We start from the raw sequence: 72,089 nt of genomic DNA on the forward strand, positions 1-72,089 counted from the left end.
TTAGGAGGGACTATGCGTACCGAGATGTGCAGCTGGATGATGCTTCTCTGCACCACCAACGCCTCGTGGATTGCGCAGTCCATGCACTGCATCGACGACCGGATGGCTGGTCGGCGTCAATGGCGAGACCTAGCCACCGCGTGCAACGGACTGCCACACGCGACCATCTCCTCCCCCGCACGCCATTAACCGCCCTCTCGCTGCCGGTCTCCGTTCTGCCTGGAGTACTTGTCGCAGCGCCATTCTCCGCCGCCGCTGCGGAAGAGAGCTTTAGGATGGAGGTGCAGAAGACAGCTGGAGATGAAGGACTCCGGAGGTTCAGGATCGAGGGAGCAGGAGGCATCTGGGTAAGAATTGCACCAAATGACCCTCCAGCAAACTATTTCACGCTTCTAACCCTTTTTGTATGGCTCCCTTCGCAAAGGCACCACACCCTTATGTGTGGCTCCCTTCGCAAGAGCGCCACATCCTTCTGTGTGGCTCCCTTCGCAAGGGCGCCACACATCCTGTCATACGTGGCGGCTCGAGACTGCCAGCCGACGATGTGTGGCGCCGCTCCCACGGGCGCCACATAGATAGGTGTGGCGCCCTTCGCAAGAGCGCCACACAAAAGGGTTAAAGGTGTGAAATAGTTTGGCCGGAGGGTCATTTCGTGCGTTTTTTTTTCCACAAAAGGTTATTTTTGTGTAAATCGCCGCAATTGGGCAACGCGGAGCAAGAAAAAAGTGTCAGAACATGGTCTGCCACGTAGGGATGGCAACGGGTCTGTTCCTCACCTGGGAATGCCTTCTCGTTCCCATCTCCATTTAATAATCGGGAAGACTTTTTTCCCATTCCCGTTTTCATTGGGTTCGGGGCGGAGATCGGTTCCCCATTAAAAAGCTAAATTTAAATTATATTTTCATAATTTTATGATCTTACATGTTTTATACATAAAAATAAGAAACTTTATAATACGTACGAGGTAAAATGACAACAAATTAGTATGGTATGCTAAATATTATTGAAATATACTACACTAGACACAATATTACAACATATTTCATATAAAATATACCAATTTATATGTATATACAAGTATAACGGGGGATAGCGGGGAATAGGGATGGGGAGACATTTTAATTCACATCCCCATTTTAGATAGCGGGGATCAAAGTTCCCTATACCTGCCCCCTAATAGATGAATTCTTCACGGGTTTGCGGGGAACGGGGCCCCATTGCCATCCCTACTGCCACGGTTGATAGGATATATCGATATCCTCAACTTGATTGTGGCATGATTAAATTAATATGGATTGTTGGCTTTGATTACGTGGGGATGATCTATAACATAGAAGAGATAATGTTTGCTATTTTATAAGTAGTTTAGATTTAGATTTAAATTAGATAGTAGATGGGATGATCTAACGATTCGAATTGGTCTGTGTTGGTGTGCACGTGCACCTATTAAATACTCCCTCCTTGCCACAATGTAGTGCACACAAGATTTTCTAAAAGTCAAACAACGTAAATTTTGACCAAGTTTATTGAGAAAATTATCTATATCTACGAAACCAAATGTATACCATATGAAAATATACATCATGATTAATCTTTTTTTTTGAGAAACACAGTACAAACGCAGGCGCTCACATACACGCGCATACACTCACCCCTATGAACGCACACACGCACACCCTACCCCTATGAGCACCTTCGGAAGACCGAGCCGGCGGATTGGATCTTGAAATTGACGAAGTCACCACAGGCGCCTCGCTGTCGACGGGAACGTCGCCTCCCACTGAAAGAATATTCCGCTTTTATGAGACACACAGATGTCAAACCTGGGGTTTGAACTCTGGTGGGCTGGGGGTACAACCACCCTCCTAACCACCCAACCTCAGGTTGGTTCTCACATCATGATTAATCTAATGCTATTGATTTGGTAATCTAAATGTTGATATTTTTATCTACATAATTGGTCAAACATTACAACATTTGACTTTTGAAAAAACTTATATGCACTATATTTTGGCAAGGAGGGAGTAACACTAAGTATTTTCTTTCAACTTTTTTCTTTATCCCCTTGGCTCATGGTTGGACGAAGTGTTCTAGCAGCCTACCAACCATTGCATGTTTAGTAAGGACATGGCAAGGTTGCTCCTGCGATTTGTCTCGCCGGAGGCACAAACGTGCTCTCGCCGCCTGGACGACAGGACGGCGTCGCCGTGGGAAAGGAGACGAGGACTAATTAGCAAGTCGTAGTCCTAACTTTACGTATGAGGTATCATATCGTACATAAAGTGTCGTATGTGAAGCTGTTTTGGGCCGCGATTTATGGATGGCGAGGTGGACCCTAGCTATCAACAACCACTCTAGTGACGATCGGTTTTAAAGATACGTCAGTGGTAGCATCAATATCTGACAAGCATTAGGGGTGCCCGTCACTGGTATTTTGTATCAGTGACGATCATTTACTTGCCCGTCATCTGGTAAGGTTACCAGTGACGGGCTTATTTTGGCCCGTCACTAATAACCTTGCGGCTATAAACAATTCTGCAGTAGTGAACTATGATAGCCTACTCAAGTAGATGAGATTCACTTGTACATCATCTACACATGGATGGATTGGAATTTAAGAGATTAGTCCCATACCACTGATGTTTCCTCGTCAACTTCATTATCCAAGGAACCACCAGGCGATGTCATTCCAGCACACATTATGTTGGCACCAGAGAGAACAAACTTGATAGCACCTCTGTCAACTTGGAATTTTTTTGTGATGTCAGGATCTGATCAAATGTAAGAAACAGTAAGCATTAGAATGTGGATATCTTAGAATGTGGATTTTCTGCAACTACATGGATGTACTACGTGTTATAATATGACCACTTGCCAAAATTTGAGCAAAAAATATGGCATACTATGAGAACATAACAGGTAGGAGAACTTCTAGCAATAGTGAAATAGCTAGGAGAAAAACTATATATATTGCTCAAGAATTTCCATAGAATAGAATACTAACTATATATATATATAGTATACATGTGATGGCAGATAATGTCAAGCATAAACGACGTGTATGCATTATCAGTACATCAACAATTGGATAGAACATTGAGAATAAATGTTCAAGTCATCTAAAGAAACTATGATCGACAAAAAAAAGTATGTTGCATTTGTGGATATGTGTAGATGCCTAAGTAGATTTTGGCGGTCACAAAACATTGTTCCAAAATCAAGAAACATTTTTTTATCACTTGTGCAATTCAGTTCAAAGTTTACAATAAAGTGAGAGAATAAACAATTTGATCTACTCATGCTATAGCAGGAAATATTAGATACTATATGAAAAGAAAATTGCTGCCATATTTGGGAAAAAGGTGGTCGACGCCTGAAACCAATATTTCCTATGGCCTCTACATGTATCTCCTTATTTGGTGGGTTTACTGTTGCTCCTTATATCTGCTACAAACTAACAACAAAACCCTACTATAATAGGTGCTATACCTGAGTTACTATCGAGGAAAAAGAGCCATATCAGATATCTGTTTGATGACAACAACAACAACAACAACAACAACAACAACAACAACAACAACAACAACAACAACAACAACAACAACAACAACAACAACAACAACAACAACAACAACAACAACGGAAGCATAAGGAAACCCAACTGAAACATAAGGAAACCAAAACAAGGATGCGGAAAAAAGAGACTTGAGGGACTGGAATGTCCCTAAATATTTGGCTCTTGATAGGACCGCATGGAAATCAGTGATCCATGTGCCAAAATCTTAATTTACTTGTTATTTTTTCTCTCTCCTTGTTTTGGTTTCCTTATGTTTCTGTTGGGTTTCATATCTAGCCTACCCCAACTTGCTTGGGAAAAAGGCTTTGTTGTTGTTGTGTATCAGATATCCGTTTGAAATATTGCATGATATTGTTGACTGAATATAATAGGAATGAGATAGAGGGAATTAATTTAGCTGGTCATTGCAACAATATTATCGGACATAACAACTAAAGATCTAGACCAAGCCAGTAAAACTCTTGTTAGGAAGAAAGCATAAATTTTCTTACCTTCTTAAGCCTCTCAAATTTGGTAGGTAACATGCACAAGGAACAAAATCAAAGATAACAACAGTTATCCGAGACTTGAGAGAACTTGTATATAGCATACTACAGCTGAAATGAAATTTCACCTCGGTTGATGGTCATGCCTTTGGCATACACAAAGTAGGCGATTAGAAGCTCATCATTAGCACTATATACACTAATATAGTGAAAAAGAGATGAAAATGGACATTGAGGTAAATAAAGCTCACGTGGCAACATCGCTGTAGTAAAAGACCGACGGAGGACACCAGGATTGCAGTCTTGTACTACCATCCCACCGGCATCGGTGTTGGAGATGTCGACCAGGACCTCGAGGATCAGTAGCATGGGAGGTAGTGGTTGAGGTCGGAGACATCGAGGAGGATCAGCCAGAGGCACAGGAGCCACGCCGGTAAACCCAAGCCGCACGGCTAGGGTTAGCCGTAGGTGAGACCGCGTGCAGGAGGATGGTCGGCGCTGGTCGAAGTGGTGCAAGGCGGCGAGTTTGAGCAGGGGCTTGAGGAGCAGGTGAGGTCCTCGTGTGGGAGTAGTAGCGGCGGCGATCGAAACCACCGGCAACAACTGGGGTTCCAAGGTTGGAAGCGAGCGCGAGAGGCGGCGATAAACGAATCGAGCTCGATGATGTTGTAGATCTCGAAATGGTGGACTAAATCCCCATCTCATCGGCGCCGGAGAGGGCTGGGAGTAGCCGGGGGCAGGCGGCGATGCGGCGGAGTCGACCGAGGGAGGGCGTGTCATGAGCGAGAGAGAGAATAGAAGGGAGAGGTCAAGTGTGACCGATGGACCGGTCCGGTCGGGTCCACTGCTAACCCGACCAGGTTGGGTCAGGTCATGTTGGGCCAGGCCATTGGGCTAACCCAATTTAGCCATTTGGCTTATTATTTTTAGGAACAATTTAAATAAATCCAATTTTAATAAAATCCAATAAAAATCTTGGATAAAAGAGAATTCCTAAACATAAGTAAAAATAGCAGCAAACATTTATTGGTCCAAATAACAATAATATAAATTTTACTTTATTTTTAGGGGATTATTTCTTAAGTCCTAACTTATTAAGACTTAAACTCTCAAATTATTTTTCCACAATAATTTTAAATACATAAAAACATGGGAAAATCTATTAAAAAGCTTACAAATTGACAATATGTGGCACTAGTAGAAAACAGGGCTTTCGTTCGAAGCCCCTGGGAGCTTTAGTCCCGGTCGAATTACGAACCGGGACTAATGGGTCGCATTAGTCCCGGTTCGAACGGCGCGGGCCACGGCAACCCTCTAGTCCCGGTTCGTTTGGAACCTTTAGTCCCGGTTGGTTAGGTTGGTAATAACCAACCGGGACTAAAGGGGTTGCGGCGGACCCCGAGCCCCTATAGTCCCGGTTGGTATTACCAACCGGGACTAAAGGGCCATCTCTATATATACCCTGCCCTGCCCAAGCTTGTGAGGCACACTTAGCTTTTTCCACTTCTTAGCACAAGAGGTGTATGTTGCTTTGCTCTCTCTTCTTATGCACAAGAGGTGCTCAATGAAATGCCTGATACGTCTCCAACGCATCTATAATTTCTGATGTTCCATGCTTGTTTTATGACAATACCTACATGTTTTGCTCGCACTTTATAATGATTTCATGCATTTTCTGGAACTAACCTATTAACAAGATGCCGAAGTGCCAGTTCCTGTTTTCTGTTGTTTTTGGTTCCAGAAAGGCTGTTTGGGCAATATTCTCGGAATTCGACGAAACAAAGACCCAGTATCTTATTTTTCCCGGAAGACCCCAGAGCACCGAAGGAGAGTCGGAGGCGGGCCAGAGGGCCACCACACCATAAGGCGGCGCGGCCCCAGGCCTGGCCGCGCCAGCCTATGGTGAGGAGGCCCCAGGCACCTCCCTGCGCCGCCTCTTCGCCTATAAGACCCCTTTCGACCTAAAAATGCAATACGAATTGACGAAACTCCAGAAAGACTCCAGGGGCGCCGCCGCCATCGCGAAACTCCGTTTCGGGGGACAGAAGTCTCTGTTCCGGCACCCTGCCGGGACGGGGAAGTGCCCCCGAAAGCCATCTCCATCAACGCCACCGCCTCCATCATGCTCCGTGAGTAGTTCCCCCATGGACTACGGGTTCTAGCTGTAGCTAGTTGGTACTCTCTCTCCCATGTACTTCAATACAATGATCTCATGAGCTGCCTTACATGATTGAGATTCATCTGATGTAATCGGTGTTGTGTTTGTTGGGATCCGATGAATTGTTACATTATGATCAGTCTATCTATATAAGTTTGTGAAGTTATTGTTGCTGCAATCTTGTTATGCTTAATGCTTGTCACTAGGGCCCGAGTGGCATGATCTTAGATTTAAGCTCTATAATTATTGCTTAGATTGTATCTACAAGTTGTTTGCACATGTCTATGTCTGAAACCCGAGGCCCCAGAGTGACAGCAACTGGGATAACTGGAGGGGAAGGCGTAGGTATGTTTTCACCAAGTGTTAATGCTTTGCTCCGGTGCTTTATTAAAAGGAGTACCTTAATTGCCAGTAGATTCCCTAGAGGCCCGGCTGCCACCGGCTGGTAGGACAAAAGATGTTATGCAAGTTTCTCATTGCGAGCACGTATAACTATATATGGAAAACATGCCTACATGATTAATAATCTTGATGTTCTGTCTTAATGCTTTCAATCCTATCAATTGCCCAACTGTAATTTGTTCACCCAACACTTGTTATTGGAGAGTTACCACTAGTGTAGATAGCTGGGAACCCCGGTCCATCTCTCATCATCATATACTCGTTCTATATGACATTGGAAGTAGTATCAACTATTTTCTGGTGCCATTGCCACTGTGTTACTACTACTGCTGCTGTGTTACTGTTACTATTGCTCTCATATTACTGCTGCTTTCACAACACCCCTGTTACTAGTGCTTTTCCAGGTGCAGCTGAATTGACAACTCAGTTATTAAGGCTTATAAGTATTCTTTACCTCCCCTTGTGTCGAATCAATAAATTTGGGCTTTACTTCCCTCGAAGACTGTTGCGATCCCCTATACTTGTGGGTCATCAAGACTATTTTCTGGCGCCGTTGCCGGGGAGGCATAGCTCTACTCATAAGTTCACCTGGGGAGTACACTCTACCTCTCTCTCTGTTTTTGTTTTATTTTATTTTGTTTTGCTTAGTTTTCTTTTGTCTAGTTTATTTGTGCTTAGTTTATTTCTGTCTAGTATTATTTTGCTTAGTTTACTTTTGTCTAGTTTGTTTTTGCCTTGTTTTATTATATACCCAAAAATCCATAAAAATTTGAAAAACCGAAAAATTAAAAACTGTTGTTATGGGAGAACCCACAACCTATTTGGAGCTTATAGAATTATATAATAATTATAGAGAATCAAGAACGGGTAAAGTTATGAGTGCTGTGATAGAAAAATTGAATACAATTGCTAAAATCTTGCTTAAACGCCATGATATAAACTGTTGCTCTAAACAGGATACTAAACATCTTAAATTTCAATGTGGCTTTAGTGAGAAAATTTTAATTAAGAACTATAATTGGAATAGCTATATTCATCTTGGGTTCGAAGAGGTGGAACAATTTGTCTTATTTATGGGAGCCTCTGAGATAGAATCCTTCATGGCTAAAAATTATGAAACTTGTGTTGTTTGTAAGGACCTTAAAGATTATGTCTCTTCTATCCTTAATTTTTGCATAGAAAGTTACAGCGATAATCCTTATATCATTGATTATAAAGAGAGACTCATTAATGCACAAGAATGCACTCACAATTTGCAGGAACCAGTGGAAGAAGAAATTGATGAACCTGAAAGCTCATTGGATGAAAAAGAGGAGGAAATTAATGAACCTGAAAGCTCATTGGATGAAAAAGAAGAGGAGAATGATGAACAAAAGGAGGAAGAATGGATTAGCTACCCATGCCAACCTTCTAATGAGAGTAACTCTTTATCTCTTACACTATTTGATTGTCCTCCATGCTTACCAAAGGAGGATGAATGTTATGTTCCTGTGGATTCTCTTGAAATATTACCTATGAGTAAAACTTGTGAGAATAATTATGCTACTGTTATCTATGATAATCAATGCTACTTTGATAAATCTTATGATAATGCTTTGTTTGTGCCTGATGTCGAAATGCATGGTACTAAAGAGTTTTGCGTAGCAAATATTTATGATAAATCTCTAGATGATGGTCCTATGTTACTTGATATTATTAATTGTACTACTAATGAAAATGGGATTGGAGAGATCTTGACTTTATCTAGGAGTCCCATATCTTTTGAGAATGATCAATCATCTTGTTATATTATTGATAAAAGTGGGTTTGAAAGTTTTAATCCCACTATTTTTGAGCTTGATAAAAATTATGTGTTTGTAGATCATGAAAAGCATGCTGCATGTGATAGTTATATTGTTGAGTTTGATCATGATGCTACTGAAAATTATTATGAGAGAGGAAAATATGGTTGTAGAAATTTTCATGGTACTAAAACACCTCTCTATATGCTGAAAATCTTGAAGTTACTCTTGTTTTATCTTCTTATGCTTGTCACATTGTTCTTCATGAATTTATTTGTGTACAAGATTCCTATGCATAGGAAGCGGGTTAGACTTAAATGTGATTTGAACTTGCTTTTTGATGCTCTCCTTTGCTTCAACTCTTATTTCTTGCGAGTGCATCATTAAAATTGCTGAGCCCATCTTAATGGCTATAAAGAAAGCACTTCTTGGGAGATAACCCATGTCTTTATTTTGCTACTGTTTTGTTGTGTCTTGGAAGTTGTTACTACTGTAGCAACCTCTCCTTATCTTTATTTTATTGCGTTGTTGTGCCAAGTGAAGTCTCTAATAGAAGGTTGATACTAGATTTGGATTTTTGCGCAGAAACAGATTTCTATCTGTCACGAATTTGAGTAGCCCCTTCTATAGGTAACTCATAAAAATATGAAAATTTACGTGAATGATCCTCAGATATGTACGCAACTTTCATTAGTTTTGAGTTTTCTGATTTGAGCAACGGAAGTACCTCTTAAAAATTCGTCTTTACTGGCTGTTCTGTTTTGGCAGATTCTGTCTCTGTTTTTTGCATTGTCTCTTGTGGACTTTAAGTAAGGCTTTCTAGATGTGGAGAGCTGTAGCTAATGTTTTATTGAGTTCTTGCAATGTGTCACTACAGGACTAAAGTGGATTAAAGTTTTTTGTTGAGTACTAACCCCTATAATGAAGTTTATGAGAAGTTTGGTGTGAAGGAAGTTTTCAAGGGTCAAGAGAGGAGGATGATATATGATCAAGAAGAGTGAAAAGTCTAAGCATGGGGATGCCCCCGTGGTTCATCCCTGCATATTTCAAGAAGACTCAAGCGTCTAAGCTTGGGGATGCCCAAGGCATCCCCTTCTTCTTCAACAACTTATCAGGTTTCTTCTATTGAAACTATATTTTTATTCGGTCACATCTTATGTGCTTTACTTGGAGCGTCTGTGTGCTTTTATTTTCGTTTATGTTTGAATAAATTTGGATCCTAGCGATCCTTGTGTGGGAGAGAGACACGCTCCGCTTTTTCATATGAACACTTGTGTTCTTCGTTTTTCATGTTCATGGCAAAAGGTTAAAAGCTGCTGCATTTATTGCTATTTGGTTGGAAACAGAAAATGCTTCATATTGTCTTGAATAATTTGATACTTGGCAATTGTTTTGAGCACTCAAGTAGATCATGATTAAGCTCTTGCACCATGTAGTTTAAACCTATTAGTGGAGAACTACCGTAGAGCTTGTTGAAATTGGTTTGCATGATTGGTCTCTCTAAGGTCTAGATATTTTCTGGTAAAAGTGTTCGAGCAACAAGGGAGACAGTGTAGAGTCTTATAATGCTTGCAATATGTTCTTATATAAGTTTTGCTGTACCGGTTCATACTTGTGTTTGCTTCAAACAACCTTGCTAGCCAAAGCCTTGTACTGAGAGGAAATGCTTCTCGTGCATCCAAAACCTTAAGCCAAAACCTATGCCATGTGTGTCCACCATAACTACCTACTATGTGGTATTTTTCTGCCATTCCAAGTAAATACTTCATGTGCTACCTTTAAACAATTCCAAAGTTATTATCTCTTATTTGTGTCAATGTTTTATAGCTCATGAGGAAGTATGTGGTGTTTTATCTTTCAATCTTGTTGGGCAGCTTTCACTAATGGACTAGTGGCTTCATCCGCTTATCCAATAATTTTGCAAAAAGAGCTGGCAGCGGGGTTCCCAGCCCCAATTAATTAACCTTCATTAATAATTCTCTTCACATGTTTTGCCCTGATTCATCAGTAAGCAACTTAATTTTGCAAATAGACACTCCTTCATGGTATGTGAATGTTGGAAGGCACCCGAGGATTCGGTTAGCCATGGCTTGTGTAAGCAAAAGGTTGGGAGGAGTGTCATCCATAAATAAAAACTAAAGTACATGTGTAAACAAAAGAGAAGAGGGATGATCTACCTTGCTGGTAGAGATAACGTCCTTCATGGGAGCCGCTCTTTGAAAGTCTGTTTGATGAGGGGGTTAGAGTGCCCACTACCATTCGTTGACAACAACAAACACCTCTCAAAACTTTACTTTTATGCTCTCTATATGATTTCAAAACTTAAAAAGCTCTAGCACATGATTTAATCCCTGCTTCCCTCTGCGAAGGGCCTTTCTTCTACTTTATGTTGAGTCAGTTTACCTACTTCCTTCCATCTTAGAAGCAAACACTTGTGTCAACTGTGCATTGATTCTTACATACTTGCTTATTTGCACTCATCATATTACTCTGTGTTGACAATTATCCATGAGATATGCATGTTGAAAGTTGAAAGCAACTGCTGAAACTTATATCTTCCTTTGTGTTGCTTCGATGCCTTTACTTTGAATTTATTGCTTTATGAGTTAACTTTTATGCAAGACTTTTGATGCTTGTCTTGAAAGTATTATTCATGAAAAGTTTTGCTATATGTATTCTATTTGATTAGCAAACTATAGATCGTTGCCTTGAGTCACTTCATTCATCTCATATGCTTTACAATAGTATGATCAAGGTTATGTAAGTAGCATGTCACTGCAGAAATTATTCTTTTTATCGTTTACCTACTCGAGGGCGAGTAGGAACTAAGCTTGGGGATGCTGATACGTCTCCAACGTATCTATAATTTCTGATGTTCCATGCTTGTTTTATGACAATACCTACATGTTTTGCTCGCACTTTATAATGATTTCATGCATTTTCCGGAACTAACCTATTAACAAGATGCCGAAGTGCGAGTTCCTGTTTTCTGTTGTTTTTGGTTCCAGAAAGGCTGTTCGGGCAATATTCTCGGAATTCGACGAAACAAAGACCCAGTATCTTATTTTTCCCGGAAGACCCCAGAGCACCGAAGGAGAGTCGGAGGCGGGCCAGAGGGCCACCACACCATAAGGCGGCGCGGCCCCAGGCCTGGCCGCGCCAGCCTATGGTGAGGAGGCCCCAGGCACCTCCCTGCGCCGCCTCTTCGCCTATAAGACCCCTTTCGACCTAAAAACGCGATACGAATTGACAAAACTCCAGAAAGACTCCAGGGGCGCCGCCGCCATCGCGAAACTCCGTTTCGGGGGACAGAAGTCTCTGTTCCGGCACCCTGTCGGGACGGGGAAGTGCCCCCGGAAGCCATCTCCATCAACGCCACCGCCTCCATCATGCTCCGTGAGTAGTTCCCCCATGGACTACGGGTTCTAGCTGTAGCTAGTTGGTACTCTCTCTCCCATGTACTTCAATACAATGATCTCATGAGCTGCCTTACATGATTGAGATTCATCTGATGTAATCGGTGTTGTGTTTGTTTGGATCCGATGAATTGTTACATTATGATCAGTCTATCTATATAAGTTTGTGAAGTTATTGTTGCTGCAATCTTGTTATGCTTAATGCTTGTCACTAGGGCCCGAGTGGCATGATCTTAGATTTAAGCTCTATAATTATTGCTTAGATTGTATCTACAAGTTGTTTGCACATGTCTATGTCCGGAACCCGAGGCCCCAGAGTGACAAAGAATCGGGATAACTGGAGGGGAAGGCGTAGGTATGAGGATCACATGTTTTCACCAAGTGTTAATGCTTTGCTCCGGTGCTTTATTAAAAGGAGTACCTTAATTGCCAGTAGATTCCCTAGAGGCCCGGCTGCCACCGGCTGGTAGGACAAAAGATGTTATGCAAGTTTCTCATTGCGAGCACGTATAACTATATATGGAAAACATGCCTACATGATTAATAATCTTGATGTTCTGTCTTAATGCTTTCAATCCTATCAATTGCCCAACTGTAATTTGTTCACCCAACACTTGTTATTGGAGAGTTACCACTAGTGTAGATAGCTGGGAACCCCGGTCCATCTCTCATCATCATATACTCGTTCTATATGACATTGGAAGTAGTATCAACTATTTTCTGGTGCCATTGCCACTGTGTTACTACTACTGCTGTTGTGTTACTGTTACTATTGCTCTCATATTACTGCTGCTTTCACATCACCCCTGTTACTAGTGCTTTTCCAGGTGCAGCTGAATTGACAACTCAGTTGTTAAGGCTTATAAGTATTCTTTACCTCCCCTTGTGTCGAATCAATAAATTTGGGTTTTACTTCCCTCGAAGATTGTTGCGATCCCCTATACTTGTGGGTCATCAATGCCTAAGAGCATTTGCCACTTGAGTTCACACAAAACAAATACAATATGAAGTGTCCGAGCCACACTTAAGTTTTCTCCTCTTTTTTCCCTTCTCGATCGAGGTTAACAACTTTATCCTTTCATCCGTCATTGATAAAATGCATGTGTGTATATATACATCGCTTCACTATTCATGATGTTCTGTAATGGTTTTTGATAAGCTTAATTATATAATGCAGATGAATCGGCAATGGATGTACAGTGATCGACGCCATAACGAGTTCAATGCGGGCCTAAATTTTTTTATCCGTGTGGCTGAGGAAAACAATCGGGATGGTTTTATGTATTGTCCATGTGTTAACTATCAGATTAAGATAGATTACTCTTGCTCGACATACCTTCACACCCACCTCATTCGGTCCGGTTTCATGCCCAACTACAATTGTTGGACCAAGCACGGAGAAAGAGGGGTTATGAAGGAAGACAATGAAGAAGAAGAGGATGATGACAATTATCCCATGTTCCCTGAATACGGTGATACTGCAACGGGGGAAGCAGAAGATCAAGAGGCATCAGATGAGCCCGCTGATGATCTTGGTCGGGCCATTGCTGATGCAAAGAGAGACTGCAAAACTAAAAAGGAAAGGTTGAAGTTCGAGCAGATGTTAGAGGATCAGCAGACTCCACCGCCTCTGCCGCCTAAGCAGACTCGGCAAAAGAGGAAGAGCACCGCCGCTCTGGCGGCAAGTAGTACAGCTACGAAGAGATCCTCAGCTGCGAAGAAGTCTCCTCCCAAGTTACCAAGTTACCATAGGTGAAGTAGCATTTTGCACTGAAACGGCCCTGGCCAAAGCAGTATATACCACCGCATACAGTGAGGCACTTTGTCGAGACGCGAGCAAAGCCAGCTGAGTTGGCATCAGACTATGACCGCTCTATTATACAGTCCTCGAGAGCATATTTGGAGCAGCATGGAAGTAGTAGTGCAAAAGGGAAAACAATTGCCTAGCTCGGAGAACAGGAAAACCAATCAGTAATCCCCTTGATCGTGCACTCCTATGAATATCCGGAGACGGCAGAAATAGTCACACGGTTGGCTAAAAATCTTGGTACGACTGTTCAATATGAAGGTTACTTTCCCATGGATGAATTGGCATACAGATACACATACGGGAAGCCTCTCGTCAAACCTGACCAGCTCCCGCATCTACAAACACAAATGCGAAAATTGCATGACTGGTACATGCAAGCCTGTAAGGAAGGGAACATCATGCTCATAGTGGAAATTAGAGAGTGATACGTGCATTTTACATCATCATTATTGCTACATATATGTTTAGTTTTCATTGATATATGCCATCATACACCATTATTTATGCATTTTTAAATGATTTCTGGGACTTTCCTACAAAGTCCCTGATGACCCACAAGTATAGGGGATCGTAACAGTCTTCGAGGGAAGTGAAACCCAAATTTATTGATTCGACACAAGGGGAGACAAAGAATACTTAAAAGCCTTAACATCGGAGTTGTCAATTCAGTTGCACCTAGAAAAACACTAGTAACAGGGTTGATGTGAAAGCAGCAGTAATATGAGAGTAATAGTAATAGTAACACAGTAGCAGTAGCAGTAATACAGAGGCAATGGCACCAGAAAATATTTCAGTGCGTAGTTAACTATAGAGCAATGATGATGACAGAAGGACCGGGGTTCCCAGCTATCTACACTAGTGGTAACTCTCCATACAAATAACATGTGTTGGGTGAACAAATTACAGTTGGGCAATTGATAATTGTGAGGGCATGACAATGCATGCTATGATAAGATAAAGTTTATTGTAGTATTTAATTGGGCATTACAACATGATACACAGACCGCTATCCAGCATGCATCTGTGCCTAAATAATCCACCTTCAGGTTAGCATCCGCACCCCTTTCAGTATTAAGTTGCAAGCAACAGATTATTGCATTAAGTAAAGTGCATAATATAAACAACACAATTATCCTTGGACAAAGCATTGTTGTTTTACCCCTAGTGGCAACAGCACATCCACAACCTTAGAGGTTGATGTCACTCCCCCAGATTAAATGGAGACTGAACCCACTATCTAGCATAAATACTCCCTCTTGGAGATATAGGCAACTACTTGATCAGGGTAACCACAAGTACCGGAGAGCATGCAAAATCTTAAATAAACAATAGTATGATAACATGATGAACAATCTGATCACAATTTCACAATTTATCGGATCCCAACAAACACAACACCAATTACATCATATGGATCTCAATCATGTAAGGCAGCTCATGAGATCATTGTATTGAAGTACATGGGAGAGAGAGTACCAACTAGCTACAGCCAAGAACCCGTAGTCCATGGGGGAACTACTCACAAACCATCATGGAGTCGAAGTGGAGGCGGTGGAGTCGATGGAGATGGATCCGGGGGTCAATCCCCGTCCCGGCAGGGTGCCAGAACAAGAACTTCTGACCCCTGAAACTTGTCTTCGATGGCGGCGGAGCTGCGGAACTTTTCGGGGAATCTGACTCTGGTCTTTAGGTTTTTCCTGAGGATGTGAATTTATAGGCGAAAGGGCGATGTCGGTGGGCGCCCGAGGGGCCCACACCATACCTAGGTGCGGCCAACCCCCTGGCCGCGCCTAGGGGTGGTGTGGCCACCTCCTGGCTCTTCTCCGTCTCCCCTTTGGACTCTATCTTCGTGACAGCAAAATAGGAACTTCGGCTTTTGTTTCGTCCAATTCGGTGAATATTTCCAGAACAACTTTTCTGAAATATAAAAACAACAGAAAACAGGAACTGACACTGTGGCATCTTGTTAATAGGTTAGATCCAGAAAATACATAAAAATACCACGAAGTGTAAACAAAACATATAGAAATTGGTGTAAAACAAGCATGGAGCATCAAAAATTATAGATACGTTTGTAACGTATCAGCATCCCCAAGCTTAACTCATGCTCGTCCTCGAGTAGGTAAGTGATAACAAAATAATTTTTGAGGTGACATGCAGCCAACACAATCTTGATCAAGTTATTGTAAAAGCATTGTAAGCTGAGATCAAAGTACTCTAAATATAGGCATGATAGATATAATTCTAACAATAGAACTTAGCAACTATGTTACAACATGAGAAGTAACTCAAACAAAGGATCATGAATAATAGTGCACTGAAAGCAACTGTTTGTTTTTGAGCATAGAGAAAACATAGCAAAGTGGTATTCAGCTTGTCCTTCATGGAATAGCAAAACATAAATGCATAGGACACCTTTAAAGTTCAAAAGGGTGACTAGATACAAATAATTTGAGAACAAGCAATAACATGATCATGAATCAATCAATAATAAATTTTGGGACTATGCACATTATACTCAGAATGACAACTATGCTCTCTTAATTGGTGCATAAAGTTAGAAGATGAAGACTCAATATAAAAGTAAAAGAAAAGCCCTTCGCAGAGGGAAGCAGAGATTACTCATGTGCTAGAGCTTTTTATTTTGAATAAAATAGAGGTGTTGAAAATGTATTTTGAGAGGTATGTATGTCTATGGCAACGACTGGTATCAAATGGTTTATCATCCTTTCATATAGTGACTTCAAGAGCGGCTCCCATATAGTTCTCCATTTGCACACCATTATTTAGGATCTCTCCAGTACATAGTGTGTGGAGCTTTATTTGTTTATTTGTTTATTTATTTTATATTTTTTGTGGGCTGGGCACCTAGTTGCCTTGCGGGTTTGCGACCCAATCAGTATGGATAACTTCTACTATAAATCCTTCCTCTAGTAACTTTGCTAATTCCATCCCTATGGCGCGGCGCTTCTTGTCTCCAAAGCGTCGCATAGCTTGCTTCACCGGTTGTGCACCCGGATTTATGTTGAGGTAGTGCTCGGCGAGTTTCCTTGGTACTCCGGACATGTCAGAAGGTTGCCATGCGAAGATATCCATGTTAGCTCGGAGGAACTCGACGAGCGCGCCTTCCTATTTGGGGTCCAGGCTAGCTCCAACAGACACTTGCTTGGAATCGTCGCCTTCCTTGAGGTCAACTTTCTTGGTGTCTATCGCGGCCTTGAACGAGTTCTTCTGTTCGGAGATCTGCTTCTTGGTGGTATGCATCTCTTTCGGATCCACCGTGGCCCTGTAGCCTTGCAGCTCCTCTCCAGATATTACTGATTCTGCAAAGGCGGCTTCACCCTCCTCGCAGTCTCGAGCTTTCGTGTAGTCTCCGGATATGGTGATCATACCATTAGGACCCGGAATCTTGAGATTGTTGTAGATGTAACACGCCCTCGCATGAAACTAGTGGTAGGTGGGCCTGCCAAAGATGACATGGTAGGAGCTCTTGAAGGGCACAACCTCAAACGTGATCATCTCTTCACGGAAATTATTAACATCGCCGAAGGCCACGGGAAGTTTGATGCTGCCCGGAGAGTTTGCCTTTTTACCCGGAACCACACCATGGAACTCCGTGGTGCTGTGCTTGAGCTGCTCCTTGGTAAGGTTCATCTTCTCCAGAGTCTCGAGGTACATGATATTCAGGCTGGCTCCACCGTCCATAAGGCACTTGGAGAAGTCATACCCGTCGATGCGAGGACTCACAACCAAAGCGTAGCACTCTTTAGAGATGACAGTGGGATGATCCGTCCTGTCGAAGGTGCACGGGTTTTCTGACCACTTGACGTACTGTGGCACAGCCGGAAGCGTGACATTTAGGATCCGGAGAGCTGATTTCTTGGCCTTGACCGTCGGAGTTCCGAGGAAGGTGTGGTATGCACCTGCACTCTTTTTGACGAAGGGGTTAGACTTGTTAGCTGCGGAACCCTCTTTGGGATCCGTCGAAGCATCGTCCTCATCCATCGTCTCGGAACTGTCCTCGTCCTTTTCCTTGTTCTTGCCCTTGCCTCCTTTGCCGCGTGGGCGGTGCTTCTGGGCATGCTTGTATCCTGCTTCCGGGTCAGTTTTCAGGTCGTTGACCCACTTGCAGTTGCGATTGGTGTGGAAGGACTTGCCAGTAGCCGGATCAATATGGGCCAGGCACGGCATGTCCCTGTATTCTTCGTAGGTTTGGGGAGCGCGGAACCCAACGACAGTGACCTCATCAGCATGTTGCTGGCCCCAGCCGGCTCCGCCACCACGGCCGCGGCCTCTTCCGCCTCCTTGACCTCCGCGCTGGAACGTCATGGTGACCATGTCGGATCCGCCGCTCTTTTGGTCATCGGAGGGATTCTTTCTCTTGTTGCTACTGCTGCCGTTGTCACGGTTTTTCTTTTCCTGGTGCAGGGGTAAGGCTGTGGCTGTGAGCTCTCCACCTGCGTCATCATCAACGGCGGTGTGATTGCTGGCGACGCTGATCATGTCATCCAAAGTTAGATTGTTCTCGTTGATCAAGCAAGTTAGCTTGTGCCGGAGCAGCCCTCCCCGCTGCAAGCCACCTATGAAGGCATGCATAGCTGTGCGGTGATCTACGTTCTCGCACTCGTTTCTTGTTGCTAACCACCGAGTGAGAAAAGCTCGAGAGGTTTCGCCCTTCTTCTGGATACATGCATGTAGGTCGCTGGTTGTGGCAGGTCTTTTGTAGGTACCCCTGAAGTGTTTCTCGAAAGAGATTTTCAGGTCGAACCAGCAAAAGATGGAGTTTTCCTCAAGGTCGCTGAGCCAAGTACGGGCTGGATCAACAAGGTACAACTGAAGCATGCGGCAGGCTATATTGGGGGTCCCTCCGGCAAAGGTGACTGCGTTGAAGTAGTCCTCGATCCAGGTATCGGGCCTTTCACTGCCATCATAATGCTTCAGATTTCCGGGTAGCTTGAGGTTGAAGCCTTTTGGCTTTGGCTCCTCTCGGATCATCCTGCCGAAGCACTTTGGGCCGATGTACTCAGATCTGTATTCGTTGAGATGTTCCCGGGCGTCACGCGGGCCGTTGTGGGCGGGAGATTTTGAGCGAGATCTCCGGCCTCCGCCTCCACCTTCTCTACTGGGTGGTGGGGAGGGAGATCTGCGAGGGGGCCGATGGGACCTTTTGCTTCCGCCTTCAGATTCTCTGCGCCCTTCCTGTTGCTGACTCCGGCTTCGGTGGCTACCTTCTTCCTGCTGGCGCCAGTCGCCTCCCTCATTCCGGCTTCTGCGGGGCTCCGGCTCACGTTCTTCATTCCGGCTTCGACGAGGCTCCGGCGTATGCTCCGTGTTCCGATTCCTCTGAGGAGCCACGTTGTCGCGGGTGTTAATTCCACCAGGCCCATGGGGTCTGGTGTTTCCGGCAGGACTACATCGGCGAGGTGGGAGACGAGGACGCGAGTTCGGGGGCGGAGGTGACGGGTTCCGGTGTTTGTCCCTGCCAGTATACATCGGATCCTTTCCCTTGTTTTTGTCCGTCGGAGGTGTTGCCGAGGGCACGGGGATCGGATTTGGATGTTCCCTGGTTCTTCTTCTGCGCTCCGTGGATCCGGTGCGCGATTCTTCGTCACGACCCTCCCTCCCTGAGGCATTCTTCTGCACGGTGGGCACACATATCTCTGGGTTAGATTCTAATCTGCGCGAAGTATCTGCCTTACTCTGTTGCTTCATTGCAGAAGCTACGAGTGTGCGGAGGTGGTTGACGTCGATTTCCTCGTTGTTTTTGGCAAAGAGCTCCGTAGCCTTTGGCAAATCTTTCAGCAGTGGCCAGCAGTTCCTTCCTTTTGGCATCTAGAGCTACCGGATCTGCGGCTTCTTCCGAAGTTATTGGCTTGGTCAGGATCTCCGAGCACGCTACAGCTCCTTGGCCTGCTGCCCTGGCGAGCTCTTCTATGGACATATCTTCCCCGTGTTCGAGAACACGTCCTTCTCCAGGATCCGGCACGACGCAATGACGCATACGTCACGGGGTTTCCGAGCTGGACGGTCCCGGAATTTCGGCACTGGACGGTGTTTCATCTGCGTCAGCTCCTTTCTCCAGCCCAGTTATGGTCGTGAGGACCTGCTTGGGCGGGGCTGATTCTGCCTCAGCCTTTTCCGCATCCTCCAACTCCTTCGTAACACGGTTGTACTCTTCTGTGTCCATGGAGGAAGCATCGTCAGATAGCGGGATTAGGTTGTCCAAGATTGTTTCTTCTTTGTCTCCGGCATCCTCTTGCTGATCCGGAGCGTTGTTGTCTCCGGCAACCTCTTGCTGATCCGGAGTATCGCTGTCTCCGGTAGCCTCAACCTGCATGGGTCCAACTCCATCCTGAGGAGGGGCGGTTCCTGCGGTATGTGCGAGGAAGTGCACGAAGTGGCACCTTTGCTTCTCTAACACCTAGGAGACCCAGGCGGATATGCATTGGTCTTCCACCGTAATTTCCTGCTCAGGGGCGGATTGGGTGGGTTTTGAAATTTCCAGATCTAAGGCGGAATCTTCTTTAGGAAGTTCCTGCGGCTCAGATCGGATCTTCGCGCCTGCGTCCTATTCAGCGGCGGTCGCGTCAGCGTTACTTACCAGGGCGTTTCCGTCGGATTCGACGGTCTCACCGATGAAGATGTGAATGCCGCCGATTGGAATGATGGAGAACTTGACGGGGTCGGTCCTAGCCGGAATCCAGCACTTATCCTGGGGGACGATCGGAAAGTTCCCGGCGTAAAGAACACGCCCCACTGCGATGGAGTCGTCGTAGCTTCCCATGGCGGAACCCTCCCGGTTCCGGCCTCCAGACGCCGCTGGCCCCACGGTGGGCGCCAACTGCCGTTGCCTATTCGACGGTACCTCGGAGGAGGGATCCTCACAAGGGGGAGAAGAAGTAGGGGCCATTGGGCGGAGAGTCCTCGGGACGGTGGTACGCGATTTACCCAGCTTCGGAACACCTGCTCGAGGACAGGGCCTACTGCTGCTTGTCTGGAATTATCTGGGCGCTTTCGCGTTGTTACAATGAGTTGTGGTTGTCTCGTTGCTAGTTCGAGATCTGCCTCTAGGGCTCCCAGGATCAGGCTTATAAAGGCGCCCGGATCTAGGGTTTACACGGAGAGTCCTAGCCGAAATACAAGATGTCTAACTACGGAATATTACATTGCCGTGCACGTCAAGGATCCACCTTTCCTTATATGCCGTATTGGATCCGGATACTTCATGGGCCTCCATGGATCCGACTACTGTATAGGTCGGTTGAGATCCGGCTCCTGTTCCTAGGCTGGACTTCATCCATCTTCTATCAACAGCAATTGGGCCGCCCAATGGGCCACATGCCTCATCACCATATGTGGGCCACCCGGGCTTGCCGGATCTAGACCATGTCGTTGATATACCCATAAAGTATACCCACAACATCAGCATCATCATCGTCATACTTGTGCTCATCGCATTCCTGCCGGGATTTGTCGACTCTTTGGTGAGTAATGTTATTCCTGGCGTCTCCTTCGCGTGTGTTGACCTGTATCTGACGTGGTGACCTAGATCTTCGAGTTGCTACTCCACGTCGAGGGCTATCGCGACGACATGGAGATCTTTCGGGTCATGGGGCGACCTCTTTATCGGCTAGTGAGGCTCCGATCATGCCGAGGCCTACGAGGGCAGAACGGTGGATGACCGCCCTCGGGTCGTTGGCCGCGGGTTGGGTGGCCATTAGGTAGGTTTGCGCGGCCATGAGTGCTGCTTGCGGTGTTTTTGGTACTATGTTTCCCTGCGCATCTACCGACATGAAGGGAAGATCTAGATCCCGCACTAGATGATCTCTTTCATTTGCGGGGACGTGACTTAACCGAGAGGCAGATCTCCTCGGGTGTCCTCCTCCGTGAGTGCCTCCTGTAGAACTTAGCTGTGCTCGACGCCGACTCGACTCGTCGGCTGCTGCCCTTCTTTCATTGAGCCTTTGTTGGATTTTTATGAGTTCACGCTTCTGACGATGGAGCAAGTACTGGTACGCCATGAGCTCTTGTCGAGTTAAATCTTCTTTCATGGGGACTTCGCCACTCATGGCTTTCCTCGCCTTATCCCAAGCTGCCACTGAGATTCGAACTTGAACTCGGTCAGCACGCGTGCCCTCGGCTCCGTTTGGATTGTCGCCAGCTTCGGGTGCTGCTTGGCGCCTGGTTCCTCTGGTGAGATCTGCAGGATTGACGAACGGATTGCCGGTGGAGTCGAAGTCCTCTGATTCTGCTCCCGATGTGTTCTCTATAACCGCACATATCTGATGACGTGTGAAACGAACGTTCTTAGTGCAAACAACAGGGTATGGGTGAACTTTCCTGGTAACGGGGTTGGTGTTATTGTCGAGCTGGAAGTTGATGATCGTCGGGTCCTCATCTTGCAGCGGTAGACCCAATGACCACTCGCCCCCGGAGTCATAGGAGACACCATCATAAAGATTGGTGAAATCCTCTTTGCTTGCGATGAAGTCGATGTTGCCGGTGAAGTTGAAGTCGCTGATGTCCATGGCGCTGCTGTTTTAGAGTAGTATATCTGATGAGCTTTCCTCTTCGGAATCGAAAGAAATTCCGTTCAATAGATCGACTAGATCTCCTCCGCTTTTCGTGGAGGTGACGATTGGTGGCGAATTTTCCTCGCTTGACGAGCCGACAGAAGATGTCGACGCTGCCGCTGCCGCTGACAAGCCGACAGTAGTGCCTTGAGACCCTACGTGGAAGTTGAAGCTCCTGATCGTCAGATCGATTTCCCGGTCAAAGTTGTCGACCGCCGGGAGAGGGGCGGGTGGTTGTGGTCGAAGGTCGGTGGAGCCGAAGCGGATCTTGCCACCGAGGATCATCGAGTTGTTGCTTGGAGAAGAAAAAACCGCCGAAATCATGACTCCAGCACCCAGGTTTCCCATAGACGGCGCCAATTGACGAGGGTTAACCTCGGCAATGTCCATGGATATGGACTTACGGTTTCGGGGAAAGAGGTGTGCTAGTAATTTCGTCGGCTATCCGACAAACAAGGCGGTCCGATTATTGTATTGAATATGAGACAAAACTATGTTTAAAGCAAAGTTTCGATCCTCTGCCGCCGGCTCCTCCTAGCCTTTATATAGGAGGCTAGGTCTCAGAGTTCAGGTTGGGTTCTTATTACAACAGCTACGTAGAAGCCTCCTCAAATGCATGAAGGTATTTCATGGTGGCCAGTTTTGGGATGAGCTGCTTTAGAAGTTTGGCTTGACGACGGGATTGTTGGATTGACCAATGCACATCAAACCTAAAACGAAATTCCATATTAGCCGGAAACGGAAATTCCATTTCCGTGTCTGTTTCGCCGGACAACGCTGTTCTGTTTTCGTTTCCGTTTCCGCCAATAAATTTCCGATTTGCAAAATTCAATTTCCGTTTCCGTATTTCCATTCCATTTCCGTTTTTCCGTGAAAAATTCAGAAACTTTCCGCTCCATTTTTATCCATACGCACGGAGGCCCATATAGAGCACTCTGTCGTGGTATAGGTGCGAATTTGCTGACGCGGCTAGTGGTCGACCCTGCTTGTCAGGCATCAGTTGTGTTTCATTTAAAAAAAAACTAAATCTTGCGTTCCTTCCACTAAGAGCTCCCTCCTCAATTCTATATTAAAAAAAGCATCCGAACCTTTGTCGTTCCCGTCATGCTAACCTCCACGCTGGCGCCCTAGTCCATTGTTGGCGGCTGCACTGCCATTGACTAACCATTCACTGTCACTGTAGTAACTAATAATGCAGCTTGGCCCCGAAGAATTATCAGAATCCAGTAGTATTACTTCCTCCATACCGGTTTATTAGGGTATTACGCAATTCGAGAAAAAACTTTGAGCTTTAATTTGATCGACAAAATATGAGATATATGCCATAAAAAAATGCCTTTGGATTCATATTTAAAAGAAGTTTTCAATGGTATAATTTTTGTCGTATATAACTTATATTTTTTTGACTAAATTAATAATTAAAGTTTTTTATTGAAGTGCGTAATATATTACTTGTAAATTGGTACTACCTCCGTTCAAGAATAAGTGTCGCAACTTCATTTAGATTCGGATGTATCTAGACGCATTTTAGTGTGTAGATACATCCGTATTTCATAAACTTGCGACACTTATTTTAAAACGGACGGAGGGAGTAGCAAGTCAAGGATAATACTGACACTCCAAGAAGATCAGTGCCACTGGTACGACAGGACATGCACGTACAGTACGACGGATGACTCGGCTCCCAGATTTTTTGCACGCGGCTCTAGCCTCAGCTACTTCCCACATGGCCGGCTAGGAGTGGGCGTGTGTACACCCAAGTCTGAACCGGCCACACACTCACAATCACACCGCTCGCTGAGTTGTTGTCATCTGCTTAATGATTTATTAGGGTTTTACGTAATTCGAAAACAAACTTTGAGCTTTAATTTGGTCAACAAAATATGAGATATATGCCATAAAAAATATGCCGTTGGATTCATATTTAAAAGAAGTTTTCAATGGTATAATTTTTGTCGTATATAACTTATATTTTTTTGACTAAATTAATAATTAAAGTTTTTTCTTGAAGTGCGTAATATATACCTTGTAAATTGGTACTACCTCCGTCCAAGAATAAGTGTCGCAACTTCATTGAGATTCGGATGTATCTAGACGCATTTTAGTGTATAGATACATCCATATTTAAAAAACTTGCGACACTTATTTTGAAACGGATAGTGGGAGTAGCAAGTTAAGGATAATACTGACACTCCAAGGAGATCAGTGCCACTGGTAGGACAGGACATGCACGTACAGTACAACGGACGACTAGGCTCCCAGATTTTTTGCACGTGGCTCTAGCCTCAGCTACTCCCCACATGGCCGGCTAGGAGTGGGCATGTGTACACCCAAGTCTGAACCGGTCACACACTCACAATCACACCGCTCGCTGAGTTGTTGTCATCTGCTTAATGATTTATTAGTGTTTTACGCAATTCGAGAAAAAACTTTGAGCTTTAATTTGATCGACAAAATATGAGATATATGCCATAAAAAATATGCCTTTGGATTCATATTTAAAAGAAGTTTTCAATGGTATAATTTTTGTCGTATATAACTTATATTTTTTTGACCAAATTAATAATTAAAGTTTTTTATTAAAGTGCGTAATATATTACTTGTAAATTGGTACTACCTCCGTTCAAGAATAAGTGTCGCAATTTCATTTAGATTCGGATGTATCTAGACGCATTTTAGTGTGTAGATACATCTGTATTTAAAAAACTTGCAACACTTATTTTAAAACGGACGGAGGGAGTAGCAAGTCAAGGATAATACTTTTTTTTTTTGCGAATCAGTCAAGGATAATACTGACACTCCAAGGAGATCAGTGCCACTGGTAGGACAGGACATGCACGTACAGTACAACGGACGACTCGGCTCCCAGATTTTTTGCACGTGCCTCTAGCCTCAGCCAACAATGCTACACCTACGGAAGAATATTACGGAATAGATTTACGGACTGGTCGTGCCATCACTCAATTGGCCCAGGCTGAAACAGTTGCTCCGCAGATTTAGGACACGATGAATCAGAATCAGCCACGTCCGTCCGTAAGCATAGCATTATTGAGCCTCAGCTACTCCCCACATGGCCGGCTAGGAGTGGGCGTGTGTACACCCAAGTCTGAACCGGTCACACACTCACAGTCACACCGCTCGCTGAGTCGTTGTCATCTGCTTAATGATTTTGCGTGTGTACACCCAAGTCTGAACCGGTCACACACTCACAGTCACACCGCTCGCTGAGTCGTTGTCATCTGCTTAATGATTTTGTAAAAAGCTTACTTGATATTTTGTAAAAAGCTTACTTGATGTGTAGTTCGTTCACTTGTCTTAACCGTCTTTGTGTTTGAGTTTATCTAAGTTTGATAGGAGGGATTGTACCGGAGCAAACGCCTTCTCCAAATTATCTCGTCATTTTCTCGACTGAAGAACGTGCGACGAGCTGAGTGAGGGCTGAACCGTTCTAGCTAGCGCACCATGGATTTGAGGGTACAGAGGGAGACCGCGTCATACTACACCTTTTTAGCGTGGCAAGGTACTGATCGGTGCGTGTGCCGAGGACGACGAACCGACAACCGATCGTTGCTGCTTATGCACGCACTAGCTCGGACTTGGTAGCTTTTCCTGCGCACGTACGTTGGCGCTTCCCAAAAAGGCCCAAAAAGGTTTTCGAGCTTAATTTAATTATCTCCTCAACGAGATGGAAAAGTACTTTTAGAATCAGGCTTGTATTTTAGTACTATTATGCATTTATTACTCCTTCACTGAAGTTGTATGTCCACCCAGCTCCTCGAAGCCTCCATCTAGCACAAACAGCAATGAAGACGACTTTGATGACTTTCATCCCCATGGATCTTCTTCAAATGGTAAAATATTATATCCGTATATATTTTTGTGCTTATTCTACTTCCTTACCAGGAATTTCTTTAGCTGTGGTACTGAATGCATGTTCATTTCGTGGCACATAAGTCTGTTAAAATCTATCTTTATCTTTTTCAATTCACCCCTCAATTTTACATATATCCGTATATATTCTTGTGCTTATGCTACTTCCTTACAATAAATTTTCTTTAGCTGTGGTACTGAATGCATGTTCAATTCATGGCACATAAGTCTGTTAAAATCTATCTTTATCTTTTTTAGTTCACCCCTCAATTTTGCATGTACAACTAGAGTATCTTGCAAGTAGCACACTTGCACTACAGGAATGCCGCGCTGCGCCGACGGCCGTGGCGTACGCCGACGGCCAAATGTCGGGGCCGTCGGCGTACTGCCCGGTCAGCCCAGCTGCTCGAAGCGCCCCTCGGCGTATCGCGCCCCTCGGCGTATGACACGCTATGCCGAGGGTGGCCCTCGGCGTATCGGTGGCCCTCGGCATAGGTTGAGGGTGCGACCCCGTCCCGTCGCCCCGCGGCCATGCCCTGACGGGACCTTGACGGCGTGAAGCCTACGCCGAGGGGGCCCGTCGGCGTAGCTGAAGCCAATTTCTCCCGCCGAATCCTCCCGCCCCTCCCGCCAAAATGACGTCAGCTGTCTAGCCTATGCCGAGGGGCACCGTCGGCTTAGCGTCCATCTTTTTTTTCCTTTTTCCCGCCCATTTCTCCCGCCCAATCTTTCCCGCCAATTTTTCCCGCCATTTTCTCCCATGACTTTTCTCGCCGTTTCAGCCCCTCGCCTCCCTATATATACCCATGTGTTCTTCTCCAACAAAACACCACCACCAGCATGGTGTGGTGTTGTTTGTCTAATGTTGTACCCCGGGGTCTTTCGGCTACACGCACATGCGCCGACGGCACTTAGGCATGTCCCGGACGTATAGGCGTAACTCACCGGTGGGGTGAACCGGAGGAAAACCTTAGATAGCATGGATCCATACTTGCCACCACATGACCTAAAACAAAGGAAAAAAGTCCATTGCTAACCCTAACTCTAACCCTAACCCTAACCCTAGGGGTAGATTTGCGGGGTCCCCGCCCCCTAGGGTTTCCCTAGATACAAACCACCGGAGCGTCCGAATCGCTGGAAACTCCTGCTACGGCTCATCCGGGGCCTATTTCATTCCAAACCTATGGTTTCCATGTGCATATGTCCTAAACAAAGCAAAGAAATTTAAAAAATCCATTGGTGAACCCTCGCACGAAAAAAGCTATAGGGGTAGATTTGCGGGGTCCCCGCCCTAGGGTTTCCCAAGATACAGATCACCGGAGCGTCGGAATCGCTTGAAAACTTGCATTTGTCCCTAACATATGTGTACAAGTGTGATGTAAGGTTTGTCTAACCTTGCATGTACCCCGCGTTGACGATTTCCGCATACATGGGCCGACACTTGGTAAAATCCAGGATTTGTATGTGGAAACTCCTGCTACGGCTCATCCGGGGCCTATTTCATTCCAAACCTGTGGTTTCCATGTGCATATGTCCTAAACAAAGCAAAGCAAATAAAAAAATCCATTGGTGAACCCTCGCACGGAGAAAGCTATAGGGGTAGATCTGCAGGGTCCCCGCCCTAGGGTTTCCCAAGATACAGATCACCGGAGCGTCGGAATCGCTTGAAAACTTGCATTTGTCCCTAACATATGTGTACAAGTGTGATGTAAGGTTTGTCTAACCTTGCATGTACCCCGCGTTGACGATTTCCGCATACATGGGCCGACACTTGGTAAAATCCGGGATTTGTATGTGGAAACTCCTGCTACGGCTCATCCGGGCCTATTTCATTCCAAACCTATGGTTTCCATGTGCATATGTCCTAAACAAAGCAAAGCAAATAAAAAAATCCATTGGTAAACCCTCGCACGGAGAAAGCTATAGGTGTAGATCTGCCGGGTCCCCGCCCAAGGGTTTCACAAGATTAAGTTCACCGGAGCGTCGGAATCGCTTGAAAACTTGCATTTGTCCCTAACATATGTGTACAAGTGTGATGTAAGGTTTGTCTAACCTTGCATGTACCCCGCGTTGACGATTTCCGCATACATGGGCCGACACTTGGTAAAATCCAGGATTTGTATGTGGATACCTCCTACGCACCACCTATCACATGCCATATGCGCGCGGAAGCCATCTGGGGATCCCACCCGCTTCCTGCGGTGCCCCGCCGAATCCGCTGGAAACTGTCCGGATTTGAACTGGGGCGACACTTTCCTTCGCTCAATAAATGGAGGGAAAAATGTTTTTAGGTCTAGGACGCGTCATTTTATGTGCTAAATGTTTTCCGTTTCGCGCGTTGGCGGACGGAGTGCACGCGCGCCCGTGCGGCCATACCGCATGTCCCGGCGGCCCCGTTTTGCGCAGTTGGCAAAGCAAACGGAGCCAAAAAATCGAGCGGAGCCGCGTGGCGTCATTTTATGTGTCCTAGTGACCACTGCAAAAGACGGAACTGGGATACGGCAATTATCTTGGAGAACCCTTCACGAACAGGGCTATCTCGTCCGGAGTTCTATGGCTTTTAGGGGAAATGAGTAGGAAACGGCCCGTTTCACCACATAGTTTGTCGGAACGAGGCCATATTTGGCACGTGCGTGGGCCTTAGGATGGGAAGCAAGGCCCCGGTCGCGGATTTCCAATCCGAACCACGGGCGACGGTTTTTCCATTTTCGGGGTGCCGGAAGGGCTTTTTTTTGTGAAGCAGCTACATGGTGCGCATTTCAGTATCGCGCGGGACCTCCGCGCGGCGGTAGGATACCTCCTACGCACCACCTATCACATGCCATATGCGCGCGGAAGCCATGCAGGGATCCCACCCGCTTCTGCGGTGCCCGCCGAATCCGTGAAAGCGTCCGGATTTGAACTGGGCGACACTTTCCTTCGCTCAATAAATGGAGGGAAAAATGTTTTTAGGTCTAGGACGCGTCATTTTATGTGCTAAATGTTTTCCGTTTCGCGCGTTGGCGGACGGGTGTGCGCAGCGCGCCGTACGGCCATACCGCATGTCCCGGCGGCCCCGTTTTGCGCAGTTGGCAAAGCAAACGGAGCCAAAAATCGAGCGGAGCCGCGTGGCGTCATTTTATGTGTCCTAGTGAACTTTGCAAAAGACGGAACTGGGATACGGCAATTATCTTGGAGAACCCTTCACGAACAGGGCTATCTCGTCCGGAGTTCTATGGCTTTTAGGGGAAATGAGTAGGAAACGGCCCGTTTCACCACATAGTTTGTCGGAACGAGGCCATATTTGGCACGTGCGTGGGCCTTAGGATGGGAAGCTAGGCACGTGTGGCGGATTTCCAATCCGAACCACGGGCGACGGTTTTTCCATTTTCGGGGTGCCGGAAGGGCTTTTTGTGAAGCAGCTACATGGTGCGCATTTCGATATCGCGCGGGACCTCCGCGCGGCGGTAGGATACCTCCTACGCACCACCTATCACATGCCATATGCGCGCGGAAGCCATCCGGGGATCCCACCCGCTTCTGCGGTGCCTCGCCGAATCCGCCGGAAACCGTCCGGATTTGAGCGGGGCGACACTTTCCTTCGCTCAATAAATGGAGGGAAAAATGTTTTTAGGTCTAGGACGCGTCATTTTATGTGCTAAATGTTTTCCGTTTCGCGCGTTGGCGGACGGGTGCACGCGCGCCCGTGCGGCCATACGCATGTCCCGGCGGCCCCGTTTTGCGCGATTGGCAAAGCAAACGGAGCCAAAATCGAGCGGAGCCGCGTGGCGTCATTTTATGTGTCCTAGTGACCACCGCAAAGACGGAACTGGGATACGGCAATTATCTTGGAGAACCCTTCACGAACAGGGCTATCTCGTCCAGGAGTTCTATGGCTTTTAGGGAAATGAGTAGGAAACGGCCCGTTTCACCACATAGTTTGTCGGAACGAGGCCATATTTGGCACGTGCGTGGGCCTTAGGATGGGAAGCAAGGCCCGGTCGCGGATTTCCAATCCGAACCACGGGCGACGGTTTTTCCATTTTCGAGTGCGGAAGGGCTTTTTTTGTGAAGCAGCTACATGGTGCGCATTTCAGTATCGCGCGGGACCTCCGCGCGGCGGTAGGATACCTCCTACGCACCACCTATCACATGCCATATGCGCGCGGAAGCCATCTCGGGGATCCCACCCGCTTCTGCGGTGCCCGCCGAATCCATTGAAACCGTCCGGATTTGAACCGGGCGACACTTTCCTTCGCTCAATAAATGGAGGGAAAAATGTTTTTAGGTCTAGGACGCGTCATTTTATGTGCTAAATGTTTTCCGTTTCGCGCGTTGGCGGACGGGTGCACGCGCGCGCCCGGTACGGCCATACCGCATGTCCCGGCGGCCCGTTTTGCGCGATTGGCAAAGCAAACGGAGCCAAAATCGAGCGGAGCCGCGTGGCGTCATTTTATGTGTCCTAGTGACCACTGCAAAAGACGGAACTGGGATACGGCAATTATCTTGGAGAACCCTTCACGAACAGGGCTATCTCGTCCGGAGTTCTATGGCTTTTAGGGGAAATGAGTAGGAAACGGCCCGTTTCACCACATAGTTTGTCGGAACGAGGCCATATTTGGCACGTGCGTGGGCCTTAGGATGGGAAGCAAGGCCCCGGTCGCGGATTTCCAATCCGAACCACGGGCGACGGTTTTTCCATTTTCGGGGTGCCGGAAGGGCTTTTTTTTTGTGAAGCAGCTACATGGTGCGCATTTCAGTATCGCGCGGGACCTCCGCGCGGCGGTAGGATACCTCCTACGCACCACCTATCACATGCCATATGCGCGCGGAAGCCATCTGGGAATCCCACCCGCTTCCTGCGGTGCTCGCCGAATCCACTGGAAACCGTCTGATTTGAACTGGGCGACACTTTCCTTCGCTCAATAAATGGAGGGAAAAATGTTTTTAGGTCTAGGACGCGTCATTTTATGTGCTAAATGTTTTCCGTTTCGCGCGTTGGCGGACGGGTGCACGCGCGCGCCCGGTACGGCCATACCGCATGTCCCGGCGGCCCCGTTTTGCGCAGTTGGCAAAGCAAACGGAGCCAAAAAATCGAGCGGAGCCGCGTGGCGTCATTTTATGTGTCCTAGTGACCACTGCAAAAGACGGAACTGGGATACGGCAATTATCTTGGAGAACCCTTCACGAACAGGGCTATCTCGTCCGGAGTTCTATGGCTTTTAGGGGAAATGAGTAGGAAACGGCCCGTTTCACCACATAGTTTGTCGGAACGAGGCCATATTTGGCACGTGCGTGGGCCTTAGGATGGGAAGCAAGGCCCCGGTCGCGGATTTCCAATCCGAACCACGGCGACGGTTTTTCCATTTTCGGGGTGCCGGAAGGGCTTTTTTTTGTGAAGCAGCTACATGGTGCGCATTTCAGTATCGCGCGGGACCTCCGCGCGGCGGTAGGATACCTCCTACGCACCACCTATCACATGCCATATGCGCGCGGAAGCCATCTGGGGATCCCACCCGCTTCCTGCGGTGCCCCGCCGAATCCGCTGGAAACTGTCCGGATTTGAACTGGGGCGACACTTTCCTTCGCTCAATAAATGGAGGGAAAAATGTTTTTAGGTCTAGGACGCGTCATTTTATGTGCTAAATGTTTTCCGTTTCGCGCGTTGGCGGACGGGTGCACGCGCAGCGCCAGTGCACGGCCATACCGCATGTCCCGGCGGCCCCGTTTTGCGCGATTGGCAAAGCAAACGGAGCCAAAAATCGAGCGGAGCCGCGTGGCGTCATTTTATGTGTCCTAGTGACCACTGCAAAAGACGGAACTGGGATACGGCAATTATCTTGGAGAACCCTTCACGAACAGGGCTATCTCGTCCGGAGTTCTATGGCTTTTAGGGGAAATGAGTAGGAAACGGCCCGTTTCACCACATAGTTTGTCGGAACGAGGCCATATTTGGCACGTGCGTGGGCCTTAGGATGGGAAGCAAGGCCCCGGTCGCGGATTTCCAATCCGAACCACGGCGACAGTTTTTCCATTTCGGGAGTCTTAGGAAGGGCTTTTTTTTGTGAAGCAGCTACATGATGCGCATTTCAGTATCGCGCGGGACCTCCGCGCGGCGGTAGGATACCTCCTACGCACCACCTATCACATGCCATATGCGCGCGGAAGCCATCTGGGGATCCCACCCGCTTCCTGCGGTGCCCCGCCGAATCCGCTGGAAACTGTCCGGATTTGAACTGGGGCGACACTTTCCTTCGCTCAATAAATGGAGGGAAAAATGTTTTTAGGTCTAGGACGCGTCATTTTATGTGCTAAATGTTTTCCGTTTCGCGCGTTGGCGGACGGGTGCACGCGCGCGCCCGGTACGGCCATACCGCATGTCCCGGCGGCCCCGTTTTGCGCAGTTGGCAAAGCAAACGGAGCCAAAAAATCGAGCGGAGCCGCGTGGCGTCATTTTATGTGTCCTAAAAAGGCAGAGTAAAGTAACGGGGGCACCGCCGATGGAGGTCGGTCAAAGGGTAGACCGCGCATTCAATTCAATGTCGACGTGGTAAAAAAGGTAATCCTAGCATATTAGGTCAAAGGGTAGACCTAATATAATATATACTAGTATATTATAGTTAGAAAATAGAATGAAACAAAAAAAAATTAACAAAAAAAAATAAACTATGCCGAGGGCTGCCCTAGGCGTATGCGTAGCCCTCGGTGTAGCCAAACCCTAGCCATTAACCCCAGGGTCCACCTGGTCGGCCCGGCTAAGCCGAGGGTGGCCCTCGGCGTACGCCCGAGCTTCCACGTAAGCCGACGGTGGCCCTCGGCGTAGAGCCCCGCGGGTTTTCACCTTTTCCTCCACCGCGCGTTCTCTTCTTTCTCCCGCGTTCTCTTCTTTCTCCCGCCCGAGCCGCCGCCGCCTGAGCCCCGAGCCGCCGCCGCCTGAGCCCCCTCCTCCCGCCGCCGCCTGAGCCCCCTCCTCCCGCCGCCGCCGCCCGAGCCCCCTCCTCCCGCCGCCGCTTCCTCTGCCCCGGACCCCTCCTCCCGTCGCCGCCTCCAGCCCGCCTCCTCTGCCCCCCGCCCCTCCTCTCGTCGCCAGCTCGTCCCCGCCACCGCAGCCGACGCCGCCCTCCTCCTGCCCGACGCCGCCCTCCTCCCGTCCGACGCCCTCCTCCCCTCCTCCTGCCCGACGCCGCCCGGGTAAGCAACTCACCTCCCCTCTAACTCTAACACTAGCAGGAGCCAGACGGGGCGTGGTGGCGGTCCGGTGACGGGATTGGGATGGCGGCAGGCCCTCCTCTTCCTTGTCCCTGACCCTCCTCCTCATTTTCCAAGTCGTTGTATAGCTGCAAATTAATGAGTGTATAGCTGCTGCAAATTAATGAGTGTTCACAACGTTGTAACTAGCTACATAAGCACTGATGTACGGCAAGTGATCTTTGGTTTGGTGTATCATTTGTATATGTATCAAGAATTAGGAGTGGCAGTTAAGTGTCGCAACAAGATAATTTAATGCCTAAATCTATGTGCATAAATGTGTAGACTCGTAAATCATAATATTATCATGTGTGCAAAATAATATGTATACACATGCTATTTTTCGTACATGTATAGAAGTTTATATTGTCCAAACTCAACAAATAATCCAATTCCGTGCTTTTTACATCCAAACATGAAATGGAATTGGGCATCACCATTTGATTCCAATAGCAAATTCCAAGTACACCCAAACAACATAATTCGAATTAGACGCATTTCCTTTCCATCTTGGATTTGGAATTCCCTATCCAATTCAATTCTAGGCACAATTCAGTGCATCCAAACATAGTGTAAGAGAAATTGATGTAGAAACAAATAGAAATATAATTTATTTGAAATAGAAATAGAAATAGAAACCATATGTATGTATGTTCTCCAACAATAGATAGTGGGGATAGAAATAGAATAGTGTAAATAGTAGAAAAAAATGGAAGTAGGATTGATTTGAAATAGTAATAGAAATAGAATAGTGGACATTTGGAAAGAAATAGAAATGTGTAGTTGAAATTGAAATGCTATGTTTAATAATGTAAATACAAATGCAAATGTGAATTTCTTCTAATAATATGTATTTGTAATAGGCCATGCCGTGACCGCCTCGTCTTGAGCATCCCGGCGTGATGATCCCAGATCTTGACGCGCTTCTCCACGGTCGCTGACATCGACACTCGGTTGTTCGACTACTTCCTCTACAGCCGAGGGTGAGCAAAAATTCGAACTTCTTCTTCGCATTTTATTTATGTCACTAGATTCATTTTCCAAGTCAAGTTGCGTCACCTAGGTGTCACTTCCCGTCCTCAAGCGTTACGCGGATAAATATGCATTAGTGGTCGGCATATTTTCAACCGTAACGCTTGCGGCATTTACGGGACAGTCGGCGGATCCGTAGTTGGGTACGTTCTCCATGCTCTGCTCCGGTCCGAGTCAGGATTTCGGCAGCGCCTCACCGTTGTTCTCCGGATGCACATCCTCTTGTCTTTTTGGCGAGACGTGTATCGGGAGAGCAGCGGGGAGTGTCTTGCCAAATTTTGACTCGGACCGGGGTAGAGCATGGAGAACGTACTCAATCTACGGATCCGGCGGCTGCTAGGAGCCCACCTAGTAGAGATGTAGGTTGATGCATTCGTTTTGCCTGTTAAAAAAATTAAAATATGATGCATTCTCCTATTTGATATAAATGCTATGCTTGTCGTTTGGCTTCCAATAGAGCAGAGGATGGCTGATAATGGATGGATGTACACCGGCCGTGTTAGTGCGACTAATAAAACAGATGAGTGGATAAGGAAGACTTGGCATTTAGTGAAGGAGTTGGCGCGTGGTACAAAACAGAAGGTTCAGCCACTTTGCCCGTGCAATCGTTGCTTGAAGCATCACCGTCGTGGAAAGGATGACATGTTTAAACACCTTCTGCAATATGGGTATATGCCTCGTTACGTCACGCAGATCGACTTTGATGAGCACGAACGTGACAGAGGTGAGGTGATGCGGCAGCGGCTCAATGGCAATGAGTACGATGGGGTTAGAGACTTTCTAGATGATCTTGTCGATGCCCACATGCCGAGTCGCCACCTTCACGGGAGGAACCGCCAGAACCGGAGGAACCTCCAGAACCGGAGGAACCAGAGCCAGCCGCGAAGGCCTTCTATGATATGATAGCCGCTGCTAAGACGCCTCTGTACGATGGCGCCGAGATTTCTCAGCTCGATGCCATCTCCCAATGTCTAGCCGACAAGACCCGGTACAACACCACCCGTGACGGCTTCGAAGCAAGTCTGAAAACAAGCTGGTAACATGTTGCCCAAAGGGCATTGTCCGCCTAAAAGCCGCACGAGACGAGGCAACTCATGTCGGCGCTCAACATGGATTATCAAAGGATAGACTGTTGTGAAAATGGCTGTGTTCTCTTCTCGAAACAGCTTGATGCGGAGGACAAGTACTGTCCCATTTGTAAGGCCTCTAGGTATGAAGAGGTAACGGGAAAGGATGGTCGTGAGGCGGTCAAAGATCGCAAAGTCGATTCTTCGGTATCTCCCATTCATAAAAAGAATCCAGCGGCTTTACTTGGATCGAGGAGACCGCCAAACAGATGACGTGGCACAAGATGGGGACTCGAATAAAGGACAATCGGGGGCGGACGAAGATGGGACATCCATCGATGGCAATGCATGGAAGAACTTTGATAGAAAATACCCCCATATGGCAGCGGATGCTCGGAATGTCGTAATTGCGATAGCTACAGATGGCTTCAATCCATATGGTATGTCGAATTCCAATTACAGTTGTTGGCCCGTGTTTGTAATTCCGCTCAATCTCCCTCCCGGAGTCCTAATGACGAGGAAGACCATGTTTCTGTCGCTGATCATTCCAGGGCCCCATTACCCGGGGAAGAACTTGAGTGTCTACATGCAGCCGATTGTGGAAGATTTGAACCACTCTTGGCACCACGGGACGTTGACGTACGACCGAGCATCGAAGACAAACTTCTGCATGAAAGTTTGGTTGCGTATACCATGCATGACATGCCCGGGTACGCCCTAACATGCGGATGGTGTACAGCTGGTAAATGGCCATGCCCGGTGTGCGAGCATCGACTTGAGTTCCTTTGGCTAAATAAGGGTCGCAAGTATGTTGCGTTTGACACGAATCGGCGGTACCTCAAACGGAGGCATCCGTTCGAGAGAAGACAAAAAGAACTTCAAGAAAGGCAAAGTTGTGCATGAAGTAACAGAGGTGCCAAAGTTCGATGGTATAGGCTGTTGATGCCGAGCTACGTGCTCTCGTGCCAGCGGCATCGGAAGCTGGCCATCAATTTGAGGGATATGGTGTAACGCACAACCGGACTCACGAGGCAGCCTTAACGAAGCTCGAGTATTACAAGGACCTCGAACTTCCCCATAACATCGATGTGATGCACACCGTAAAGAATGTCGCGGAGTCCTTATTTCACACGTGCCTAAACATTCCCGGAAGTCAAAGGATAATGTCAAGGCTAGAGTCGATGTTGAGAAGCTACGTGATAGGAAGAAATTACACATGCAACGTCCTGCGGCCGTCGAAAGAATTGGTTCAAGCCGCACGCCGACTTACGCCTTGATTCCATCCAAAAGAAGGAGGCATTCAAGTGGCTAAAATACGTTGTGATGTTCCCAGATGGTTATTGTTCGAATATGAGCAAGGGAGTCAATCTTTCGACGGGAAAAGTCACCGGGCTCAAGAGTCACGACTATCATATATGGATTGAGCGGCTGATGCCGGTGATGCTTCGAGGGTATCTCCCCGAGAAAATATGGCGAGTGCTCATGAGTTGAGCCATTTCTTCCGCACGCTCTGTGCTAAGCGGATATGTCCTAAGGTTATTGAGAAGCTGCAAGTTCAAGTGCCGGAGTTGCTATGCAATTTGGAGATGATCTTTCCGCCAGGCTTCTTTACTCCGATGGCACATCTCATTGTGCACCTCGCAAACGAGGCACTCTTGGGTGGCCCAGTGCAGTTTCGGTGGCAGTTTTGTATTGAGAGAGAGTTCAAGTATATTCGGAAGATAACTGGAAACAAAGCCAAGATTGAAGCATGCATAGCTGAGGCAACGTGCCTTCGGGAGATGGCAGATGCCGCAACAACGTACTATCCTGATGAAGTTCCCACTCTGCATAACCCGGTCTCTCGTTACAATGTCGACGTGCCCATGAATGACCCCAAGCTTCAACTATTCCAATGTCCCGGTGGCAAGGCTGGTAAAGGACAAAAATATAGATTGGAGAGGGAAGAGAAGGATTGCATAATGCTCTATGTGCTTATGAACATGAAGGAAGTGGTGGGGGGGACGACGACGATGGCGGTCACGATTCCATTAGGTAACATGGTGTAATGCTTATTGTATCTAGTTTCGATCACCTACACTCAACTCGGTCTAATGCTTACTTGTATCCTTTCAGCGAATTCACGGATGAACAGTGGTGGCTTCCGCGCGATCCCACGGGCGCGGAGTTGGAGACTCTACTTGAAGAGGGTGCTCCCTAAGTAAAAATAAACTTTGTGTCTTGGTTCATGAAAAAAGTAATGTCTAAGCTGTCCCTCTTACCTACCAATATGTGACTTGTCCCTGTTATTCCACGTAACTAATGCACACAACAAATTTGAACCGTGCTTGTAGGGAGCTGATGCAAACGTTGAGATGACAGATGAGTTGAGATGTGTTTCTCAAGGTTGTAACCGTGACGTCATGAAGTATGAGAAGTATGACGTGAATGGGTTTCGATTCCATACAGAGACACACCAGAAGGGCCGGGCGAATCCAAAAACGATAAATACTGGTGTCTTCACTAAAGGATCCGATACCTTTGATTACTACGGGAGGTTAGAGAATGTATACGAGCTGACCTTCAACCGTACAAACAAACAACTCAATCTCGTTGTGTTCAAGTGTCATTGGTTCGACCCAAGAGGTGGACAAAGAATTACCAAGTCCATTGGGTTAGTTGAAGTTAAGCCTTCCACCACCTATACCGGAGCCGATGTCTATATTGTTGCTCACCAAGCCAAGCAAGTTTATTATTTGCCGTACCCATGCCAGAAAGCGGCCCTCAACGGCTGGGAAGTCGTGTTCCAGGTATCGCCACATGGTAACCTACCGATTCCCTCCGAGGACGATTACAACAACATTGACCCTGTAACATACGAGGGAATTTTCTATCAAGAGGAAGAGGACTTCGGGCACTTTGAGTTAGAATGTGTTCTTGAAGAGGACCTCGGGAACGATGCGAAACTCGTGGTGAGTCGATGGTGGATCTAAAGGACATAGATATGCTCGAGAAGTTACAAGTGGAAGATGATAGCGATGATGAGCCTCCACCCGTCTATCAAAATCCAACTTACTACTCAAAAGATAGTGATAGTGATAGTGGCAAGGAGAAACAAAATGAGATTGACGATGAGATTGATGACGGCTGGTGAGGGTCTTTTATGTGTTTATATTTCAACATGCTTCTTATTTGTTTAGTATCTTTATGCTTACTATTTATATTTTTTTCAACATGCTTCTTTATTGTTTAGTATCTTTATGCTTAGTATTTATATATTCTTGAACATGCTTCTTAATTGTTTAGTGTCTTTATGCTTACTATTTATATATTTTTCAACATGCTTCTTAATTGTTTTCTCTTTCTCAATGCAGGTGATTGAACAATATGAGCGGCGGCAAGGAGGACTCGTCGAGCTTGCTTAAGAAGATGCAACAACGCAAGAACAATGTTAGAAGGAGTGAGAGGGAACCGCGTCGCAATCCGCGTTACGAGGACTTTGCGGTAGGAGGAGGAGGACGAGGACGAGGACGAGGACGGGGACGAGGTGGAGGTGGAGGTGGAGGTGGAGGTGGAGGTGGAGGTGGAGGTGGAGGTGGCTGGGGAGGACCGGACTTTGAGCCACCACCCTCGGCTTCAGGCGACGTTGCTTCCGGGTTCTTTTGGAGGGGACGTCTAGAGAGGAGGCGGAGACGGAGTCTAGAGCCGAGGAGGACTCTAGCCGCGGGTTTGAGACTCGGAGGAGGATGGGCGGCCGAAGGCACTGAAGATTCGTGGGGAAGCGAGAGTCCCCGACGAGAGGAAGGAGCCTAAGACCCATGAGGCGAAGACCCTTATTATTCCTGCTGGCACTGAGTAAGTGTACTAATTTGGCAATTTCGATTTTCAAGTACTAATGTTTGATTTTCATGTGCTAATGTTTGATTTTCATGTGCAGCAATTGGATATTTCCTCCGGGGGTCAAGGGGCGCCTGCCTAGCAGCATGATTGGAGCTTTGCTTAGGAAGTTCTGGCCGGGCAAGTACTATCCCCTCGGCCTTGTCCCAGTGGCGAGATGAAGCTAGCCACTACTTGGACGGACTACGAGAGTGCCCACAGCGTAGGCTTCCCGACGGCTGCTGAGGCCGTGATGAGAAAGTTTTGGGTAAGACATATTTTCTCGAGCTTCATTCATATTTGATGACCCCAATGTTCTAACTCATGAATCTCACAATTGTTTTTTGCATGATTGAAGTGTTTTTATCGTGTGGCGCCCGAGGTTGAGGAGGCGGCCGCGAACAGGACTTTGCGGGCGACTTGTGAGAGGTTGACACCGCAGGTGTGGTACAACCAAAGGATCACGTCCGCGGGTCACTTACAGGCAGAGAGGCGAGAGGGTCCATAAGCGGACATTGTCGGTAAGAATGCTAAGGCCGAGTACGAGATGACGGTGGAGGACTACATGTCGGTGAGTAAAATGTCAATGAGATTCTACATTGCTACTAAGTTGCGATTGCATTAGATTGAGTTGAGTATTGCATTTTCAGGTTATCCCCGATTGGGCCGAGCCGCATGCCGAGGCATGGGAGGAGATGGTTAGGACGAGGTGGCTCAAGATGGACGAGGACTTTGCAGCCGTGGCGAGGCGGAACGCGGAGAACCGAGGCGACGGTGGCACACCTTGTGGGGAAACCTCAGCTACGAGCGCTACAAGGGGAAGACGGTATGTATACATTTTATTTTCCTTCAGGTTCAAAGTTGGTACTCACAACATTTCCTTTCGCGATGCAGAGGGCCGCGTTAGGACCCGAGGAGGAGATGTCTGACCTCGAGATATACAACAAGATGCGGCTTAAGAAGCCCGATCTCTCGCAGCCTCAGCCCTCGCTCCCTGAGTACTTCGGCACCTACGCCGAGGACGTCGAGAACTACTGCGAGATGGTGAGGCATCGTCACCCGGAGGTGGATGACCCCATGAGCGCGGAGGTCGACGAGGAGTCGTTGGTCCTGTCGTCCGGAGGGTTGCCGCATGGCCGTCTCGCCATGCTGAACAAGGCCGTCAAGCATACCCTCACCACGACCTTCACGCGTCTCAAGGCGGGACTCACCAAGGACAGCCCCCCTCTCCCGCCTCGTCGCCGGTCTCGGCAACAACCCGCATACGACGTAAGTTTCCCTCATTTCCATCCTCTTTCCGACTTTCGTTCATACATTGCTAAGTGCTAACGAGACATGAATTTGTGAAATTGTAGCCTGACTTCGAGGCGGCCTACGTGGTCGCTCATCAAGAATATCAGGTGGCCTTCAACCAGCACCAGCAGCACTTCATGGAGTACATGGCATATATACATGTAAGTTCCAACCTTTGTTTCCGCAAATGATGACAAGTCCCACTTTCCCCTAGTTTGATGCTTCATTTCTTCAAAGACTGACATGTAAACTATCTTGCAGGCGTCGATGGTGGCCAATCAAACTGGACAGACAGCGGATTTAGGGCCGATGCCTCCCTTTCCGGGGCCGGCGCCAAACATGCCATCGAAGGAAAATTTCGCTGCGGAGTACTATGGGAGAACAACGGTAAGTTCTTCGCCAAACCGAATACTACGGCTTTCCTTTGCCTCGCAAATTGCTAACATCTCGGGAACATGTGTGTAGGGAACGGGATGTTCCGGAAACCAGGGTGGTGGGAGGGAGATCACACCGGTTCATCATGGTGGTCCTTCTCCCGGTGCTACACCCGGTACTTCTCCCGGTCCTTCTCCCGGTGGTTCTTCCGCAGCTTCTACCGGAAGGAATCGGCCCGGGCCGGTGTCTAGCGGCGACGAGCTCCTCTAGTTGTCGCATTGTATCTCTTATCGACACTATGGCACCATGTATGCACACTAGGGCACCACCATGTATGCACATTATGGCACTATGTATCCACTATGACACTATGTATGCACTTCATGTTATGTGTATTTGCACTTCATGCGAAGTTCCTGTGAATTTTATGTGCTTTTATTATCTGCCAAATCTGGAAAACAGCAAAAAAACCAAAAAAAATGACCAAATGGTCCAAGCTACGCCGACGGCTTCCCCCTCGGGGTAGCGTCGACATGGACCAAATGGTCTCATGTACGCCGACGGCTTCCCCCTCGGGGTAGCGTGCGCCAGCGCTCGCCAGGGCCTGCCGCGTGGCAGAGTACGCCGACGGCCTCACGCTCGGCGTAGCGTGCGCCAGCGCTCGCCAGGGCCTGCCGCGTGGCAGCGTACGCCGACGGCCTCACGCTCGGCGTGGCGTGCGCCAGCGCTCGCCAGGGCCTGCCGCGTGGCAGCGTACGCCGACGGCCTCACTCTCGGCGTAGCGCGCGCCACGGCTCGCCAGAGCCCGCCGCGTGGCAGCGTACGCCGACGGCCGCACCCTCGGCGTAGCGGTAACGACCGTCAGGTCGACGTCGTACCGTTAGCTTGCTACGCCGAGGGCTAGTACGCCGACGGGTGGTCGTCGCCCTCGGCCTTCGCCTTCTACGCCGACGGTCTCCTCTACGCCGACGGCCAGCTGGGCTGTCCCGAGGCTGACCTTGCCCGAGGAGCTATGCCGAGGGTCCCCGTCGGCGTACCATACGCCGAGGGCGAGGCGGTGGTACGCCGAGGGCCGCCGGCCGTCGGCACCTCGATGGATTCCTGTAGTGTTGTAATACTGGCTTAAATTGTAGGTCATCAAATGAATGACGGTTTAATTGATCAACTAGGTTTTTTTATCAAAAGGGACAATCTGATAGTTTGTCAAGGCTATGGAAATTGTCTATCTTTATATATCTAATTAGCGTGTTGGACCTCGAAGAGGTAGACACTGACCATTGTAAGGTGAATATACTGCAACACAAATAAATAAGTGAGCATATATGCCCTTTGTCATTAAAATGACCATTATTTTATTCAGACCACCAAGATAGAATACATGTTGATGTTGTCTTCTGATTTTCTGTAACTACTTTTTTTTTCTACAGATGCAGCTAACACTGCAAAGACTAGCGAGGCCGATCTTTTTGGCCCAAACTTGATGGATGATTTCATTGACGAGCCTGCAGCCACTCCAGCAACAAAAGGTGTTGTAGAACCTCAGGTTGATCTATTTGGTGATGCAGATTTCCAATCGGCAACCCCAAGTGCAGAAACAGCTGCGCATCAGGATGTCCAGGTTTGATTCTCAACTTTCTCCATATATTTAGGCTGCTAAATATGCTGAGAACATTGTCTGATATTTCTATGTCTTCCTCTGGCAGCTCCCAAGTCTAATACCAAGAAAGAAAATGTTCAGGTGAAATAACTACTATACTAAATGGCAACAAACATCTTTTTTCTCATAATTTTGAGGTCTGCTGGGAATTACTGTGGTGTTGACACGTTTGCACTAGATAGTTTTATTTGTAGTACTAGTTTTTCTGTGTGCACTTTTGGTGCTATCTAAGCTTTTAGAGAGGCTAGGAAACATCTATTCAGTTCTTTTCCCTTCATTCTGCGCATGGCCGTAGCATTCTTACACATGGTCAAAATGGTGGCCAGCCGCTTAACTGCACCTCGATTCTCCACCTCTCCCATCTCTTCTCTCTGTCCGGGCCTGCTCCCCACGCCGGCCACATCCGGAGCCGCCGCCGTCCGGCCCAGTCATCGGGGAAGCTGCTGCCGATCTAGCTGGCACACGACATCGGGAGGGAGTTGGGTGGTGGCGCCATCGTCGGCATGGAGGCGGGGCAGCGAGCGGGGAGCGAAGAGGACGTGACAACCGTGTCGACCACGGGTCTGGAGGTCAGCAGCGGCTATGGGGCGCGTCGGTCCGTAGGTCGCGTGGCCTCTCCATCCGTCGCCCCTGTCCCCTATCTCTGCATGCATCGCCTCCTCCACCCAGCCGTCCCCGTCGATGAATACGTGTGGGAAACAGCGCGCCGCCATGTGGGTCGCTGAGATCGACGCTGCCGACGGTCGCCAGATGCCATCAATAAACAATACACAGGAGCTCTCCCGACGCTCCCTCTCCCTGCGCTCCTCTAGCTGTCGTTCCCCTGCCACCGCAGCCTCCTCGCCGGCGACTCCTAGCCGCCGGGTCACCCCAATCCCAGCCTCCTCGCCTCCCCCCCCCCCCCCCCGCTCGCCACTCCTTCCGGCCATATCCTCCTCGTGCGGCACCCCGGACGGCCATCGCTCGGGCCGCGATCTGCGCTGGAGGAGCTCCAACCGCTCCTACCGGGATGTTGTCCGCGGCGCGGCGGCCTGTCCCCACCGCTCCCCTCGCTGGAGCCCGTCTCCCCTCTCGTGGATGCTCCCTCTCGGCTCGGCCCGCTCCCCTGCACGCTGCCGCTCCCCTAGGGCGTCACCCCCCTCCCTGTGAACAACGGCCTCTACTTCCGCTGCCAAGAGGAGGGCCACCATGTGAGGGATTGACCCAACGAAGCCCAATGCCGTGCCAAGTTGCTGCAGCAGCAGAGGTGATTTTGTGTATGAGTTTCATTGTTTCTATGTGTGAATTTTGTAGCCTCGTGTTTTTTGGTCTGGCTTAGTAAGCACTGAACCATACAGTTTAGTCTCATTTCCACAATATTGCTTGAATATAGGATGGCTACATGATCAAATATATCTCTGACAATCAACTTTTGTTTCTCCAGCTTTCCTTATGATGATTAGGCTTGATTTTTGAAATCTCTGTAGAGTTGAAGCATTAAAAATAGATGGGTGGTATTGCTCTGAGAGGATATTTTCAAGGTGATACTGTTTGTTTTTCATTGATAATTGACTGCTCAGTTCAGGCCAGTTTCAATATGAGTTCTTATATATAGTTTCTGTGGTCTATGAAAAGAAATGACTTGGGGATGCCTATACACACCTCTGTACGCAGGTTATTTAGACATGGGAGTGATTTGTTATATGTTAGTTAATATCCTAGCGTTCAAATGTTTGGTAGTATCTATTTCACTTGCACCAGTGTCAAACATTTTCACCTCTTATGAGCTACCATGTTTGATGTTCGATCAATCTTGCAATATTCATCTTACTGCCACCAAGCTTTATTTTATATATTATATGTGTTTTACTCTATAGCTTGCTAGCTTCTTTTGATTTTCTTTGTATTATGTCTTTTCCAGTCGCAGGCCGTTTGCATGTGTCACGTCTCTCCAACATATGAACTGAACAACTGCAAATAAAAATAGTGGCATCTCATGCTAAATTGTGTGTAACCTTCCAAGTGGGGTATAAAATCTGAATATTGGGGGATATAAGCAAAAGATTTATGCAAATCTAAGCAAGCAGCAGATATTAATACAACTTCCATAAGTAATGTAGTACCGACAGGTTTACTGTTCTTTGGATTGATGGTCATCCCAAACTAAAGAAAGGATTAGAAGTACTTTAATTACTACCCTCAAGGGCGGCTGCCGCAAGGTCAACGAGAACAAGCTCCTCTCCAAGAAGAATAGGTCTGTTCCATCCTTCACTCCGCCGGATGCCGGCGCATCTTTTTCCTCAGTCGGGTAGGTTAGGTTATTCTATCTAATTCGCGACGCCAGGATATTTTTCCTGCTCATTGGCCTTCTCACTGCCTCCAAGCAACCTCTGAACTTGCATTCCTTTGTCATATTGCTAGAGAAGGGCTTCGGATTTGGAAGAGGGTGCAGACAGTCAAGGGAGCTGCTGCTGTTACAGTAGCACAACAGCACCACAAGAGACAACAGGAGAATGAGAAGGAAGTGCGTCCCAAGATTTTAGGGCCCATTGGTGAGGTGGTTCTTCAGTGGGGGTGAGTCGGTGGCTGTTCACCACAGGTGGAAATTGTTTGTCCTTGGGTTGATCCTTTAGGCCCATATGATGTTAAGGTGGATTAAGGAGGTGATGAAGTCATTGCGGAGCTTCGTACTGTCTATGGCATCTTCTATACAGTTTCTTATGTTACATGGTTTGGCAATATGTCATAAGTTCTGTAGTCCTTTTATTCTGATTTTCTTATCTTACTGATTTAGGTTAACACCTATCATGATATTTGTCATTTAGCAGGACATATGTTCTTCATAAACAATATGCATGACTTCTAAGTTTCATAAGATTTCTCTGTTCAATCACATGTCTCCTACTTTCTGATTGCTCTCATGGCGGTATTCGGGTAAGCTGAGTACCAAAAATGCATATATAGTAGACATTTTATTTAGTATTTCACACTTGATTCATTGGAATGACTATAGGCAAAGTAGATTGGTATATAGTTAAATTTGTTGCTACCTGAGTTCTATTCTCCTTTGGTAATCCCATGTTGCTGATCTTTGCCTTCAGCCTGGAGTTTTATTGTGCCGACGTCGGTGTAATCCCTGCTCCGGCTCTCCACCTCTGCCACATACATGTGCAGCCTGCAGGTTGCAGCACCGAGACATGGAGCGCTTGCTACATGGTGTCACATACTGACGTCTAATATTTTCTATGCATGGTTTGCAGATAGAGACTGACATAGATGATGACCAGATCTTAAACTGAGGTAAATGAACAAACTTCTCCAATCCGTTTTTTTAACTTACTTTATCAAGAAAAAGTTACTTTAGCTCTGTGGTTGCGATTAGATGTTTGTAATACATGAGATTGTGGAATTTCAGCTGCACACAATCTTCTCTGTATATAAACATACGTATCTTTATCGAAAATATAAACATATGTATGATATTGTAAGATGATTACTTATTGCGGCTCTACAGGTCTTCCAAATTTATTGATAATGCTTGACTTGTTCTTCTATACTTTCTACTGATGCAACTTTGCAGCCGAGTTACGAGGCATGACTCTTGCATGTTTATTATGCACATGCCTCACCATATTGTCTTCATTCTTAATATAGGCTATGTTTAAATGGAGATCACATCAAGAAGGACATCAGTGTATATTTTCTTTAGCTGCTCCCTTACTGCAGGTTATCAATAGATCAATAACTACTATATTAAAGGAGAACACACTTCTTTTTTGATAGAGTACTGGGCCTCCCTAAGGGTAAACCTGGTGCACAGTGTTCTTGGTTGGTTTGATTTCTAATGGTAATTTCCTGTGTATCGTTTCAGTGCTCTTTGCCAATTTAGGAGAGCTTTTGGATCGCATTTGGTGTTGACACATGTACACTTTAATCTGTTCACTTTTCTCTTGCTTTGGTGATACATTGTGTTGGTTCCTTGGTCGGGTGGCTGTAGCCGTGGGGAACCATGCGGTCAAAGCGGTGCTAGAATCGGCATGTGTGCTTCTTTTGTTTTGTCTTCCTGCACATAGCTATCTCTAGAATCTTCTCCCGTCGCCGGATTTCTCCACTGGTCTCTCCTCTAATCTCTTCCTTCGTGAGCGTGTCCCCACCGCCTGCATCTCCTCTCCCAACCTGGCCCACTCGCTGCCCCGTGCTTCTTCCCGAGCGTCACCCAAGGCATCCATTGCCTTCTCTAGCGCGGCCGCGGGAGCGTGCTTCGGCGACGCTGCTCCCTATTCCTTCTGCGCGCGCCACTGCGGATCTCCTCGGGTGCCACACCGTCAAGGGCCCTGATTTCTCCAGCATGCTGCTCCCGCTCACAGCCTCAACAACGCGCTTCCTCTGAGGTCCAGCAGCTGCTCCGAAGTTCCGAGCGCGTCCTTCCGAACTCCCGAGCACGCCGTTCTGGATCTTCATCGAGTGTGGCTTCCGGAGTGTTAGTAATGTAGAGACGGTTGGATTCAGGGAAATATGACCAATTACATGATTCATTATTTATCTTAAGTGACTATGGGACTTCGTATGCTCTCATCAATTTGGGTTCAGAAAATATGGAATTAATTGTTTGAATGACAAGTTTATTTTTTGGTTTCCTTTTTCTCTCTTTGATTTGCGTACCTTGGCAAACTAGGGGTTTGGTGCTACCTTTTGCGGGTCTGCTGCAAAGTACCTCAGTTTTCTGATTCTTTGATGTCCTAGGATTTCCTATTTATTTTGAGATGCTTAACTGTAGGTGCCCGGGTTTTCATAGTTCATGGCATGCTCGCTATCTCGGATATGTTCTTTGGCGTATCTGAACTTATGATTGCAAGTATATGATCCAATTATTACATCTTCTTTGATTTTGCATTTTGAGGACAGAGCTTTCGTGCTCATTTCTGCACCATTTGTGTCCACACAAAACGTTTCACAAGAGCTTGATCATTACTGAGACTGATATGAGCTTTGGTAAACTGCATTTGCAGAGAGTAACGGGTAGATAGGAAGGGTGCCAACAAGTTCAAGAAATGATGGCAAGAAGAGAGGAAGCTGACAAGCATACACTACAACACCAAAGAAAAGGTGCACTAGAATTTATCACACATGCCTCCAGATAAGAGTTGGACACATTTTTTTCTTCTTTTTTTCAGTGCAACTTGTGAGAAAAAGAAGCCATCAGGTTCCAATGATTATTCCTAGCTAAGTAGAACAACAAATTTTCCAAGCCTCCAATAGGTCATTCTTCTAAAGACAATTTAACATTAGCTAAGCAGACATGCTATTAGTTTTTCCAGCAATGATACCCCTTAAACCTATTGTAATTGTATAGACAGGTATCTATCTATCTTGCTCATTATAATCTTCTCTTTCATATAGCTAATTATTCCCGGAATTTCTAATAAATAATCGAAAGAGAAATGCGATGATACTGTTGTACTATGAGTATTATGTGAAACCACATGTAATCTGCCAACTAAAATTTCTTCCAATTTGTTGCACCCATATGAACAAACAGTAGCTTGACTAACTTCTTTTTTCTGCAAGCAATGAAGTAAAATAAAGCATAGTCCCCACATTTCATTGGGCCGACAGCCGAGACTCGAGCCCCTGATTATCTAAAGCAGCTCAGGAAGACCGGTTATGCACAGTACCCACTGCCACCACTGTGTATATTTGCCAGTTATGTGCTTTTGTACCACAGAGGTTACAAACATTTGCTCATCCTCTATTTCCTAGCAGTCATCCATCGTCAAAAACTGGAGCTAGCTACTAGCACACACCTCCAGCTCTCCAAACAAAACTATTCTCCGTTTAAAACAAGCGTCCATACTCGATACAGACAATCATGTGACCACCAGCCAGCGTCCCTTCATATTCAGTCCAGAAAAAACCTGTATCCATGCCGTCTTCCTCATCATTATCCATCATGTAATCCAATATAATGTGAGTCCTAGATATGGAGCAACTTTTTAATGTGGTCACTTATATTATCTAGCTTATCCTACTTTTACTATATAGCTAGGTTTTTTTTTCAGTTCATACCGATCTTGAAAGAAATCAAACTCTCTACGAATTTCACAACTGCCATCCTTTAAACCTATAGTGTAGATCATCAAATATGCTCTAAAAACAACTAATATAAACCATGTATCCTAAAAACATAGGATGACGGAGGTCTTCTTAGCTTTGTCGAGGGGACCAAACAAGAATTCGATAAGAGGACACTGATTCCCCCTTGGACAATGAAGCACACTCGGCTCTTTCTTCACCAAAGGCCAACAACTCACTATCTTTTCCCGCAACAACGAGGACACCAATGCGAAGCACTGATGAATGGGATACCAGGGAACATTAGCACTACCAGTCTTAACATCCTACTTTGCTACTTCCTCCAAGCTTTGGTAACCAAGAACATGTCAATACTTATGTTCAAGTAGAAACTCATGTATTTTCCATGTATCCTATATGTAAAATGATCCCACGATCTATGTTGTCAGAGGTAACCACTTCAAAAATGTTGTCAGATAATTATGTATTAGTGCACTTACTACTTATGCAAGGCAATGATATGAGCTCTGTAACCAAGTCTAATTATATATTACTGCTACTACCTCTTCCTTGGTTAATATCACTAACACAAAACCTTTACAAATTACAACCATCCATATCAGCCACGGGCGCCATCTTTTTGTATGCCTTTCCGCTATTAGTGTATCGTGTGTCCAAGTTAATTACCAGTTATTTTATGCCTTCTTAACATGGGTAGAATTCTCTATACGCAACTTATTTACTTGATCTTAAGGATTAAATTTTCATGTACCTAGATTCAGTGTATGTTGTATCCAACTTCATTGCCAACCATCTTAAAACCTACTATTTAAACAAGAAACTATTAATTACTTCCATCAATTTAAGCATGGTCTTAAAAATATTACAATCATTGCATTATACAATCAGTGCGGCGTGCCGCCGCGCCCAACAATTGCTAGTCTAGCATATGGGCCGACTCTTTGAGCCGTGGATTGATTGATTTGAACATAACCGGACGTAAGCTCCTCCTCTTATTTCCCCTTCTGCGTGTAGCACCTTGACGGAAAACGTGTTGATGCTTCTCTTTGTTTTTTTGTTGCAAATTGCAGAAAAGAAGGTGAACTTAGCAGATGTTGGGATCGTGGGCAGCCTCGGTGATGGGTTCGACGACAAGGCTCAGCCCTCGTGGAACATGGGCGCGGGGGGATCCGGTCTAGGAATGTCTGGAAATCCTTCGACTACGCAGCGCGGTGGCATCGAGAGCTTGGCGAACTACAACAAGTACCAGTTTGGCTACAAATGAGCTCTCGAGCGAAAGCATTTGCAGTATTCTGGTATTCCTCATTTCGCTAGGCGATATATGCCGATTGGTTTTATTTTCTTTTATTTTGTTATTATATACCTCACTTTTGGTGATTTCATTATGTTACTTATAATTTCCTGAGTCAAGTATTGTGATATTGGTCTGTCGTTTGCGAGCTTTTGGACTGATCTTCCCGGCTGACTCTGGTCTCCCCGGCTGTCGCTGTTGTAATAAAAAAAAATTAAAATGAAGGCCAAAGCTTTGCCTTATCTATTAATTAAGAAGAAAAATACCCGGTTAAGTTAATTAGTGAAAAAACCGGGCTAAACCCATACAACAAAGGCCAAGCCCAGATGAACACCAACGTCACAAGACTAAGCCCACATGACACATGAACGAACCAAGAACTCGAAAACAACAACCTCAAAAGAAGAAGAGAACCATCAATCAATCAATCAAGTAGTAAATACAGGAACGTTTCTTATGACGCCGCTTTTCTTACTTATCATGTTGACATACTCCCTCACCTGTGACTGTCTGAATACACTCCGCTTCGATAGTCTTCGAGATGGATCGGCTAGCACCCGTTGACGCGACGACCGCGCGCGTCATCCGTACGGCTCAAAACTGCCACGCCCCGCCAACGGCCAACCCACCGAAAGCGACGCCAGAAAGAAAATCTCGAAACTTCGTGCCAAGCCTTCCTTGGCCCCGACGCGCGACTCGTCCAATTGCGGTCCGCTCCTGCACCTGCCATGGCTGCCTATAAATATGAGCTGCCCCTGCCACACTCCCTTCCACCCACATCTACCTACGATTTCTTCGTTACGCACTGAGCTCGTCGCCGAGTACTCGCTGCGGAGCTTGCACCGGCAGCCGTGCCGCCGCGACAAGAGGGATTCGCCGGATCGTTCCCGGTCGGCCTGATGAAGGTCAGCACTACTTACAGTCCACTGAACCGAGAATTCGATTCTGATTGCTGCTGGTCCGGTTGCTGATTCCGTTTCCTTCTCCGACACTGCTGCAGAAGGTTGTGCTCAAGCTGGACCTGCACGACGACAAGCACAAGCAGAAGGCGCTCAAGCTCGTCTCCGGCTTCCTCGGTACTTTACTCCCCTACTCCTCCCTTGCTCTGCTCCGCCGTCCGTCGCTATGTTCTTGCTCTGCTTCCGTCCCTCTGAATTTCTAACCTGACGACAACAACGCAACCTCCTCAGGCGTCGATCAGGTCGCCGTGGACATCAAGGACCAGAAGATGACGGTGGTTGGCACCGTCGACCCGGTCGACGTCGTGGAGAAGCTGCGCAGCAAGCTCTTCCCCACGGCGAAGATCGTCTCCGTCGGCCCGGCCAAGGAGGATAAGAAGGACGACAAGAAGGAAGGCGGCGACAAGAAGGACCCGAGCAAGGACGTGGCGTACCTGCCGTACTGGTTCCCGCCGCCGCCGCACCACCCGCACTACTTCGTCTGCAGCGCCGAGGAGGACCCCAACTCCTGCGTCATCTGCTGATCGACGCGCGCCGCCGAGGAGGGAGGTTCCGCTGTACATTTAGTAGATAATAGCCTGCCTGCTGATCGATCGGGGATGGTCAACGGTGATCGACGGCGTGCAGTTATAGAACTGTGTGGTGTAAGGTAAGGATTGCACCGGCGATCAGGAAGTTTCTAAAGTGATGATGAAGATACTATGGAATTACAGTATGGAGTGTGGTATGTGTAGTAGAACGGTTTCGCCGACGCATATCTTCGGACTTGAGAACGACTTGATATTATTATAGTAGTTCATTACTTGAATTCATGTGCGTTGCTACAGCTCTCTTAGCTTCTTTTGTCATGTACATCTAAAGATAATATACACTTAAAAATCCATGTTGATACAACAGAAAAAGACTTTAATATACTAAAAGATTATTTTCTGTACGAAAGAGTGTCCTCATGGATCATATATTGTAAAAACCAAAACTATAAAAGATGCCGGGCCGGAGGCCTGCTATGCATGGTCGGGAGTCAACCAAGCAACAAAATTGCGAGGACCAACCCTCTGCTAGTTCGAGCTCTGGCGATGGCGGGAATGGACTTGCAGTGCATCAGAGATGGTGTAGGCGGCGCTCCGGCAGTGGACAAGCCAAAAAGCAGCCACATGGTGACAACGGTTAGTTTTTCGCGGAGGTGAAATTTCTCTCTCACTGCGAGGGAATGTTAACAATGCATGCTGTAAATCTTCCGGTATGGCAGTAACTAATTGTACATGAAAAGTTATGTGGAGTTTTTTTTGTAGAAGAGGACACTAAATAATTAATGTATCTGCAGACAAAAAAAATCTAAAATGCAAAAGATATTTGAAGGACAACGTAGAAAATGGCAAATAAGAAAATGTAAACTTGACTCGCTGATTTTTCATCTGGTGTTCAAAACAAAATCTTACCATATGGTACTTGGCATGATTAATCCTACAAATTTGGATGTTCATCGTTCAAAAACGAAATTGGCATCTTATTTTATGGGCCTACCATGCATGGTATTGCAATAACAGCGCATATATTCCAAAATTATATCCTGACACCATTCTGTAAGAAGCAAGATGCTTTATTCCGCCATGAATCCGAACAACTTGAGACTGTGCTTTCAAAGAAATTAAAATTGCTCTAGTCAAACAGAGAATATGCTTCCATGGACATACATTGGGGATTGCTTCCGCTGAACGGAAAATATGCTTTATGGACATACATTAGAGAGTGCAACCTAATTAACGTTTGTATTACTTTGTTCAGTTGTACTACTTGCTTCTATATGGTCCTAACCATAATTGCAGGGTTCGGGATCGGCGGCGCGTACCGCGACCCCGGGTCGATTGACCCGGATCGAGGATCAGGAACGCGAGTGGATCGATGGGATTCGTCGTCGGGTCGTGATCCTGTTTGCTCGCTTCCTGTGTGTTCGGGCTTGATTGGACATGAGCCCGCAGGAGATTGAGCGCCCCTCCACGAGCTGGGCCTCCAGCGGCTGGGCTCACAGGCCGCCTAGCTTTCCGCCTCGCTCTCCGCATGAACAGAAATCCTACGAGTTGTGCTTTCTTCGTGCAGTTTTTCCGTTCGCCCAAACAAACCAGACCACGACCCACTCTATCGATCCGGGGTCATCGATCCAAACCAAAGTGGATCGCGATTCACGATCCAACTTGGCGTACCAGAGATGTATACCCCTGACCGATCATTGTTCGCTCTCATGTCGAACCTCGTTCCCTGATCCCGTTCCTCGATCCGGGCGATCCGGTTCGCTGGCAACTATGGTCCTAACAACATTGTCGCCAAGCTGTTACCCTCTTCGCTAAGGCAGAGAGGTAGTAATCACGACTCACGAGCACCGGCGCCCCTGAGTCCTGATTGTGTAGTGTGACGTTGTCGAGTTCACCAACAACGACGAGCTCGGAACACTGATGTAGCACGACAGAGCCAACCGAAGCGTTCAGGTTTCATTCTGAGGAACGAGAGGTCATAGCCTAGTAGGAGCGAGAGGCTGCGCAGCTTGCAATGCGACCCGGAGCTCCCTTGCAGCGCCACGCGGAATGTCTTGTAGACGAAAGGGCTGCCCTACCTGATCCCGAGCCAGTCGCCGGCGTCGATCTTGGCGGTGATGATGTCCTCTAGACTCTAGTGGTCGTCCCTCGTGTAGACCTTCGTCCAAGCCACTGCAGGGAGACAAAAATTATCGTCCACCAGCCAGCAGCTTGTCCGGTCATCGATCTCATATGACGCTCGCGCTGACGGCGGAAGATCCGGTCATCTCCTAACACGGCACTCTACCTCGCCATCTCCGCGGCGCCAGTGACGTCATCACTGCCTGGTTGAGGCTAACCCGATCTTCCGTCTCGTCCGACGCGGCGGTCGGCGCTCCCGATGGCACACCAGGGCGATGGGCGGTGGGTCGATCAAGAAGGTGAAAATAGCACTCCAGGACGGATGATTCGGCGCCACTGGCCAGGAATCGAGCATAGGAGTTCCCGGACGATGGCGGCGAAGCAAGGGGAGTCCTTACACGTGTGTTCTTGCCTATTTGATTGAAGGACAGGACTACACAGCGGTGCCGCACGGATGCCATGCTGTGGGCTTACATCATATAGATTCCTCTCAATGTATAAATTTTAAAAATCTTTATCTCTCAAACCGCTAATCCGTTTGAACATCTGTTTTCACTGTGGGCTTAGTCGTGATGAGATCTTCGAAACTAGATCCCATGTTGGTATGTTTTGAGAACTTTTTTTTTCGTCAGTAATTGCCCGATTAGTCACACTAAGATGCCAGATTATTCACTATGTAGCTGACAGATTGTATTAAGTTGGTTCGTAGGTTCATGTATGTCATTCTACATTAGTGTAAAGCTCTATCATACCTAACTTAAGTGGAATGATATCATATCTTTGGTTTTAGAGACACTTGAATGCTCGTTCATTAGCTCTGCATATCATTGCAATAGTAAAAAAATGGGTTACAAAATTATCCAATAACCGTGTACAATTATCGTAGAAATTATTCCTTACTAATCTGGAAAATATATTACTATAACCCGTCAACTCGTGTGACGTAGAAAAACATAGCCACACCACACAGTTGGTGTGCATATTAATGCATTGTCTAGAAAAACATGTAAAAAGCTATTTTCATAACCATGAACAATTATTGTGGTAATTGTTTGATATTAATCTGGCAACTGGTGCGGCGAACAAAAAACCTTCGAAACATAGCAACAAGGGATCTTGTTTTGAAGTTCTCGTCGAGACAAACTTAGCAGTACAAACGGATAATCGGAATAACGGTATGGAAGATAAATGCTTTTAAATTTTTAAATTTGGCAATTAATGCGATGATATCACCCATGAGGTGGCAGATTCTTACATGGGTGCATGTCTCTTTTTCTATAGGGAACGCATGTAGAATTTTTCCGCCGGCACGGCTAAGCCATGCATGCGGCGCTTTCATGTAGATTTTCCCTTGATTGAAACGATCGTGGAAACGATCGTGGGCCGCTGATGAATTTCGTGATGGATTCGGTATCAAAATACCTGGTCTCCGGTCCGAACGGATAAAGGACCTACGATGGATGACGTGAACGTTTAGGATAGGAGTGCTTTGCAAAAACAGATCGGATCGACCGTTTCTCAAGCGGATTCCCACATGGTGACGAAGAAAAATTAGCGATAGCCAAAATATCACGGACAGACAGCAGATGTACCATGGTTGCTTAGCAATTTAATAGTAAAGATTACTCAGTTAATAATGGAATTTGTTTTCTCCGTCGTCAACTCTCCGCCTTCTGTCATCTCCCTGCATCATCCGACGATCTTGGCCAGGTCTCGTGAGATCAGATACAAGGACAGACAACGTAGACCTCCCCAAAGTTTCCTGTTTGAAAAAAGTCTAGACGGTGTGGAGCTTCCAGCGTCAGGCGAGAGCGACGCACTACTTCTCGGTGTTTTCAAAAAACTGCGGCTAAGATCTTGGTTTCCTGCAGACAAATATAAGTATTTGATTTCGGCAATAATACATGTACACCGCACGTACGGCCCAAGGTATAAATTACGTAGATAGGCGGCTGCTGTAGTTGAACAAGTAAATCTGCACCGATGATTAGGTTATGTTCATCGCGATGCTGCACTCACTGCTATCTGCCTTTTTCGGTACTAACTACGCGCGGTGGCCTGCAAGCGATTGGTCACTCCATTGTAATGTTTCAGAATCACAGCGCGGTGGTATGGAGGAAGTAATACTACTGGATTTTGATAATTCTTCGGGGCCAAGCGGCATTATTAGTTACTACAGTGACAGTGAATGGCTAGTCAATTGCACTGCCGCCAACTGATGGGGTTCCTTGCATATAAAAAAAAAATTCATACCAAGAACAAACAAAAGTGTAGATCTAATCTACAAGAGCCAGTGGACGAAAACTGTTCGCCTCGAGCACTCCCGCGGGCGCTCGGGCGAACCCTAAACTCTCCCCCGCCTAGGTCCGTCCCCCCCGCCCCCCCCCCCCCCCCCCAACCCGCCGCCGCCGCCGGCTGGAGCCGCCGGGCAAAGCCCGGCCGGTGCTGGCGGCGGCGGACCTCCCTCTCCTCGCCTCTGGTCATAGGCGCGGGCGGCGTGACCGGAGGTGCAGTTTTCCGCGCGGATCTCGGCGCATCCGGGGCAGGCTGGCCGGCGGCTGCGGCCGGCGAGGCTCGCGCGTCTCGAGGCGGCCTGGGGGTGTGATGCGGACGCCGTCTCCGTGGGGGGCGGACGCCGGCGGCTCGTGTGCCTCCCCCGACGTGTTCTGACCCGGCGGCGGTCGGCCCTCCCGGCGACGGGGACTGGAGACGACGACGCGGACGCCTTGGCGCAGCATGCTGTCACGGTGGGGCGCGAGGGTGCGGACGGTCGGCCGCGCCGGCCGGATCTGGGCCAGGGGGCCCGATCTGGGTCTGGCTGCCATGCTCCGCTCCGCACCTGCCCGGAGGTTGCCATGCCATCCCAGGGGGGATCTGCTGGCACGCTGGGCCAGCGGCACGGAGGGCTGTGTCTGTCGGAGTGCTGTTCCCCTGCTGTCTACTGACTTCGGCCATCTTCGGGGGTGTCTCAAGTCCTGTCAAGGTGGTGCCTTTCTCTGCGCGGTGGCAAGATCATGGATGCCGGGGCGGCGGCCCTGGAAGGTGGGAACCTTGTGGGTTGGCGGGCGAGCCCGAGGTTCTAGTGCTGGCTGGGGCCATGGACAGGGGGCTGTCATGGTGCTTAGCGGGCTGCGTTTTGTGGGGGCGTGGTGGCTGCCAGCTCGGTGGCGTCCCTTGCCATGTTTGGGCGGTGGAGAGATCATGCCGAGAGGAAACTCTTGCCCTGGACCTCCTAGGGCCACGACGGCGGCATCCATGGACGTCGGTTCCTTCTTGAAGGCGTCGTTGTGGCTTCTCCCTGCCCCCTTTCGTGCTCCGGGTGAAAACCCAAGATCCCCGGATCGGGCGGTGGCGGCACTCCGGTGTCGTGCTCTTCTTGAAGACACCGTCTTGGAGCCCACAACTCGAGGCTCTCCGATGGTTGTGACGGAGGTGTTTCTTCGGCGATCTTCGGCAAGGCTTGCTTCGTGCCCTTCCCTTATCGAGGTTCCTTGGTGCTGCTTCTCGGTCTGTGAGCAGCGTGGGTTGGTCCCCGGTGGTGGTCGGCTTCCGGTGGCGTTTCTGCGACGGAGGGGTGTTGTCGACGGCACGCGTGAAAAATGGCTCGCTCTCGAGTGAGCTCCGGCCCGACACTGTAGCTTCTAGCTCCGCTCCGAGTCCTCGTAGGCGTGTTGGCTGGCCCGTTGGTCGCGCTTCCGGTTGTAGCTTCCTTGGTAGTTCGTGTGGGTGTGTGGTCTCGATGTGTAAGCTGGGTTCAGCACTTTGTATCGTTTTCGCCGTTGGTGGCTTTGTTAATTCAAAGTTGGGCACTTGTGCCTTTTATCAAAAAAAAAATCTACAAGAGCCAAGATCTAATCAGCAAGATGCAAAGCAACGAGAGGGAGAGTGCGCATCTACATACCCTTGTAGACCGAAAGCGGAAATGTTCGTGAGAACGTGGTTGGCGTAGAGGTACTGTCTTCATGACCCAATCCGATCAAGCACCGCATAAACGGCACCTCCGAGATGTGCACACGTACGGCTTGATGTCGTCTCCTCCTTCTTGATCCAGCAAGACGAGGTGGAGAGGTAGGTGAGATCAACTCCGGCAGCACGATGGCGTGGTGGTGGAGGTATGGTGGATTTTCTGCAGAGCTTCGCCTAAGCACTGCGTGGAGGAGGAGAAAGAGGAGGAGAGGGGGGCGGCTAGGGTTTGGGGTTGAGGTGGGCGGCGCCCCAGCCATCCCCTCTCTTTATATGGCCGGGGGGGGGGGTGCGGCCAGGGCTGCCTTGGCCCCCCTCCACCTCCTAGGGCCGGTGCACAAGGGGGGCATCTTGCCTCCCAAGTTAGCCTCCCTATTTTGTAGGGATTTGGCCTTATCCGTTGGGGCTGGCCGGCTGGGCCTAAGGGGCTGGTGCAGTTGGCCCATGTGGGCTTGGCTGCACCCCCTTGGTCCATGTGGCCCTGTCCGGGATAAGTGGGACCACTGGTGGCCCTCTGGAACCTTCTAAAATTCTCCAATACAATACTTGACAATTCCCGAACTTTTCCGAAACCATAAAAATGACTTCCTTTATGTGAAACTTTATCTCCGGATCATTCCGACGCTCCTCGTGATGTCCTGGATCCCTTTCAAGGCTCCGAATCAAAATTCGATATCACCATCTTAATATCTCATTACTACCCTAGCGTCATCGAGCGTTAAGTTTGTGACTATACGGGTTCGAGAATATGCAGACATGATCGAGACATCTCTCTGATCAATAACCAATAGAGGGATCGTGGATATCCATATTGGCTCCCGTATATTCAGCGAAGATCATTATCGGTTGAACCACAATGTCGGGGAATCAATTAACCCCGTATCCAATTCCCTTTCTCACGATATATTATTTGCCCGAGACTAGATCATTGGTATCGCCATACCTAGTTCAATCTCGTTACCGGCAATCACTTTTTACTCATACCCAACATAATATCCCCGTGACTAACTCATTAGTCACATACTTGCAAGCTCTTTGGATATTATATCACTGAGTGGGCCCGGAGAATATCTTTCCATCACATGGATGGACAAATCCCACTCTTGATTCATGCAAATCAACAAGCACCTTCCGAAGTACCTGACAGACACCTTTATGATCACCCTATTACGGAATGACGGTTGATGCTCCCAAAGTATTCTTTCAATGCCCGGGAGTAACATAATCACATCGTCTAAGGAATAAGTTACTTGACATTAAAATCAGCTTAGGCAATTTAAACAGAGTGACTTGATCTTATTGCTTTGCTAAATTGTGTCTGTCCATCACATCATTCTCCTAATGATATGACCTCATTATTAATTGACATCTCATGTCCATGGCTAGGAAACCACAACCATCATTAATCAACGAGCTAACTAAAGTAGAGGCTTGTTAGGGACTCAGTGTTGTTTATTAAACCACACATGTATTATGTTTCCGATTAATATAATTATAGCATGGAATATATACTTATATCATGAACTTGAAATATGATACTAACAAACTTTATTATTGCCTCTAGGGCATATTTCCAATAGGCACATTCATGTATGGTTGTACTAGGTGGAACAAAGTTTAGTTCCACATTGCTAGTTGAGAGAGTTGGAGTGGTTTATAAGGTGAGCTTTTCTACTTTCACTAAGGTGTGACCGCCCACTCGTCTCATCCCGACGCGCCGCGGGTGACATAGGCATCCCAAATGGGCCTGCCGAAGATAGTACCCGGGGTTTTACTGAAGGCCCACTACCCGAAGAATAAGAAGATTCGGAAGCCCAAGATATTATTAAGGAAAGTTAGAATTGTAATAGGAAGCGTTATTTGTAATTTGGCGGGATGAGTTAGAAACCGTTCCGGACTCTGTAAACTTGTACAACACGAATCCCTCGGCTCCGCCTCCTATATAAAGGGGGAGTCGAGGGACGAGGAGATCATCGAATCATTGTTTACAAACCCTAGTTTTCATAATCGTCGAGTACTTTTCGGCTGAAACCTTCGAGATCTACTTGCCCTCTACTTCCAACTAAACCCTAGCCTACAATCCATAGGCATTGACAAGTTGATACCTTGTCAATTGGCGCCGACCGTGGGGACTAGAGGCGTAAGGATCTGATCTCGATGGCACGTTCAAGATCTTCGACATCATCAACCGCAAGCAACGCAATGGATCGAGGTAAACAGATCGCTGCTGGTCCTATCGATTTTGTTCCTCACCCACCCTCCCGTTTGGATGCATATGCGTATCTGGCGGAGCCTATGGAGATGACGTTCGGAAGGTTTCGCTTTCGCGTCGAGAAGGAAGGATCGTATCGTGTCGAAATTCCGATTTCGTCGGGTTCGTCGGCGGTCGATTCCGATTTTTCAAGCTATACATCGTCAACCGAATCAGGAGAAGAAGAAACTTCGTCGACACGCTATGTCAGCACCAGGGCAAGAGAGAAACTCGCCAAGATCTTCAGCGACATGTCGTTTGAGTCATCTGCGGACTCATACATAAGCGATGACTCAAGCAGTGTCGACAGTTACGACTTCATCGACAAATCTATTACAGTGGGCAAGGTCTTCATCAATCTCAACGATGGTGTCACCAAACCCAACATAGATCTGAATACAAAATATCATCAGATTTATGCCATTGAAGATCAAGAGGAAACATCTGAGGCTTTCGACGATCTGGGAAATCCATACGTCGATCCCTCCGATCTGCGACGAGGCCTGGGCAATAAATACGTTGGGCCACAGCCACGAGACAGAGTTCAACTTTCGCAAGCAGCGTGGGATAGAGCCGCAAGAGCTATGAACGGTTCAGAACCAATGGCCACCACAGCCACACCAGAGGAATTGCAAGCATATCAATATAGGCTCGCACGAGCTGCAAGAGAGTTGGAAAAACAGACAGCTGAGTTAAACAGGAGAAAGGAGGCAGCTTCTGCATCCAGCAGGAGAAGGGCAGATCTAAGTCGACAATCTAGAACTTCGGGTGATAGCCACAGGGAGGCTCGGAACAGAGCAAGATCAAGGTTGCAACATATACCCGAAGCAGAAAGAGAGCATTTGGTCCAAAACCTCGACATGTCCTTTATGTCGATAGATACAAGAGGAAACATCATCCCTAAGACACCAGAGGCTGGGTATATGGCGACACATGCTTTTATCCTCGCATCTAAACTACCTCCAGGCGATCCAAGGGAAACACTATACAATATGGCGATAGCAGGAGTTGGAGCTATGGGGACAGCGTTTGCATCAACGCCTCCCGAAGGAGCGGCAAGGCAAAATAGTCCACGACCTGCAGCAGCAACAGCGGCAGCCCCTGAAGGACCAAGCGGAGCAAGAGACACGGCAGCACAAGCAAGGGTCGATAGAGCGCGGCAAAGCAGAAGGGAACATCGGCAATCCCCGGAGCTTAACGATGAAGATATGTGCGGTTTGCCGTGCTTCACGAGGAGAGTCCGAAAAACTCGAGTCCCTTCAGGATTCAAGTTACCCGACAACTTCAAGAAATTCGACGGCCTTCAAGATCCAGAGGATTGGCTAGTTGATTATCTCAAGACAGTAAAGCTCACAGGAGGAACCAGAGCAACAGGTATGCAAAGCATCCAGGTGCATCTGAGTGGAGCCGCACGATCTTGGATAAAGAAACTTACCCCAGGATCTATCGACAGCTGGGAAAGCTTCGAGGATGTGTTCATCAAGAATTTCCGGTCCACATGCAAGAAACCTGCGTCATTGGAGGAGTTGAGAGCATGTCGACAAAAGCCGGACGAGCCAATGAGAAAATACATCCAAAGGTGGAACATCATCAAAAACTCGGCAGAAAATATATCTGACGAGAGAGCGATAGATGCGTTTGTCGCAGGAATCAGGCGTGGAGATTTTGTCGAGGACTTGGGAAGGACCAACCCAAAGACAGTATCCGCGTTAATGGAAATAGCAAACAGATGGGCAGATGAGGACAGGTCTCCAGAGGAGGACCGTGGTCGAAATTATCAACCGAGGCGACGATTTCCTCGGCAGTACCCGAATTATGATGCTCCAGGACAAATTTCGGCAGGATTTCGGGCAAACACAGGAGGAAACAACAGAGATGATTATCAGAGAATCAATGAGCAGCGAGGCGATAATAGAGACGATTCTCGAAACAACAGGCAAAATAGCGGTCCTAGGTTCCCGAGGCCTTTCGTGTCCCCTGAAGAGATGATGAATGGGCCGTGTCAGATGCATTTTTTCCTCGACAGCAATGGAAAAAGACAGTCAGGACATCTGCAGAAAGATTGTCGCAATTTCCAGGCAATGCTAAGGTGGGCAGAGCACGCTAACGCTCGGGCAGCACAGAGAAATCCTCGAGAACCCAGGAGTGAGATTCACTTACCACCGCCCCCCCCGCGATTACAGACGACAATCGACATCAGCTCAGAATAGCGGCAGCACCACCACCACCACCTTATGTTGATCCTAACTCCAACGGAGCGGTGTTGATGATTCAGAAGGGAAGGCCATCCAATAGAGCTCAGAAAGTAATCTCACGACAGGTGTTCATGGCAGAAAAAATGCCTCCACCAACAGTCGAGTATCTTAACTGGTCAGGGCAAGATATTGGCTTCACTATAGCAGATCATCCGCAGCAAGTTCCTCGACCAGGGCAGTCAGCACTTATTTTACCAGCAGTTATTGCGGGATTTGATGTCTCTCGAGTGTTCATAGATGGCGGCAGCAGCTTAAACCTTATGTATGCAGATACACTAAGAAATATGAACATATCCCTAGCAAACTTGAAGCCAACAGACACAAGGTTCCACGGTATCACACCGGAGAAACCAAGTTATCCATTGGGGAAGATCAATCTCGACGTTCAGTTTGGAACCCGAGAGAATTACAGAATCGAGAGGCTGGAATTTGAAGTCGTGGATTTTCCGTCGCAATACCACGCTCTGTTGGGACGACCAGCATATGCTAGATTTATGGCGGTGCCACATTATACATACCTGTTGTGGAGGTTGCCTGGACCAAAGGGACCAATCACAGTCAAAGGAAGCTTCGCCTTAGCCGATAAGTGCGATAAAGATTTTCACCGGATATCAGAAACTTTCGGGATGCAAGCTGAGTATCTGGCGTCAAAGAGTATGACTGACTACGACGTGCTGCCAGACGTTGGCAGGCCAAACAAGGAATCAACTTTCAACACCGAGAAAAATTCTAAGGAGGTGCAGATTCACCCGACAGACCCGAAAAAGACGACGTCCATCGCAAATGACATGGACCTCGCATAGGAAAGCGCGCTCGTCGAGTTCCTCCGTGAGAACTGGAAAATCTTCGCATGGTGTCCAGCTGACATGCCAGGAGTACCCAGGAAACTTGCCGAGCACCACCTCAACTTGGATCCCCTCGCGAGACCAATCAAACAACCCTTGCGGCGTTTTTCGGAACCAAACCGCAAAGCTATGCTATCAGAAGTAAATCGACTTAAGGATGCTGGTTTTATCAAAGAGATATCTACAGAAGCCACATGGGTAGCTAACCCAGTGATGGTGCCGAAGAAACACACGACAGTCCTTCGCATGTGCGTCGACTTTACGTGTCTCAATAAACATTGTCCTAAGGATCACTTTCCCCTCCCAAGGATCGATCAAATCATCAACTCCACGGCAGGATGTGAACGTCTTTCCTTCTTGGATGCATACTCTGGTTATAACCAGATCAGACTAAAAGAAGACGATGAGGCCAAAACAGCATTCATAACACCTTACGGCGTGTTTTGCTACAGAACAATGCCCTTTGGTTTAAAAAACGCGGGAGCAACATATCAGAGGATGATGCAGAAGTGTTTGGCGACACAGATTGGGAAAAACGTGCAAGTATACATCGACGATGTCGTCATAACGTCAAAAAAGGGGGCAACGCTGATCGAGGATCTCAAAGAAACCTTTGACAACCTCAACAAATTCTGCCTCAAGCTGAACCCGACGAAGTGTTCCTTTGGCGTCCCAGCAGGAGAACTTCTGGGGTTTCTAGTTTCAGCAAGAGGGATTGAAGCAAATCCCGACAAAATACAAGCTATCGTCACAATGAGGAAGCCAACAAAGTTGAAAGAAATACAGCAGCTAACTGGGCGAGTCGCAGCTTTGAGCAGATTCGTAGCCAGGCTGGGAGAAAAAGCGTTACCATTTTATGCTCTGATAAAGCAAGGAGATAAATTCCAGTGGAACGAAGAGGCCGACAGAGCTTTCGAGGATTTGAAACGCACAATCTCGACACCACCAATTTTAGTGGCGCCGAAGGAAAAGGAACCACTCCTGCTGTATATTGCAGCCACGCCCCAAGTGGTTAGCACGGTGTTAGTCGTTGAAAGAGAAGAGGAAGGAAAACTCCATGGAGTGCAAAGGCCAGTATATTTCATCAGTGAAGTTCTGTCGCCTTCAAAACAGCGGTACCCGCAGTACCAAAAGCTAGCATATGGAGTAATTGCAACGGCAAGGAAGTTGCGCCACTATTTTTCGGCACACCCGATAATAGTAGTCAATGAAGCACCTCTCTCAAATATACTGAACAATCCAGAAGCTACAGGGCGTGTCTCCCTTTGGGGAATAGAACTTTCCCCTCGGGACATCACGTATGAAAAAAGAAAGGCAATCAAGTCGCAAGTTCTGCCAGATTTCATTGCAGAGTGGATGGAGCTACAAAACACGGGACCTCCAGATTTGTCGAGAACTTGGACCATGAACTTCGATGGGTCCAAGAGAGTAGAAGGAGCTGGCGCAGGAGTCGTACTTATATCACCTGAAGGCGACAAGTTGAAATACGTCCTTCGGATGACGTTCCCTAACGCATCTAACAATGAAGCAGAATATGAAGCCCTCATACACGGGATGAAGATGGCGAAAGCTTGCAGTGCAACGCGACTAAAAATCTTTGACGACTCACAATTGGTGGCCCAGCAAGTTATGAACCAATGTGACGCAGTCAATGATAGCATGATAGCATACAAGGAGGTGTACAATGAGCTCGAGAAGCTGTTTGATGGATGCGAAGTAAACCACATCAGCCGATTGAGCAATGATGAAGCCGACGTTCTCGCAAACATCGGGTCGCAGTGCCTCCCAATTCCGCCAGGAGTATTTTGGGAAGAAATAGCGGAGAGATCCACGAAGCCAAAAAAGGTGCAGAAAAAAGCAAAAGAAGAGAAAACTTCGACGCTTCTCAAAGAAACCACGGAGGATGAAGAGGACCAAGAACTTGTGATGATGGTACAAATTCCGTGGATGCAAGCATATATATCATACATCCTTAGGAAAGAAATACCCGACGATCCAGTTGAAGCAAGGCGAGTTATTCGACGATCCAAAGCTTTCACAGTGATCAAAGGGGAATTGTACAAGCGAAGTATTTCAGGCGTCCTCCAAAGGTGTGTCACACCCGAAGAAGGAAGAGTAATTCTGAAGGACATACACGAAGGGATATGTGGCCACCACGCAAGTAGTCGAGCTATTGCAGCCAAAGTTTTTCGAGCAGGATTCTATTGGCTGACAGCAATTGAGGATGCCAAGGAAATAGTAAGGACTTGCGACGCGTGTCAAAGATTCGCCGCCAAACCTCACTCTCCAGCGGCGAAATTAACACCAATATCATTGTCGTGGCCCTTTGCCCAATGGGGACTTGATATGGTGGGCAAGTTGCACAAAGCTTCGCCAGGAGGATATGAGTACTTGCTGGTTGCTGTCGACAAATTCACCAAGTGGATAGAAGCAAAGCCGATAAATTCACCAGATGCAGCATCAGCAATAAAATTTGTGAAGGACATCGTTTTTCGATTTGGAGTACCTCATAGCATCGTCACAGACAATGGCAGCAACTTTACGTCAAAGGAGTTCAAGGCGTACTGTGCAGAGGTAGGCATCAAATTGCACTTCGCGTCAGTTGCACATCCTCAAACCAATGGTCAAGTCGAGAAAGCCAATGGCATCATTTGCAATGGCATCAAGAAACGCCTATTAGGACCACTGGAAAAAGCTCGACATACCTGGCCAGAGGAACTACCAAGTGTGTTATGGAGCATCCGAACAACACCAAATACAGCGACACAGGAGACCCCGTTTTTCCTTGTCCATGGAGCAGAGGCAGTACTACCAATAGAAATAGAGCACGACTCCCCCAGAGTCACAGAGTATAATGAAGAAGCTTCCAGGAAAGCATTGGAAGATGACGTCGACGCACTGGACGAAGCTCGAGACGAAGTATTATCAAGGGTAACCAAATATCAGCAGGACCTGAAAAATTACCACAGTCGACGTTTGAGACCAAGATCTTTTCAAGTCGGAGACTTAGTTTTGCGACTTAATCAAGAGCGCATTGAAAAACTCGAGTCGCCATGGCTTGGTCCCTACGTCATAACGGAAGTAATTGAAGGAGGAGCGTACAGGATAAAGGACAAGAAGACAGGGGTTCCCGAGAAAAACCCCTGGAACGTAGCACAGCTTAGGCGGTTCTACGCCTAGAGTCCAAATATAGTCCTTCTCTGTAAAAATACAATGTACTGAAACGCCCGCGAGTTTTCAGACGCACTCTTTTCCTTTTCGGGGCACCGAGTGGGGCCGGAAAGGTTTTTAATGAGGCGGGCTCGCGGTGCTGCAATATAATAAAGATAGTGGAGATATATTTCTTATTCTTCGACACGCTCGGGGGCTCAACGCCTTCAAGTTTCAAAATACGTACAAGATAGACATATTAGACTTACCAAAATATTTCGCCTTGGTACACTAAATACCTCGCCAAATATTGGAAGTTAATAAAATCATAAACATAGTGTATGCGCAAAAGAAACTTACTGCTTTGGTCTAAGAACCTCGCAACAAAAATATAGAACTGTGATACCACGACACTCGGGGGCTTCCAACCCATCAATGAAAAACATAGATATCTTATTATGACAGGAGGGAAAACCTCCGAAATAGAAAAACAGTATAGACTCCAGCCAAAAGCTCGGGGGCTTAGTGATCAAAAATACAGCTTGACAATATAGATTGTGTTTACAAATACACAAAGATATATCAATGATAGAAATACAGCAAAGAAGAGGAAAAAGTTTTCAAGGGAAACCTAGCACATGATCTATGGTTATCCGCTCAGTAGAAGGACGAGTACTATGTTCAGCATAGCTTCCCTTCACGAAGAACTCAGAATCCATCCGAAGAAGCTCATCCATCATATCTTCAGCAACAGGAGTCACCAAATCGTCAATCTTGCCCACATTTCTCTTCTTCTTTGCCATCTTCGCCAGGCAAGTAGGAACAATTTGATCTATGGGAAATTTTGGATGACAAATTTTTATCATCATCATGGCAAATCTTGCGCCAGCAGAAAGTTGAGCTCGCACAAAGCCATGGATTCGAGGAGCATCTCGAAATTTCTCCATTAAAGCTGGAAGGGTTTCTGGCATTTTGTTCCGAGGGAACATGGTCCCATAAACTAAAAATAAAGTCTTCGTACAAAAGTCAAGGAAATCGCGGACCTGAGCCGCGCGATCTTGAAATCTGACGATTTGGCGGGTGCGCTCAGGAGTAACCCAAAAATTAGACCCATGTTGCGCAGCCAGTCTCAGCAAAACAGTGGTTCGAGCTTCAACACGTTGGTCTTCGGCAGTAGTATCCAGAAACGAGCCTGACACATCAAACAAAAAATCAAGTACCGAATGGTGAAGAATAATATCCAATATGGTTACGAGCGGGAAACATACCTGTCATGTCCAAACTGGCATCAGTCATTAGCTGAAGCATATAATTCTCGCGAGAAGAAGCTTCAGCAGCTTCAGCAACAACAGCATCCTTCGCAGCGATGGCTTCCCTTGCCTGTTGAAGAGCAATTTCCTCTCTCTCGGACGCTTGTCGAGATTTTTCCATCATCGCAAGAGTTTGTTTCTTCATGGATTGAAGTTGTTGTCGAAGTTCTTGCAAATCTTCCGACAAATGTTTGCTTGAAGAACCTTCGAGAGGGTTATCATCGATTAGCATTTTCTTCGAGAAGGAAGAAGCAGGTGAAGCATCGACAGAGCAAGGATTGGTCGAATAGTTGTCAAATATTAACTGGAAAAGAAAGCGCCAGGATCAATGATAATGCTAGAGGGAATTTCATTAATTTCTAGACAAATTTACATAGGCATTACAAAAGAAGTTTCTCCAAAAGGACTACCAGGGTAATGGTCGCCACAGCTAAATTGGCGACAGGAGCAAAAGAGACAAAGAAAGCAAAAAACAAAGAGGCATGCAACTAGACCTCCGGCCTTGATGAGCTAGGAGTTGAAGCTGGTTTGATCCCGAGATAGGCCAGGATTTTCTTCGTGTTGGGCTTGGCTGCCTTAATCAACGACCTCCATCTTGACTGCTCTATCTGATCGGTGTCGCCAACCTTCATCCAATCAACACTTTGTTGGCTGTCAGCGACCAGGGCAACAGTACTCTCGACAGCAATCTTCATGTTTTCCTGGCGCATCTTCAGTCCAAGGTCCTCTGATGAATTGAAGCTCTGGGCAAGGGCAAGGAAAGTCTTGGGCTCCTCTTTCTTCGGGAAGAAGTAGGGAAACAGCGCCGACAGTCCCGCGTCAGCATTCGCCACACCTTCACGAATTTCGGATCCATGAAGCTCCAGATAAGAAAGTGTATCTAGGAGAGGATCATTGTCGGGATTCTCTAGCTCAAACTCTTGGTTTGTTTGACCTGCAAAAGGGAATCAATGCCGGTCAAAAGCAAGGAAAAAGCAGGTCCCATAAAAATAGAAGGGATCGATAACGTTACCCTGAATGCGTCGACTTTGCGATTTCAGGCGCTTGAGGATCCCTTGCTCACGAGTGGCCTGTGCGGCTTTGTGCTCGTTTAAAGCAGTTTCAGCATCTTCAAGTTTTTTCTGCAGTCCCTCGACACTAGCAGCTTTTGCTTTGGCTTCATCAGCCTCTGCTTTGGCTTCGCTAGCAACAAGTTCGGCTTTCTTGCGGGCCGCTTCACTTTGCTCCAGTTTTTGAGCAAGCGCGTCGGCACGTTTGTTGGCCTCTGCAAGTTTCTCTGTCGAAATAAAAAAGAAAGGTCAAAAATTGCGACAAACGACAGGAGCAAGAAGTCAGAAACAACAACAACAACAACAAAAAAAAAAGTTATCACCTTCAGTTCTGCTGGCATACTCACGGTACCCAATGAATTGGGACCCGATGCGGATAAGCTCTTTGATCATGGGCTGTCAAAGAAGAACAAAGAAAGAGAAACATCGGTATGAAAAAAGAGTGAAGGCGTGAAAAAGCAAAATAGAGGAAATATAGATATCGGCAAGAAAATAATAATAAAAAAAAAACTTACATCATCCAAGAGCAGAGTAGAAGAGCTACCCAATTGAGGGGCAGGCTCAATAATCGTTTCAATCCTTGCCCTTTTTGGTGAAGGAGCAAGGGGGCTTGATGGCGGAGTAGTGGTGACGACGTTTTGTTGAGGAGGCGAGGATTCTTCTCCTTCAACTAGCGTCTCCGAAACAAGTAAAGTACGTGACGCGCTCGTTCGAGGAGCCATGTCACGAGGTGGTACTTCCTCCTCATCATCACTGCGATTACAAATCGACAGCATAAAAAGCAAGACAAAACAAAAATTTCGAGTACAGAAATGAGGAGAAATAAAAATGACTTACGAACTGACGAGGGATTCAAGATAAGGATCATAAGCTGCCTTTTGACGTGAAGGATCAACTTCTTCGGCTTTGGAAGTGCCGGAATCTTCGACGTCATTCCTCTTCCTTTTGTTTTTTTGGAGAAACAGCGGGAGGAGGAGATAACGCCGAAGCAGTGCCTTCGGAAGATCCCGCAGATTTTCGAGAATCCACAGGTTCATTCACAAAAGACGGAGCTTCTTGATTGTCATCAGTGACAATGGCCCTTTCTTCGACTTCTCCACCTTCAGGAAGAGGAGAAAGCGAGACAAGGTCTGGATGATTCTGTGCAAAATAAAACAGGGAGGGATGTCAGAAATAAAGTTACAAAAAAGATAGCAAAGCAACACCAGGACAATAGACAAAGATTACCTCGGGAAGTGGATTGGCGGCGCTGAATGGCGTCACACGGCAAGAAGAAGGGACAGCATCTTTTTTGTTAAGAGATGAAATTTTTCGGACAAGTTTTTCTAAATCCTTGACCTCCAAATTCACCGACAGCCGATCTACGTCCTTGTCGCCGGCATATTTCCAGAGAGGATGCTTGCGAGCCTGAAGCGGCTGCACCCTAGTCCTAAGAAAGTATGCAGTAATTTGGATACCCGATAACTCCTTGCCGCGAGTATTTTGCAACTCGTGGATGCGAGCCATTAAGGCTTCTGTCGACGCCCGTTCTTCTTCGGTGGCTTCCGCGTCCCAGGAGCGGCGGCGAAAAATTTTCTCGGCACCATCGAAAGGAGGGATGTTGTCCTCCGCACATCCATGGTTTTCCTCCTGAATGTACAACCACTTCTTGCGCCATCCTTGAACTGAGTCAGGAAGCTTGACGTCGAAGTAGTTGACAGTGGGCTGAACAGAAATCACAACGCCGCCTATATTATAGGCGACATTGGGCGAGCCATTACGGCGGCAGAAGAAAATGCGCTTCCAAAGCGCCCAGTTAGGCTGGACGCCAAGGAAGGCCTCGCACAGAGTGATGAAAATGGAAATATGGAGGATTGAATTTGGCGTGAGGTGGTGGAGTTGCAGACCGTAGACAAAAAGAAGTCCACGGAGAAAAGGATGAATGGGGGCGGAAAGACCGCGGATGAGGTGGTCGACAAAACTTGCCCGATACCCCATTGGAGGGGTTGGGTAGCTTTCCTCACTGGGGAAGCGCAATGCTTGGGCTTTCTTGCTGATCCCCAGCTTCTTCAGCATGTTGATGTCCTGAGCGGAAATCTTCGATCTTTCCCACTCCGCCGTTCCGAGATCCACGGCGGCCATGGAGGATTCCGGCGTGCTATGCCTTGTCAAGCGACGAGGTGGCATCAACAATGGCGTAGGATTCACAGCAGGGAGGCAAAGAGTTTAGGAAGCTGTGAATCGCAGGAGAAATTTGCAGCTGAGAGAAGGAAGACGGCGCGGGCGGAAGAGCCCAAGGAAGAAGAAGACGGATTTATATAGGGGTGCGGTGAAACGATGAACCGTTGGATAAGGAAAATGTGTGACAGATGATAGCCACGTGGCAACAAGGGTAAGAAAGTAATTCAACGATACGGAAGTTACGGTGACTGCGCCAGAAAAAGCGGAGGACGTGTGTCCCCCACTTGCACGACGTGTCAAGATAGTGGATTAATTGGGCCCGCATGGCAGCGAGAAAAGGCTTGTCGCAAATTTTTGATAGGCAATCGTGGCTATCGTCAGCAACAACGTCATCTTGGCAGAGGAAAAATTCGACTCAACAGCTTCATAAAAGATGACACGGAAAAATAATGATTGAGCCTTTGATCAAATACAAGTTTCTGATCAAATGCTCGGGGGCTACTTTGGAAAATAGGAAAATGATCTAGAAAGACAAAATAGAAATGGCGTGAGCCTATGACCAAATACAAATATTTGTTCATAGCCTCGGGGGCTACTCCCATCGGGAGCGCTGTTCGCGCACCCGATAAATTATAAAACTTCGGGAGATAAAAAGAAAATATAGCGGCATAAGGCGTGGAGCCTACAACCAAGTACAAGTCCTTGGCTGTAGCCTCGGGGGCTACTCCCATCGGGAACGCTGTTCGCGTGCCCGATGAAATCATAAAAAAGAAAGATAGCAGAGTATATTTCGAGTTATAAATAACTCTGCATATACTCCCATCGGGAAAGCAATATAAGTCATCTTTGACTTGATAAAATGTGCCATTCCAACAGCCGAAATAGCACTCGACAATATATTCTCAGAACGCCGAAGTTGCGATCAATTTCTGAATGCCGCAAATTTGCGAAGATAAGACCCCAGATCCGTTCTGCCGGGCGTGGCATCGCCGAAGACTGCGCTCTGCTACTTTTATCCGTATCAACAGATACGAAGAAAAATCCTAACGGACGCGTTAGGTACCCGATAAATTTTACTGGGACTCGACAGAATGGTAAGACCTTAAGCGGCACCTGTCGAAGTTTACACCAGTATCCCGAGGTCATGTCCAGGGACGTGATCTTGAAGTAGGTTTTTGCGGATTGCCACGAGAGCAGTTAACTAGTACCTGATCCGTCAGATGAACTAGCCCCAACTACCATTATCCCTGTACAAAATAGAAGTTTATGAGAAGAAATATAAAGAAGTTGAGTTTGTCGAATAAAAATAAACAGTGGAGATTTTCCTTAACTCTGCGATTCAAGCAAAATCTCGGGGGCTACTGACATAGGCATCCCAAATGGGCCTGCCGAAGATAGTACCCGGGGTTTTACTGAAGGCCCACTACCCGAAGAATAAGAAGATTCGGAAGCCCAAGATATTATTAAGGAAAGTTATAATTGTAATAGGAAGCGTTATTTGTAATTTGGCGGGATGAGTTAGAAACCGTCCCGGACTCTGTAAACTTGTACAACA

The 72,089-nt window shown here is 47.2% G+C and overlaps 2 protein-coding genes across 2 annotated transcripts; both read left to right on the plus strand.

The window, feature by feature from the left end:
- Nucleotides 1-40,034: 40,034 nt before the first annotated feature.
- LOC139835362 (uncharacterized) lies at nt 40,035-41,363 on the plus strand. The gene is made up of 4 exons (XM_071825211.1): nt 40,035-40,522; nt 40,609-40,707; nt 40,808-40,933; nt 41,012-41,363. The coding sequence occupies exons 1-4, from the start codon at nt 40,082-40,084 to the stop codon at nt 41,189-41,191; spliced, it is 846 nt and encodes a 281-aa protein (XP_071681312.1). The 5' UTR covers nt 40,035-40,081; the 3' UTR covers nt 41,192-41,363.
- A 9,326-nt stretch (nt 41,364-50,689) lies between these two features.
- LOC127336683 (heavy metal-associated isoprenylated plant protein 39) lies at nt 50,690-51,708 on the plus strand. The gene is made up of 3 exons (XM_051363526.2): nt 50,690-50,846; nt 50,942-51,017; nt 51,132-51,708. The coding sequence occupies exons 1-3, from the start codon at nt 50,841-50,843 to the stop codon at nt 51,422-51,424; spliced, it is 375 nt and encodes a 124-aa protein (XP_051219486.1). The 5' UTR covers nt 50,690-50,840; the 3' UTR covers nt 51,425-51,708.
- The last annotated feature ends 20,381 nt before the right edge of the window (nt 51,709-72,089 follow it).

Source organism: Lolium perenne, chromosome 2 (assembly GCF_019359855.2).
Source record: "Lolium perenne isolate Kyuss_39 chromosome 2, Kyuss_2.0, whole genome shotgun sequence".
In the NCBI taxonomy this organism is placed as follows: Eukaryota; Viridiplantae; Streptophyta; class Magnoliopsida; order Poales; family Poaceae; genus Lolium; species Lolium perenne.

Bases quoted from the DNA above. Each gene is read 5' to 3' on its own strand.
- LOC139835362 (XM_071825211.1), top strand. From the start codon at position 40,082: ATGTATACATTTTATTTTCCTTCAGGTTCAAAGTTGGTACTCACAACA. The intron at 40,523-40,608 runs GTAAGTTTCCCT...GTGAAATTGTAG, and splicing joins GGCAACAACCCGCATACGAC to CCTGACTTCGAGGCGGCCTA. The intron at 40,708-40,807 runs GTAAGTTCCAAC...ACTATCTTGCAG, and splicing joins AGTACATGGCATATATACAT to GCGTCGATGGTGGCCAATCA.
- LOC127336683 (XM_051363526.2), top strand. The intron at 51,018-51,131 runs GTACTTTACTCC...CAACCTCCTCAG, and splicing joins GCTCGTCTCCGGCTTCCTCG to GCGTCGATCAGGTCGCCGTG.